Below are 63,686 nucleotides of genomic sequence, written 5' to 3'. Positions count from 1 at the left end.
AGCACCCGTCTGCCACCCTGTCTAGCTGACGGTTCTGAGGTGAAACGGCAGGTAAACAGCTCGCAGACTGTCAGGCTCGTGGAAATATTAGCTTTATTCGGTGGACAAGACTGAAGTCCAAAGACTCAGCTTCAGTTCCAGCCAAAAAGCCCTGGCCTTCCACAGACCCTTGTTTTTATCCCCCAGAATCAGGTACCACCCAATGGTGGGATCAGATACCAACCAATGGTGGAAGCAGAATCAGGTACTACCCTAGGGTGGGGGCAGAATGCCAGGTCACATCCTAGGGTAGGGCACAATCACCAATCAGTTTAGGGTGAGTAACATAGTAATCCCCTAAAATATTTACATACACAACAACAACCGACCTGGCTTTGACCCCCAGCATCTCATTTGGTCCCGCGAGTCTGCCTGGAGTAACCCCAGAGCCCCATTGGGTATGGCCCAAAATAACAAACTCACTGAAAATAAAGTATTTACTTGTTCTTACTTTAATAAAACTTACATTCCAGAGGTGGAAGTAAACAATAAATAAAAAAAATCCTGGGGGGCCCGGAGAGATAGCACAGCAGTGTTTGCCTTGCAAGCAGCCGATCCAGGACCAAAGGTGGTTGGTTCGAATCCCGGTGTCTCATATGGTCCCCCGTGCCTGCCAGGAGCTATTTCTGAGCAGATAGCCAGGAGTAACCCCTGAGTGCCGCCAGGTGTGGCCCAAAAACCAAACCAAAACAAAAAACAAAACAAAACAAAAATCCTGGGGCCGGTGAGGTGGCGCTAGAGGTAAGGTGTCTGCCTTGCAAGCGCTAGCCAAGGAAGGACCGAAGTTCGATCCCCGGCATCCCATATGGGTCCCCCAAGCCAGGGGTAATTTCTGAGTGCTTAGCCAGGAGTAACCCGAGCATCAAAAACCAAAAATAAATAAATAAATAAATAAATAAAACCCAGGGCCCGGAGAGATAGCACAGCGGTGTTTGCCTTGCAAGCAGCCGATCCAGGACCTAAGGTGGTTGGTTCGAATCCCGGTGTCCCATATGGTCCCCCGTGCCTGCCAAGAGCTATTTCTGAGCAGACAGCCAGGAGTAACCCCTGAGCACCGCCGGGTGTGGCCCAAAAACCAAAAAAACAAAACAAAACAAAACAAAAAAAAAACAAACCAAATAATTATTGCTTTTAATAAGAACATCAAAGGAAAGACAAGGAACTAGAGTGCTTGTGGAAGGTCTTAATAGAATATGTAGAGTAGGGGCCAGAGAGACAGTGCAGCAGTAAGGTGTTTGGCTTGAACACAGCCGACCCGGGAAAGGCCTGGGTTTGATTCCCGGCGTCCCATGTTCCCTCCAGCTGCCAGCAGCGATTTCTGAATATAGAACCAGGAGTAACCCCTGTTGAGTCTGACACAAGCCCCCCCAAAAAATACAGGGCCAGGAAGATAGCACAGTGGTAAGACCTTGCAAGCAACGGATGAAGGGTGGTTAGAATCCTGGTATCCAATAAGGTACCCGGAGCCTGCCAGGAGCGATTTCTGAGCGAAGTGCCAGGAGAAACCCCTGAGTGCCGCCGGGTGTGACCCCCAAAAATATCTCTTAATTCTTCTCTAGTATTTGAAGGTTTTTATTATTGCATGTTTACCATAATAAACGGTGTCTTTATGAGTAATGCACTCTATATTTTTATAGAATAGTGTTTTAGAAATGGAACTAGTGGGCTGGAGTGATTGTGCAGTGGTTAAGGCATTTGCCTTGCATGTGGCTAAGCTGGGTTTGATCCTCAGCACCTATCACTCCAGCATGGCTAGGAGTAATTCCTTAGTGCAGAACCACAAGTAACCCCAGCGCCTGTTGTGACCCCCCCCCCAAAAAAAACAAATAACAAAAACAAAGAAATGTAACTACTGGATAGAAAAACATTGGGTGGGGGCCACCCAGGATTGCTAGGGGCTGTTTCAAACTTGGTTCTGGGGGTTACTCCTCAAGGTGCCCAGGAGACCATGTGCTGTGCCCAAGGGAATGCTGGCCTCTCCATGCAAAGCATAAGCTCTAATATTGTGTTTGATGCTTATATGGCCCCAGAACTTTTTTTTATTTGATGAATTACTTGCACTCCCTGAGGTGTGGGTGGGGAAAATGTGGTACCAGGGACTCTCAGTCTCCCTTTATGTAAAGCAGTGGTCCTCAAACTATGGCCAGCGGGCCACATATTGTATTTGTATGTTTTGTTTCTTCATTGCAAAATAAGATATATGCAGTGTGCATAAGAATTTGTTCAAGGGGCCGGAGAGATAGCATGGAGGTAAGGCATTTGCCTTTCATGCAGAAGGTCATCGGTTCAAATCCCGGCGTCCCATATGGTCCCCCGTGCCTGCCAGGAGCAATTTCTGAGCATTTTCTGAGCACTGCCGGGTGTGACCCAAAAAAAACCCACAAAAAAAAAAAAAAAAAAGAACTTGTTCATAAGGTTTGTTTTTACTATAATCAGACCCTCCAATGGTCTGAGGGACAGTGAACTGGCCCCGTTTAAAAAGTTTGAGGACCCCTGATGTAAAGCATTGGTTTAGCCCGTTGAGCTATCTCAGGTTTAAAAAAGTAATTTGGGGAGGGGCTTGGGGGCCACACCCAGCGATGCTCAGGGGTTACCCTGGGCCTTTTTCAGGGATTAGTCTTGCTCTAGGGACCTTATGGTGCTTAGGTTAGAACCTGGGTCAGCTGCGTGCAAAGCAATTACCCTAGATGCTTCAGTTCTGAGACGAAATATTTATCTTTCTTTTTTATTGGGGAGGGGGGCACACCGGCGGTGCTCAGGGGTTATTTATTCCTGGCTCTACCATCAGGAATCATTCCTGGCAGGCTCAGGGGCATTATATGGAATATGCTGGGGATGGAACCTGGGTCAGCTGCATGCCAGACAAGCGCCCTAACCCGCTGTCCTATCGCTACGGTCCTTGAAATATTTCTATAGACACTGTAATACCACTCCAAAAGTTCCAGTAACCTCATAACTAGTGAGCAGGACACTTAGAGATAGGATCAAATAAAGGGACACTTATGCCAGCAGATGAAGATAAAGGTAAGAGCTGACGGGCTTACTAATTAATGAGTAGTCGGATAATGAGACACTTGCTTGGAAACTAAAAAAAAAGTTCTACTTTAAACTCATTTTGCAATAGAAACGAAAAAAACTATAAAAGAAAACAGAATAAACTCATTTTGCCATCACCTCCTTGAGCCTCAGTTTCTGACACTTCGTTGATTTGTCTCCATTTATTTTTTTTCTTAATTTTTTTGGGGGGATCACACCCGGCGGCACTCAAGGGGTTACTCCTGGCAGGCTCGGGGGACCATATGGGATGCCGGGATTCGAAGCACCGTCAGTCCTGGATCCCCAGCGTGCAAGGCAATTGCCCGGCCGCTGTGCTATCTCTCCGGCCCCTCCGGTTTTGTTTTGCACTACTTTCAGATCAAGCATTTCCCAACTCCTCCAAAACATCAATGCAACTACTGGCAGAACCGGCAGAAGCAGCAGTGTGCTGAATCAGAGTCCGCATACAGACATGCATCCCACTAATCACTCGCAGGCATTTCCGGCAGCCGGGACAAAGGCCTTGAAAGACGCCGGGCAAGCACTTCCGGGTTAGGAAAGTCGCGCAAGGGCCGCCGGGTAGAGCGCGCTATACCGGGTGAGGTTTCCAACACCACGACTGCGCATGCTCTCCGCCGGCGTAAGGCGTGGCGGGTCTCGAAAAGGGGCGGGGCCGTACTTTGACTTGTCCGGTTTCTATTGGGCCGACGCGAGCGCGCTAGACTCGGGAGAAGGAGGGGGCGGAGCCAAATCCGAGTCTGCGTAGTGAGTCTCTCGCCCCCTCCCTGCGTTCCTGCGCTCACGGTCCCGAGGTCGACTCAGGTGAGGGGGTCGGCCCGGAAGTCGCGAAGGAGCTTGCGGCGGAACCGTGCAGGCCTGCTCCTCATCCCTGCAGGAAGCCATGGCGAAAAGCAGAGCCGCCGAACGCTCGCAGACGGAGCCCCTGCATGCGAACCCCGCCGGGGACAAGACCACGGGGGCGCGAGGATCCCTGGCGCTGGACAGGGACCATTTGAAGGGTGAGCAGGCCGGGGAGCAGAGATGGAATGTGCCCGAAGGGAAGGAGGCCTAGCTGGTCCCGTCCCAGGACTTGGTCCTAGGGCTTTGGGTGGGTGGATGCATGGGGTGGGAAGGAAGGAGGCCTGCTAGCTACTGGGGGTGACAGCAGAGTGCAGGACCCCGACCCAGATTGCTGCCTGCCTGCCCATCACAAGTCCAGACGCTCCTTGGTTGCGTATTTTGCTGTTGCCTTCAGCCCAGGGAAGGAGTGGCTTCCCCTTGTTGACGCTCAGCAAGGTTGTAAAATTGATGATATGGAAGCTCAGAGAAGCTGGAGGGAACTCGTGTATTTGCATTTATTCATATTTTTTATAGGTAAGGAAATGACGCCCCGAATGGATATTTGATTTGTACTTACACAAGTTACAAAACCAGGCCACCCACTTGTCTGTCAGCAGGAAATCTTGGGCTTGAGTGCCTTCTCTGACTTAGGACTTTTGGACTTGTTATCTTTCAAGAAGCATCGTGTCCAAAATGTACCTTGAGATGATGATAATATTAAAAGTACCTACTTGGAGGGTTCATAGGTTAAAGAAATAATGTACGTAAAGGATTTCGTGTCATGTTTGACTTAGGAAGTGTATTTGGAAACGAAATACTTTAATTTCATCTTGACCTAGTTTGTTTTGAACCGATTGAAATGATGAAATGTTCTTGATGCTTCAAGTTTATGGGCATTCTATAAACTTGAAGCAATCTTAACAAAAGATTCTTGGGGCCGGAAAGATAGCATGGAAGTAGGGTGTTTGCCTTGCAGGCATCACATATTGCCCCCCACCCCCCAGACTGCCAGGAGTGATTTCTGAGCGTAGAGCCAGGAGTAACCCCTGAGCGATGCTGAGTGTGACCCAAAAACAAAACAAGCAAGCAAACAAAAAAGATCCTTTAATTACTTGGATCTTTTTTTTTTATAATTATCTTTACTTAAACACTGTGATTACAAATGTGATTATAGTTGTATGATTACAGTCATGTAAAGAACACCCCCTTCACCAGTGCAACATTCCCACCACCAATTTCCCAGATCTCCCTCCTCCCCACCCCCTCACTGTACTTGAGACAGGCTTTCTACTTCCCTCATTCATTCACATTGTTATGATAGTTTTCAGTGTAGTCATCTCTCCAACTTGGATCTTACACTGATGTGTTTCCACCATAGGTGAGAAAGGAGACTTTTTCGTTCATCTCTCAGTACTGTTGAGTATAGTTAACAGTATTGTGCACTTAAATATATATGTAGAGGTAATATGTTTAGCATGTAGTTAAAATATCCTTGGAATCAAACTTAACATCTATTAAAATATGTCGAGCAGACGGGGTGGCGCTAGAGGTAAGGTGTCTGCCTTGCAAGCGATAGCCAAGGAAGGACCGTGGTTCGATCCCCCTGCTTCCCATCTGGTCCCCCCCAAGCCAGGGGTAATTTCTGAGCGCTTAGCCAGGAATAACCCCTGAGCATCAAACGGGTGTGGGCCCCCCAAAAAAATATGTCGAGCAGAAAATAATCTTTTATTTTTAAATAATTTAAAATACTTCCAGTCTAATTTGGTTCTTTAAAATTTAGTTAATTAGCCACAGTGAATAGGGCATTAGTCAGGTATGAAGCTGACCTAGTGACTCTGGCACCTGATATGGTCCCCAGTCCCAGGAATGATTCCTGAGAGCAGAGTCAGGAGTAAGCCATGAGCTCTGCTGGGGTGACCCCCAAACCAAATCAAGTGAACAAAATCAATCCCCCCTAAAAACCTACAAAACAAAATATAGGTTTTTTTTTCTTTTCCCAGTTATTTCATTTTGGGGGAGACCCACACCCAGCAGTGTTTGGGTCATTCCTGGTGTGCTTGGGGGACCATATGTGGTGTTGGGGATCGAATCCAGCTAGGCAAATACCCTATCCACTGTACTCACTAGTTTCAAAATTCACGTATTTTGGCACTTTGTAGAATTTTTTTGTTTTGTTTTGTTTTGTTTTTGGGTCACACCCGGCAGCGCTCAGGGATTACTCCTGGCTCTATGCTCAGAAATTGCTCCTGACAGGTTCTGCGGACCATTTGGGATGCCGGGATTCTAACCACCATCCTTCTGCATGCAAGGCAAATGCTCTACCTCCATGCTATCTCTTCAGCTCACTTTGTAGAACTTTTACATAATTTCAAAAGTCCAAATAGATAGTAAAATTTATTCACTTTTTCATTCATGTATTTTACTCTAAATTAAAGAATAATTGTTGTTGAAGATGCTGTTACTAGGAGTTATATAAAGGTTTTCTGGGCCAGAGAGATAGCACAGCTGTAGGACGTTTGCCTTGCATGTTGCCAAATCCAGGACAGACCAGGTTCTATCCCAGGCATCCATTTGGTCCCTCGAGCCTGCCAGGAGCGATTTCTGAGTGCAGTGCCAGGAGTAACCCCTGAGTGCCACTGGATGTGGTCCCAAACAGAAAAAGAGAGAAGGGGATTGGACCAGTTGTACTTAGGATAGGGCATTTGGTGTTGGATCCCCAGCACTTCATGTGATTCCCCAAAATTCAGGTAGGAGCCAGAGTGCAGCCATGTGAGGAGTAAGCCCTGCCAGATGTGGCCTAGAGGAATGAGAAGATTTGAGGTAGTGAGGACAGTAGGCATGAAGGTATTGTGAACTTTTCTGTGTATTGGTAAAGACGTTGATCCATCTAGAATGGATTATTTCTGTTAGGTGGAACTAAGAAGTGATTTGGAGGCTTGAGAACAGCACATCTTTATTGCACTTGCCATTAGTGCACTTCCCGTGCTTGTGTGAGGCCTGGAAATTTGATTATGACTGTCAGTAAGGCAGTGGGGTGGAGGGCAGTTAGAAAAGAGAAGAGGTAATGACCTCAGGCTATGACCAAAAGGGTGCCAGAGTATAATGGTTTATCAGTGGAAAGCATAAAGAAAGTTTTTTTGGTTTTATTTTTGTTTTGGAACACACACGGTGGTTCTCAGGGTTGACTCCTGGTGGTGCTCAGGGTATGCTGTATTTGGGATCAACTTGAAGTCAGCTGCAAGTGAGGCAAACACCTTATCTCTAGTAGTTTATGTTTTCAACTCCTATATGAGGTTTTTTGGGGGAGGTGGGATGGGAGAGGGTTTGGGCCAAACCTTAGTGGTTTTGCATTCACTAAAGAACCACTCCTGGTGATGTTTGGGATAATACAGAGTCAGGAATTGAACCTGGGTTTGGCTGCAAGCAAGGCAGGCTTTCTGCACCTGGCCACACCCAGCAGTGCTCAGGGTTTCTCTTGGCTCTGTACTTAAATTGCTCCTGGTAGGCTTGGGGGACCATATGGGATGCTGGGGATTGAACCCAGATCAGCCACATGCATGGTAAATGCCCTACCTGCTGTTCTATCACTCTGGCCTTTTTTTTAAAATTAATTCTGTTTGGGGGCCAAAGAGATAGCATGGAGGTAGGGCATTTGCCTTGCATGCAGAAGGACGGTGGTTCAAATCTCGGCATCCCATGAGGAACCCCTGAGCGCTGCTGGGTGTGACCCAGAAACCAAAAAAAAATCTGTTTAGCCAGGGGTCTCAAACTCAATTTACCTGGGGGCCACAGGAGGGAAAGTCGGGGTGATCCTTGAGTGCAAAGTCAGTAGTAAGCCTTGAACATTGGGGGGGGTGACCCAAACAACTAAAACAAAACAAAAGTAAAAAAGATTCCTCTAGGGCATGGCCACAAAATGTTGTACGGATGGCTGTTTGCAGCCCATGGGTCGTGAGTTTGAGACCCCTGGTATGCAGTGGGATTGGGGGTCACTCTTGGTGGACCTGGTGGTAATATGGATGACTGCAAGGCAAGGGCTTTAATTATCACTCCATCATTCCCAGGGTTTCTAGGTTTTTGTTTTTCTCTTTCTGTCTACATTTCTCCCTTTCTTTTTCCTTTTTTTGTTTTTGTTTTTGGGTCACACCCAGCAGAGCTCAGGGGTTCCTCCTGGCTATATGCAGGTACGGGGGACCATATGGGATGCCGGGATTCGAACCACTGTCCTTCTGCATGGAAGGCAAATGCCTTACCTCCATGCTATCTCGCCGGCATCCTTTTATTCTTTTTTTTTTTTTTTTTTTTTTTTTTTTTTTACCACACTTGGCAGTGTTCAAGGCTTATTCCTGGCTGTATGAAAGATCATTGCTAGGGGTCTTTTGGCAGGAGTGGGGGTATAGATCATTGCTAGGGGTCTTTTGGCAGGAATGGGGATATAGATTGGATTGGTGGGGAAGAGAGAGGGTGGGGTGTCATGGGGGTTCCAGGGATTGATCATGGTTCAGGTCAGTTGTGGGCAAGGCAAGGGCTCCCCGCTTTCTGTCTTTAGTGTTAGAAATTCTCTCATTGGGGCCAGCGAGATGGCGCTAGAGGTAAGGTGTCTGCCTTGTAAGCGCTAGCCAAGGAAGGACCTCGGTTCGATCCCCTGCGGTTCGATCCCCTGGCGTCCCATATGGTCCCCCCAAGCCAGGGGCAATTTCTGAGTGCTTAGCCAGGAGTAACCCCTGAGCATCAAATGGGTGTGGCCTGAAAAACCAAAAAGAAAGAAAGAAAGAAAGAAAGAAAGAAAGAAAGAAAGAAAGAAAGAAATTCTCTCATTGGGTAGAACATTTTATAGATCAAATATGATCAGATTTGACTTATTGCTGCTAGTAGTCAGCTGATGATGTGATAGCCTCCATAGTAACGACTTAGTAACAACAAGGCAATAACACTGAAAGTGTAATTCTTGCATAATGGGAGAGATGAGAGATCAGACAAGAGTTAGAACCCAGGCTGGAGAGATAGCACAGAGGTAGGGCATTTGCCTTGTATGCATCTGCTCCAGGACAAATGGTGGTTTGAATCCTGGTCCCCTGTGCCTGCCAGCAGTGATTTCTGAGCTCAGAGCCAGGAGTAACCTCTGAGTGCTACTGGGGGTGTGACCCCCCCCCAAAAAAAAAGCCCAAAACAATAAAAAGAATTAGAACATCATGGGGCCCGAGTGATAGCACAGCGGTAGGGCGTTTGCCTTGCATGTGGCTGACCCAGGATGGATCTGGGTTCTATCCCCGGTGTCCCTTATGGTCCCCCGAGCCAGGAGTGATTTCTGAGTAAAGAGCCAGGAGTAACTCCTGATCGTCACTGGGTGAGCCCCAAAAACCAATAAAAAACAAAGAAAGAGAACCATCAGAGACTTCGGGCCTCAATTTATGTGTAAGAATGTCTGGATCTGGGTATTTTATTGTGTGTTGTGTGGCCTGGTGAATCTTTTTACACATAAGTCATGGTAGTTCCTCAGTTTAACTTAAGAGAATTCCCAGAGGGCCCGGAGAGATAGCACAGTGGTGTTTGCCTTGCAAGCAGCCGATCCAGGACCAAAGGTGGTTGGTTCAAATCCCGGTCTCCCATATGGTCCCCCGTGCCTGCCAGGAGCTATTTCTGAGCAGACAGCCAGGAGTAACCCCTGAGCACTGCCGGGTGTGACCCAAAAACAAAAAAAAAAAAAAAAGAGAATTCCCAGGGATACATTTTTCAATTTATGTATTGTTCCTTACCCTTATGACTAGTGTGAAGTCATGGGAAATGAGTCAGGTTTTTTTGGGAGGCCATACCTGGAGATGCTCAGGGGTTACTCCTAGCTCTGTGCTCAGAAATAATTCCTGGCAGGCTTAGAACCATCTGGGATGCCAGTGATCAAACCTGGGTCAGCTGCATGAAAGACAAATGTCCTCCCTGCAGTGCTATTGCTTTGGTTCCAATGAGTTTTGCTTTTTTTTTTTTAATATTTATTTGATTGTTTTTTGGCACACCCAGCTCTCCCCAGGGGTTACTCCTGGCTGTGCACTCAGAAATCACCACTGTCAGGCTGGGGGCCCATATTGGGTGCCGGGAATTGAACCAGGTTCCTCATGCAAGGCAAACGCCCTACCGCTGTGCTATCTCTCCAACTCCAAATGAGTTGTTTTTAAAAGTGAAAATGATGATCATCAGGTGGTGTGGTAATCCCTCTTCAGAGGACAGATAGAGGGGCCAGAACTATTGCATAGCAGGTAGGGCATTTGCCTTGCACATGGCCAATCCCCTGCATATCATGGTTCTCCACAGCTGCCAGAGTGATTTCTGAGTGTAGAGCCAAGAGTAACTCCTGAGCACCATCAATGTGACCCTCAACCTCCCAAAAAAACAGATGGAGTGTTCATGATTCATGATTAACATCTCTACGTGTTTAGGGCTCACAACACCCTAATTGCTTCTATCTGATTAAAAAAAAAAAAAAATGAAACAGCAGCATGCTTTTCATGTAGAAGGTGTCAAGTATTGGTCTTTGAAATAACTGTTTTCAGTTCTAGAAATTTTGCATGTACCAGATCATCATAAAATATTGTTATTTTTGGACTGGAGCAGTAGCACAGTGGTGGGGGCATTTGCCTTGCTTGTGGCCAACCCAAGTTTAATCCCCAACATCCCATATTGTCCTCTGAATCTGCCAGGAGTATTTCTGAGTGAAGAATCAGGAGTAACACGTGAGCACCACTGGGTGTGACCCCAAAACCGAAACAAAAAAAAACTGTCTTGAAGTTATTTTGTTGCTTTTAGACGAAAATATTCTTCAAATTTGGAAAATAAATTCCTCTTAGATGCCTGTTTCGATGTTGCCTTGCTAATCTGGTTCAGCAAGTATTCTTTCAACATCTGCTATGAGTAGCAAATTAATGTAGTAGAATAGGAAGCTCAATTACAGATAACTGGGAGTTACTAAGACTTAAATTGGCAAATTTCATTTTACTTATGTATGTTTGTATTTTGTTTTTTTGGCTACAGCCAGCAGTGCTCAGAATTACTACTGGCTCTGCTCTGCCCACAGGAATCACTCTTAGGGGGGCTCAGAGGACCATATGGAACTCTGGGGATTGAACTCATATTGGCCATGTACAAGGCAAGGCAAGCAATTTACTTGCACTATCACTGCAACCCTTGGCATTAAGATTTTAGAATGAGGGGGCTGGAACTAAATAATACAGCAGGTAGGGTGTTTGCCTGCATGCAGCCAACCTAGGTTTTTCCAGGTGTGACCCAAAATCCATAGGAGAAGAAAATTACTTTTATTTATTTGTTTGTTTATTTGTCACCCAGAAGCACTCTGCTCTGACAGGCTTGGGGGGACCATATGGGATGCCGAAATTTGAACCACTGTCTGTCCTGGCTTGGTTGCATGCAAGGCAAATGCCCTACCACTGTGCTATCTCTCCAGCCCCATATTTATTTATTATTTATTTATTTATTTATTTTGGTTTTGGGGCCACACCAGGTGACGCTCAGGGGTTATTACTTCTGGGGGACCATATGGGATGCCGGGGATCTAACCACTGTCCTTCCTAGGTCAGCCATGTGCAAGACAATGGCCCTACTGCTGCATCACGGCTCTGGCCTCTATTTATTTTTATATTTTTAATTATTTTATTTACAGCAGCTGTGTCAAATTCAGTGCCTGCTCAACCCATAGCAGACACTGGCCCAAAAGGCTGCGACAGCAATATGTGACTCATGGGCCCTGATCCTCTAACCTAGGCCTCAGGGATAAATTTGGTTACAGACAAAAAAACTACTTTATTTAAGCACCATGGCTTACAGGGTGGTTCATAATACAGTTGATTTTTTTTCAAAATTACAAATTTGTTTATGATTGAGTTTCAGTCATATAGTATACAGAACCCTTCACCAGTTCACATTATTCGCCACCAATATCCCCAGTTTCCCTCCCACTCTCTCTCTCCTGCCTGCCTTTGTGGCAAACATTAGGAAAACTATTTTAGAATTATTTGTTGCCAGTTTCAGCCCAAATATTTTGTATCAGGATTCTTTTACTTATTATCAATAGAAAATACAATTGAAACCCTCACCTGAAGGGCATTTTTCTCCTGTAACTGAAACTTGAGAGAAGTGACTTGGGGTTGATTGGCTTTCATTTAGTGGCTCAGTATAATAAGGATTAGATATCTTTCACATCTTGGTTAATCTTTTTTTTTGTTTGTTTTTTGTTTGTTTGTTTTTGTTTTTGGGCCACATCCAGCGGTGCTCAGGAGTTACTCCTGGCTGTCTGCTCAGAAATAGCTCCTGGCAGGCACGGGGGGACCATATGGGACACTGGGATTCGAACCAATCACACCGGGATTCGAACCAACCACCTTTGGTCCTGAATCGGCTGCTTGCAAGGCAAACGCCGCTGTGCTATCTCTCTGGGCCCATCTTGGTTAATCTTACCTTAAAGTTGATTCTCCTTGAATAGTCAGGCAAGCCAAATTTTTTCTTATTTATTTTTAGAATCTCTTTCTTAGCATTATAAACAAAAGTTTAGATATTCAGGGGGATCACCTATTGATTATCTAAATGGATAGATGTTTTTTGAGGGGGTCGGGGTAGGAGGGTCACACTTGGCAGTGCTTAGGGTTACTTCTTTTTCTACATTCTACTGCCAGGGATACTGGGGGACCATATAGAACGCTGGTTGGCCATGTGCAAGTCAAGTGCCCATCTACTGTACTGTTGCTTTGGCCCTCTTGCTTTTATTTTGTTTTTTTTTTTGTTTTTTGTTTTGTTTTTGGACCCTGGCTCTGTACTCAGGAATCACTCCTGGCAGACCATATGGTATGCCAGGGATCAAACCCGATTTAGTGGCGTACGAGGCAAGTGCCCTACCTGTTGTGCTGTCGGTCTAGCCCCAGAGCTCTTATATTTTAGTAATTAATTGGTTTGTTTATTGAGGGGGGGAAGGGGTCCTACCTGGTAATGTGCAGACCTTGCTTCTGGCTCTGTATCCCAAATCAATCCACTCTTGGTGTTGGTGGGTCTTGCGTTTCACATGTGATGCCAGGAATTAAACTTAGGTTGGCTCATCAAGGCAAGCACCCTACCCATGGTACGTTTTCTCTGGCACTCCTGTGATAATTTGGGGAGGGGGTTTGCCACATCCAGTGATGCTCAGGGGTTATTTCTGGCTCTGCACTCAGAAATTGCTCCTGGCAGGCTCAGGGGACCAACCATACAGGATGCTGGGGATCTAACCCGGGTCTGTCCTGGGTCAGCAGTATGCAAGGCAAATGCCCTATCGCTGTGCTATCACTCTAGCCCCCCATAATAATTCTTTTGTTTTGTTTTGTTTTTGGGTCTCTTAAGTGAATAGTCATGTGCTTGATAATGAGTTAGGGCTTGTTTGAAGGAAAAGGCAGAGTTGCTAGGATCAGTCTTAGAGAATGAACTTATTTTTTCAGTTTTGGAGCTGTACCAGGCTATGCTTAGTTCTTCTTTTGTTTTTGGGTCACACCCGGCAGTGCTCAGGGGTTACTCCTGGCTCTATGCTTAGAAATCGCTCCCGGCAGGCTCAGGGGACCATATGGGATGCCGGGATTCGAACCACTGACCTTCTCCATGAAAGGCAAACGCCTTACCTCCATGCTGTCTCTCCAGCCCCTATGCTTAGTTCTTTTCTGACACTGTGCTCCAGGATCACTCTCGGCAAGGGTTCAGGTGCTCATATGCTATACTGAGAATTGATCCTGGGTTGGCTGCATGCAAGGCAAATACACTAATCGCCATACTGTCACTCTAATTCTGAGAATTACTTTTTAGACAAAATTAATAGTGCTTGTCTATAGTGCTGTTTCTTCTGCTATTTAAAAACATACTTTCTTGGTAGATATAGGGTGTTCTTTATTTGAAAGGTAGGTTGAGCCACACCTGGCTATCTTCAGAGCTTACTACTTACTAGTTTATATGTGTGTTTTTGTTTTTGTTTTTGGGCCACACCCATTGACCAGGGGTTACTCCTGGCTGGCTATGCACTCAGAAATTGCTCCTGGCTTGGGTATTTTTGGCCCAGAGAGTTGTAGAAACAGGTATTAGGTTTCCCATTGAGGTTAGTTTCCAATGCTAAATGATAGGTATGTATTGAACCAGAAGAATGTGTATGTTATGCTCTAAATATGTATGTTGCAATTTAGATATAGAATTGTCATTAAAACAGAATTTGGCCTTCTTGGCGGGAGGCCACACCTGGCCTTGCTCGAGTTATCCTGGCTGTGAACTCAGAAATCACTCCAGATGGGGACCTGAATGATAGCACAGCCTGCCAGGAGTGATTTTTTTTTGGGGGGGGGGGGCACACCTGGCAGCACTTAGGGTTACTCCTGGCTTTGTGCTCAGAAATAGCTCCCGGCAGGGAACCATCTGGGATGCCAGGGATCAAACATCATGGGTCAGCCTTGTGCAAGGCAAACACCTTACCTGATGTGCTATCACTCTGCCTTTAGGGTTTATTAGATTTGGGACGCCGGGATTCAAACCGATGCCCTCCTACATGAAAGGCAAACGCCTTACCTCCATGCTATCTCTCCGGCCCCCTTGGCTTTGTTTTTTTGGGGGGCACACTTAGCAGTGGTCAGGTCTTAACACTTGGCTCTGTGCACAGGAATCACTCCTGGGAGAACTTGGGCAGCAGGGGGTCGAACTTTGTTGGCAGCATGGAAGGCAAGCAACCTGCTGCCTATGCCCTGCCTGCTGCACTATCGCTCTAGTCCCCTCTGAGTATAGAAGAATTATAGTCAAGAAGGATTGATAAGTTGCAATCAACACATTCTATTTACCAGTGTCTCTGAAAGGGAAAGCTCCAAAATTTAATGTTACTTTGTTTTAATGCATTTTTACCGTTTGTTTTCTTGTGTTACTCTCAAATACACATAGTGCTTGAAAAATGTTTGTCCAATTTTAGAAATCGAAGATAACAGGTACCCAGCTAAACCTGGAAGCTCATTTTGTTCAAGTGTCTAGATATTTCATCATCCAGCTGTAAGACAACAATCAGGGAGATGTGTACTTAAGGAATACTCAGGATAGTTAGTGTTTTGTACTCCAAATAAACATTGACAGCTTTCCCCACTGTGAACCAATTTTTAGGATTGATGAATATTCATCATGGCAGGAAAACATAATGGGAAACTTGAACTAGCATGTTAAATGGTTTTTCTCTATAATTTTCTAATTTAAGAAGATTGTTTTCTTTACTGAAGTCTTAAAAAATATGTATAGCTCCAATACATAGCCACATTTCCAACACACTTTCATCTTTTGATTTTAAGCTAAATTTCCACTTACTCTGTGAGTTTGATCCATCACACCAGTCTCATAAGGAAAGCAAATTAATTTTTTTTTTGTGTGTTCCTTATAAAACCTAAACCCCTTTGAATTTTATTTGGGAATCTAGCTAATGAAATCAGTTTCTTAGGAATAAAAGTGAAGCAAATGATTTTGCACATTTTGTCAATAGGTGGTCAACAAATAGTAAGCTACTCTACATTTGAATGCATACATTTCTTCTTCTTCTTCTTTTTTTTTTTTTTTTTGTGGTTTTTGGGTTACACCTGGCAGCGCTCAGGGGTTATTCCTGGCTCTACACTCAGAGATCGCTCCTGGCAGGCTTGGGGGACCATATGGGATGCTGGGATTCGAACCACCACCCTGCTGCATGCAAGGCAAATGCCCTATCTCCATGCTATCTCTCTAGCCCCTGAATTAGTTTGTTTGTTGGGTTTTTCCAACGGACACGTAGGCAAGACAAAATGGTCTCGAAGACTCCATTTTGCTCTAGGTCCACACAGCTTCCCACATTCCATGCTATCTCTCTAGCCCCTGAATTAGTTTGTTTGTTGGGTTTTTTGGTTTTTGGTTTTGGTTTTTGGTTTTTGATTTTTGGGTCACACCCGGCAATGCTCAGGGGTTATTCTATGGTCAGAAATTGCCCCTGGCAGGCACAGGGGACCAAATGGGATGCCAAGATTCGAACCACCGACCTTCTGCATGAAAGGCAAATGCCTTACCTCCATGATATCTGTCCAGTCCCAACCCTTGAATTAGTTTTAGTGAATACTGAGATAGCTCAGTAGGTTGAGCTCATACTTCGCTAGAGGCTCGAGTTCAGTTATTGGTACCCATGAACACCTCTAGGAGTAACCCTCAAAATACAACATTGTAGTAATTCCTGAGTACTGTCAGTTGTAGCCAACAAAAAAGAAGAACTTCTTTTTTTTTTTTTTTTTTTGGTTTTTTTTGGGCCACACCCGGTGACGCTCAGGGGTTACTCCTGGCCATGCGCTCAGAAGTCGCTCCTGGCTTGGGGGACCATATGGGATGCCGGGGGATCGAACCTCGGTCCGTCCTAGGCTAGCGCAGGTAAGGCAGGCACCTTACCTTTAGCGCCACCGCCCGGCCCCAAAAGAGGAACTTCTTTTGTAATTTGCTTTCATGAATCTTTGGGTTCTTACCATATTTTTTGGGGGGTGGGGGGAGAGCTTGGGTCACACCTGGCTGTGCTCAGAGGTTACTCCTGGCTCTGCGCTCAGAAGTCACTGGGGTTCATCCTGTATTGGCTGTGTGCAAGGCAAATGCCTTTCCGCTGCACTATTGCTCTGGTCCCATCTTACCACAGTTTTAATAATTGCCAAATCACCTCATTTCCTTTAAGAGGTTATTCTGTCTAGACTGTCAGCAAACAGTATAAATAAGTGAAATTGAAAGTCAGGAATAGTATTTAAATTAGCCCTTTCCTCTTCCACCTCATTGGCTTATCTATAAATCAGGGCTACAGATTCAGGCATTCTATTTTTTCATGTTTCTATATTAAATATATTGGGACAGAAAGATAGCTCGATGGAATGAAGAATATTTTTTATGTTGGAGACTCAGGTATGACCCTAGTACCAAATGATTCCTTAAGCGCCTGGGGTAGTCACCCTTAAACATTGAGTTGGGAATAGGTATTCACTAAACACTACGAGATGTGACTCCCAAACCAAAAATTAATAAATACATTTTAAAATAAAATAAATATATCTCCTAGAAGTAATATCCCCATTTAATAAATACCAAGTGCAATAGTCACTTAAAACTTAATGTCTGACCAGAGCAATAGTAGTGGTAGAGTGCGTGCTTGCTTTGTATGTGACTGATTTGGGTTCTATTCTGGCATCTAATATGGTGTGTCCTGAGCACTGGCTAATGAGGCCCCCTCACCAAATTTTTTTTTTTGGTTTTTGGGCCACACACGGCAGTGCTCAGGACACTCCTGGCTGTCTGCTCAGAAATAGTTCCTGGCAGGCACGGGGGACCATATGGGACACCCAGATTCGAACCAACCACCTTTGGTCCTGGATCGGCTGCTTGCAAGGCAAACACCGCTGTACTATCTCTCCGGGCCCCCCTCACCAAATTTAATGTTTCAGGATCTAGAAATATTACAGTAGTTACAGTGCTTGCCTGTAAGCAGCCAATCCTTGTTCAATCCCTAGTATTGCCAGGAATGACCCCTTAATATTGATCCAGGAAAAAGTCTGGAGCACTACTGAGTGTGACCCAAACTCTACCCCCACCTCCAAAATTTAGTGTTTCAGTATGTGGGACAACAGTATCAATAGATTTTTGGGAAGAAAACCTTTAAGGAAGTTGGTGGTTTATATAATACTGTGTTTCTTTATATTAATTATACTTATTTTTGTTGCTATTCCTTTCAGAAAAAGCCTGTGCAGAAGCTGGGTCAGCAAGAACGTCACTTCTTATATTGGTGTCCATTTTCTTATCAGCAGCTTTTTTTATGTTTTTGGTATATAAAAATTTTCCACAGCTTAGTGAGTAAGTATGATGAATGAAACTGAAAATGTAGACATTTATAGAAATCACAGTTGATTAAAAGTTAATTTACAAAAAAATAAAAAAAAAGTTAAGCTAATTTAAAGTAAGAGAAATGTTATATGGTGATTGCATATTAGCTATAAGATTTATATTGCTACTTATTTAAATATATCTTATTAAAATACATGTGTATATATTTATATATATATATATCTTAAATATATCTTATTCAAATATATTTTCACTTTCTCTACAGGGTTTTCCTAACAGTACTCTAATTAAAACATCTTGATAAAAATTTATAAAAAAAATTTATAGGGCCCGGAGAGATAGCACAGCTGCGTTTGCCTTGCAAGCAGCCGCTCCAGGACCAAAGGTGGTTGGTTCGAATCCCGGTGTCCCATATGGTCCCCCGTGCCTGCCAGGAGCTATTTCTGAGCAGACAGCCAGGAGTAACCCCTAAGCAGTGCCGGGTGTGGCCCAAAAACCAAAAACCAAAAACCAAAAAAAAAAAAAAAAAAAAAAAAAATTTATAAAAAAAAAAATTATTTTTGAGGGGCCGGCGCAGTGGCGCTAGCGGTAAGGTGTCTGCCTTGCCAGTGCTAGCCTAGGACGGACCTCGGTTCAATTCCCCGGCATCCCATATGGTCCCCCAAGCCAGGACCGACTTCTGAGCGCATAGCTAGGAGTAACCCCTGAGCGTCACCGGGTGTGGCCCAAAAACAAAAACAAAAACAAAAAAACAAGGGGCCGAAGAGATAGCATGGAGGTAAGGCCTTTCATGCAGGAGGTCATCGGTTCGAATCCCAGCGTCCAATATGGTTCCCTGTGCCTGCCAGGAGCAATTTCTGAGCCTGGAGCCAGGAATAACCCCTGAGCACTGCCAGGTGTGACCCAAAAACCACAAAAAAAAAAAATTATTTTTGAAATAGAACTACATCAAGAAATACTTTTTATGGGCCCGGAGATATAGCACAGCGGCATTTGCCTTGCAAGCAGCCGATCCAGGACCAAAGGTGGTTGGTTCGAATCCCGGTGTCCCATATGGTCCCCCGTACCTGCCAGGAGCTATTTCTGAGCAGACAGCCAGGAGTAACCCCTGAGCACTGCCGGGTGTGGCCCAAAAAGCAAAAACCAAAAAAAAAAAAAAAAAAAAAAGATAGTGTTTTTGGTTTGTTTGTTTTGTTTTTGGGTCATACCAGCGGTGCTCAGGGTTTCTTTTGACCAGCTTAGGGGACCATATGTGATGTCAGGGATTTCACCCTAGTCAGTTGCATGCAAGGCAAACACACCCTACCTGCTGTGCTATTGCTACAGCCCCAGCAAGACAGTTTTTATTGAAAGAAATTTATTTTTTGTTTTTGGGCTACATCCACCTGTGCTCAGTGCTTATTCCTGACTCTGCACTCAGGAATCACTCCTGGAGGGCTAGCTGGACCATAAGGGATTCCAGGAGTTGAACCTGGGTCGCACGTGCCCTACCTTCTACCAGCCCCAAGAAAGAAATTAATTTAGAAAGATGCGAGTTGATAGGAATTTGTGTTCAAGAGAGGACATGGACTTGAAAGAGCAAGCCAAGAAATACATTTTGATACAATAATTCTGTATACATTAGCCTATCTACTTCTTTTTTCCCTACTTGTGTACATATAAGTTAGTTTTATGAAATGGGTGTTTTCTGGTATATTAAAATTATTTTGGGCCCGGAGAGATAGCACAGCGGTGTTTGCCTTGCAAGCAGCCGATCCAGGACCAAAGGTGGTTGGTTCGAATCCCGGTGTCCCATATGGTCCCCCGTGCCTGCCAGGAGCTATTTCTGAGCAGACAGCCAGGAGTAACCCCTGAGCATCGCCGGGTGTGGCCCAAAAAAAAAAAAAAAAAAAAAAAAAAAAAAAAAAAATTATTTTGTTCATTTTTCTTTTAAATTTATTTTATTTATGTCAGTGGGCTTGCCACTGGCCTGGAATAGGAGCTAGCCTGAGCTACATCCTGTAGTCCTGGGGGTTGAGAGTTTGTTCATTACCAGGGATTGGCCCTGGTGTTTTGCACATGCATTTCCCACTGGGACCATATCCCCAGCCCTTCATTTTACTTGTTTTATTTTGTTTTGGACCTATTCTCTCTTTTTTTTTTTTTTTGGTTTTTGGGCCACACCCGGCGGTGCTCAGGGGTTACTCCTGGCTGTCTGCTCAGAAATAGCTCCTGGCAGGCTCGGGGGACCATATGGGACACCCGGATTCGAACCAACCACCTTTGGTCCTGGATTGGCTGCTTGCAATGCAAACACCGCTGTGCTATCTCTCTGGGCCCTGGACCTATTCTCAGCAATATTCAGGAGCCTGGGGTCACTGTTGGTAGTGTGTCGGTGTTCATAAGTGCTTGGGACTTAATTTGGGCCTTCCAAATTAAAACTTGCATTTAGGGCCCGGAGAGATAGCACAGCGGCTTTTGCCTTGCAAGCAGCCGATCCAGGATCAAAGGTGGTTGGTTCGAATCCGGGTGTCCCATATGGTCCCCCGTGCCTGCCAGGAGCTTTTCTGAGCAGACAGCACCGCCGGGTGTGACCCCCCAAAAAAAAAAACAAAACAACTTGCATTTAGCCTGTTGAGCCATCTCTCTGGCCTTTACTTCACTTTTTGTGGGGAACTGGGGATCACACAGCCATACATTTAGGTAAATTACTCCTTGCAGTGGTCAGGAGACTTTATGTGATACTGGAGATCGAGTCCAGGTTAGCCACATCCAGACTATTTCTTGGGAGTTGGTCTTGGCAGTGCTCAGGGGAGCATGTGTTTTTTTTTTTTTTTTTTCTCTGTGTTTTGGGCCACACCCGGTGAAGCTCAGGGTTACTCCTGGGTATATGTTTTGCGGGGTATTGAACCTGGGTCTCCTGCTTGCAAAATATGTATTTATCCCCTTGTGTTATCTCTCTGGTCCACTGGTTCAGTTTGTAATATTTATTTGTATATGTGTGTGTGTCACACTCAGTGGCACTCAGGAGTTCAGTTTGTAATTTAAAATTTAAATCAGGGGCCTTATAATAGTAAAGTGGATAGGGTGCTTGCCTTTCACATAGCCAACACGTTTGATCCCTTGCACCCTCCAGGAGTTATTCCTGAGTTCAGAGCCAAGAGTAACTTCTTAGCAGCCCTGGGTATGGCTACAAAACAAACAAATAAAAATAAGGAACTATTTTTATTTTATTTTATTTTGGTTTTTTGGGCCACACCCATTTGATGCTCAGGGGTTACTCCTGGCTAAGTGCTCAGAAATCGCCCTTGGCTTGGGGGGATCATATGGGACGCCAGGGGATTGAACCACGGTCCTTCCTTGGCTAGCGCTTGCAAGGCAGACACCTTACCTCTAGCGCCACCTCACTGGCCCCAAAATAAGGAACTATTAATATTGGAACAGATTGGAAAAATTTTGATTTTTGTTGGTCACACTTGACAGTTTTTATCTTATATTATTTGTTTGTTTGTTTGTTTGTTTGTTTTGGGTCGCACCCAGTGGGGCTCAGGGGTTACTCCTGACTCTACACTCAGAAATTGCTCCTGGTGGGGCCGGGCGGTGGCGCTGGAGGTAAGGTGCCTGCCTTGCCTGTGCTAGCCTAGGACGGACCGCGGTTCGATCCTCCGGCGTCCCATATGGTCCCCCAAGAAGCCAGGAGCAACTTCTGAGCGCATAGCCAGGAGTAACCCCTGAGTGTCACAGGGTGTGGCCCAAAAACCAAAAAAAAAAAAAAAAAAAAGAAATTGCTCCTGGCAGGCTCAGGGGACCAATGGGATGCTGGGGTTTGAACCACTGTCCTGCATGTAAGGCAAATGCCTTACCTCCATGCTATCTCTCTGGGCCCCACATTTCATTTGACAGTTTTTAGGGCTACACCTGACTCTGTGTTTGGGATTGCTACTGGTGTTATTCTGAACTATTTGGTGCCAAAGATCAAATCTTTGATGCTTCCTGCATTCAAAAACATTGAACTGTCTCTCCAACTGTGGAGCAGATGCCTTTAACCATTAGCATGATTCATCCTACATTTTTACATATACATTACAGATGTCATAAGATTATATTAAAGTGGGGGGCCAGAGTGGTGGCGCAAGTGGTAAGGCCTTGCCTGTGCTAGCCTAGAACAGACCACGGTTCGATCCCCCAGTGTCCCATATGGTCCCCCAAGCCAGAAGCAATTACTGAGCACATAACCAGGAGTGTAACCCCTGAGCATCAATGGGTGTGGCCCCAAAACAAAAACAAAAAGATTATATTAAAGTGGGATCAGAGGGCTGGAGAGATAGCATGAAGGTAAGGCATTTGCCTTTCATGCAGAAGGTCATCAGTTTTTTTTTTTTTTTTTTTTTTTGGTTTTTGGGCCACACCCGATAATGCTCAGGGGTTACTCCTGGCTATGTGCTCAGAAGTTGCTCCTGGCTTGGGGGACCATATGGGACACCGGGGGATCGAACCGCAGTCCGTCCAAGGTTAGCGCAGGCAAGGCAGGCACCTTACCTTTAGCGCCACCGCCCGGCCCAGGTCATCAGTTTGAATCCGGCTTCCCATATGGTCCCCCGTGCCTGCCAGGAACAATTTCTGAGCATGGAACCAGGAGTTTCCCCTGAGCACTACTACCGTGTGTGACCAAAAACCACAAAAAAAAAAAAAAAAGGCAAAAAAAAAAAAAGTGGGATCATAGTGATATATTGAATGGCAGATAGGCAAATACCCTGCTTATGGCAGACCCGGGTTTGACTCCCAGCTTTCCATATGGTCTATTGAGCCCTCCAGAAAAGATCTCTGAGTACAGAGGAAGGAGTAACTTCTGAACACCTCTGGTGTGGCCCCAAAGCAAAAAATGCAAAACAAAAAAGATTAAAGTGTTAGAATTTATGAACTCTTTGAAATTAAAATTTGTAAGTTTATTCTTAAATATGCTACAATATTAAGCTGTAATATCATTTTTAATAAAACGTTTTAAATTTGAATTTTATTATTTCTTAGAAAATTTCTGCTTTAAAATTTTTCATTTTATTTTATTTCTTTAGAGAAGAAAGAGTGAATATGAAGGTTCCCAGAGATATGGATGATGCCAAGGCTCTAGGAAAAGTTTTATCCAAATATAAGGACACCTTTTATGTACAAGTACTTGTAGCTTATTTTGCTACATATATATTGTATCCTTTTAACTGAAAGATATTTTAATGCTTTTTTCTTTTTAAGAAAAAGATTATAAAATATCTACAGTATAATTATGTTTCTTAGAGATTATAATTTTAACGAAAATATTTTCCCTTAATTTTCTTTATCACAGTTGTTATTTCTGAACAATTATTTGTTAATCTATATTTTGCTTATTTTATTCAAAGATTTTTCTTTCTTTTATTATCCAATATAAATTTATGACTATAATTGGATAGTTTTAAGTGACTATTTTTAATTAATGTATCAATTTTAAAAGTATTTCCTTAGGTTCATAGATATAAAGTTTATAAAATCTTTTGCTTTTCTGGATGTTGTGTCATGATCATATTTGTTTGTGATATACTTAATTTTATTGTTTCCTTTCTAAAAAATTCAAATCAGAGGGGCTGGAGTGATAGTAGGGTGTTTCCCTTGCACACAGCTGACCCGGTTTCATCCCTGGCATCCCATATATCTCCTGAGCCTGTCAGATGTGATTTCTGAGTACAGAGCCAGGAGTTACCCTTGAGCACTGCTGGGTGTGGCCCCAAAACAAAAACAAACAAAATTCCAATAGGATAATCTTTCAAAGGATATGGATTTTACTTATTTGGTTATTTGGGCCACACCCAGTGGCCTTCAAGGGTTATTCCTGGCTTTGCTCTCAGAAATCACTCCTGGCAGGCTTTTAATTTCTTTTTATAGAAATATGTGCTGTATTTTAATAATATGAAAAAGAACTGTATTTATATATTCAAACTGTTAATGCAATTGTGATTATTTTTCTAATTTGTATGGATGTACATGAAATCTGTTATGCTGAGTGAAATTAGTCAGAGGGGGTTAGAGAGACACAGAATAGTCTTATTCATCTATGGGTTTTAAGAAAAATTAAAGACAGGGCCAGGCGGTGGCGCTAAAGGTAAGGTGCCTGCCTTGCCTGCGCTAGCCTAGGACGGACCATGGTTCGATCACCCGGTGTCCCATATGGTCCCCCAAGCCAGGAGCGACTTCTGAGCGCATAGCCAGGAGTAACCCCTGAGCGTCACCGGGTGTGGCCCAAAAACCAAAAAGAAAAAAAAAAAGAAAAAGAAAAATTAAAGACAATGAAATAATTCCCAGAGATGAGGGCCAGAAGGACCAGCTCAAGATATGAAGCTCTCTACAAAGAGTGGTGAGTCCAGTTAAGGAAATAACTACACTGATAACTATCATAGCAATGTCTGAGTGAGGGGATGTAGAAAGCCTGTCTTGGGGCCAGAGAGATAGCATGGAGGTAAGGCGTTTGCCTTTCATGCAGGAGGTCATCGGTTTGAATCCCAGAGTCCCATATGGTCCCCTGTGCCTGCCAGGAGCAATTTCTGAGCCTGGAGCCAGGAATAACTCCTGAGCACTGCCGGGTGTGACCCAAAAAGGAAAAAGAAAAAAAAAAGAAAAGAAAGAAAGCCTGTCTCGAATACAAGGAGGGAAGACATGGGGTCATTGGTGATGGGAAGGTTGCGTGGTGAAGGGGTGTGTTCTTGTTATAACTGAAAGCTAACAACAATTATGTTTGTAATCACGGTGTTTAAATAATTTTTAAATGAAGAAAAAACTAAACAAATAAAAGATGTATGTACAAATGTGGCACAAACACATCTGACAATATTTTTGAATTTTTATTTCTACCTCTTTTCCTTTGTTCCTTTGTTCCTTTTTTTTTTTTTTTTTGGTTTTTGGGTAACCCCCAGCAGCTCAGGGGTTAATCCTGGCTCCACGCTCAGAAATCCCTGGAAGGCTCAGGGGACCATATGGGATGCCGGGATTCAAACCACCATCCTTCTGCATGAAAGGCAAATGCCTTACCTCCATGCTATCTCTCTAGCCCCCTTTGTTCCTTTTCTTTATCTCCTTCCCTTTCTTTTGCTTCCTTTTCTTTTTTCCTTCTCTTTCTCTTACATCCTTTCTTCTTTCCTCCTTCCCCCCTCCTTCCTTCCTTCCTTCCTTCCTTCCTTCCTTCCTTCCTTCCTTCCTTCCTTCCTTCCTTCCTTCCTTCCTTCCTTCCTTCCTTCCTTCCTTCCTTCCTTCCTTCCTTCTTACATCCTTACATCTTCTTACATCCTTTCTTCTTTCCTCCTTCTTCCTTCCTTCCTTCCTTCCTTCCTTCCTTCCTTCCTTCCTTCCTTCCTTCCTTCCTTCCTTCCTTCCTTCCTTCCTTCCTTCCTTCCTTCCTTCCTTCCTTCTTACATCCTTACATCTTCTTACATCCTTTCTTCTTTCCTCCTTCTTCCTTCCTTCCTTCCTTCCTTCCTTCCTTCCTTCCTTCCTTCCTTCCTTCCTTCCTTCCTTCCTTCCTTCCTTCCTTCCTTCCTTTCTTCTTTCTTTTCTTCTTGCTTTCCTAAAAAATGATAATTTTCTAATTTGTGAACTTTATTGGGGGATAATGGTTTTGGTGCTTTTTGTGGTACTCAGGGGATGACCATATAATAACTGTGTATCAAATTTGGGTCTGTTCCATGCAAGCCATATGTACTATCTAACCCTCTTGATATTTCCCTGATCTAATTTTATTATTTTACATAGTAATCTTTTATTTCAATCCAACCTATTTTCTGGATCATAGCATTGAAAGGTGTGTGTCTGTTGTGTAGAGGTTATATTGAAAGGTCTGTGTGTATGTTGTATAAAAGTTGAACATTATTAGGGCATCACATCCCTTCTGAGACAAGTATTCTATCACTGAGCCACATACCTGGACTAAGGTATAGGTGTTTTTGTTCTTTTTTGGGGGGAGGAGGGGTCACACTCGGCAGCGCTCAGGGGTTACTCCGGGCTCTATGCTCAGAATCGCTCCTGGCAGGCTCAGGGGACCATATGGGATGCCGGGATTTGAACCAATGACCTTCTGCATGAAAGGCAAACACTTTACCTCTATGCTATCTCTCCAGCCCAGGTGTTTTTGTTCTTGATTCATTGTTGTTTTTGATGGTGGTAGAGGTTGAGCCCAGGCCAAAAATATAAAAGTTTAGGGGATGGAGATGTAGCTCAGTGGCAGAGGAGTTGACTTGGATGTGTAAGGACCTGTTAATTGTCCCCAGCAAGGAATTTAAAAAGACTGCAGATTCAGAGAGATAGTACAAGGGATTAAATCATTTGTCTTCCAACAAATGTGGTGGGAGTATATGTGGTGCTGGGATCAAACCCTGATCATCTGCCTGCAGGGGAAGAGCCTTACTGGTCTAAGATATGTTAAACCACACCCTGGCCCTTAAATTTTTCTCTCCTTTCTTATCCTCTCCTTTCCCCTCATCCCCAGTGATAGTGCTCAGGGGTTATTTCTGACTGTACTCAGGAATCTCTCCTAACTGTGCTTGGGAAGACCATATGGGATGCCATAATGCCGAGTTTTGAACCTGGCTCAGTCTCCAGCAAGGCAAATATTGTACCAGCTGTAGTATTTCTCAGCCCTAACACCCAATATAAAGTGTGTGTGTTCGTGTGTATGTAATATTTCTCAGCTCCAATACCCAGTATAAAGTGTGTGTGTGTGTGTGTGTGTGTGTAATGTTTCTCAGCCCAATACCCAGTGTATAAAGTGTGTGTCTGTGTCTGTGTCTGCGTGTGTCTGCACTCAGGAATTACTCCTGGCAGGCTTGGGGGACCATCTTGGATGCTGGCAGACAAACCCAGGTTTGATCCACAGCACCCCTTATAAGTCTCCTGAGCCATCCAGGACTGATTCTTCAGCACAGAACCCAGAGATAGCCTTGAGAATGCTGGGTTTGGCCCAAAAACAAAACCAAAAAATTTTAGGCCAGAAAGATAGCTGAATGGGCTAGAGTGAGGGCTTTTGCATGGTCCCTGGAGGAACCATGGAACCACATCCCGATCATTCCCTTGTTTTTTCTTTTTTTTAGTTTTTCTTTTTAGTAAGTCTTATTAGCAGTATATATATGCATGTTTGAGTGGGTGGTGTTGGGCCACACCTAGTCAGCTTGCTTCACTCTGGTCATGCTCTGTAGATCATATGTGATATCAAAGAACTGATCTAGGGTCAGCTGCATACAAAACAAGTGCTTAATTCTTTGTTTTTTTTTTTTGTTTGTTTGTTTTTGGGTCACACCCGGAGGTGCTCAGGGGTTACTCCTGGCTGTCTGCTCAGAAATAGCTCCTGGCAGACACAGGGGACCATATGGGACACCGGGATTCGAACCAACCACCTTTGGTCCTGGATCGGCTGCTTGCAAGGCAAACGCCGCTGTGCTATCTCTCCGGGCCCGCTTAATTCTTATACTATCAATTCAGCCTGCTTTATATAAACATATATATATAACATATATATGTTAGTAAATGATTTAGAGTTAAGAGAAGGACTTAAATCTTTAGACGCCATTTAATACTGAATTAAGTATATAATTTATTCATGTGAGAACTTTGTTGTTGTTTCTAAAATATTGGGTTTGTCTTATTATGTTTTAGTCCTTAACTTAGAAGTTAACAGCTTGCAAACATTTGCTATTCCGGGCTCTATATTTCTCAGTATTCTCTCGGGGTTCCTTTACCCCTTTCCACTAGCCTTATTTCTTGTTTGTTTGGTAAGTATATAAAATGAAATGGGAGACTAGGGGAAAAATGGTTTTAAATAGAATGATGAGAAGATAATACATTTTAGGTTTACTTTCTATGTAAACATAGCCTCATTAGCTTTAAGAGGCATTAAATGTTAAATATCTGTTAAGTCCCTCTGATAAGTATTATACTTAGTTATTTTTCCTATAACATAGTTATCAATGGCTTAATTGCATTTATAGGCTCTGTTCTCCATCTTACTGTATTTTGTAATTCATATACTCCCAAGAGTATTGGTGGCACAGTGAATTGAATAAGACCCATGCCTGAGGGTAGTGTTTTCACCCTTAGTGATTGGGAAGTGGAGAGGACTGGAACTTGAAGCTTCATTCTTAGACTAAAGGCTTATATTAACTACTTGGCTATCGTCCTAAACTTAACTGAAAATCTCAGTTTATTGTAGCTAATTTAATTTTAGTTTAGAAGTGTAATAAAAAGGGGTCTGTGGGGCTGGAATGATAGCACAGTGAGAGGGGTGCTTGCTTTGCACACTGCCGACCCGGGTTTGATCCACGACAACCCCTATGGTTCCCCATGTCTGCCAGGAGTGATTTCTGAGCGAAGAGCCAGGAGTAACCTCTGAGTGATTTGGGGTGTGGCCCAGCCACCCCCCAAAAGCAGGAGTCTTGTTTCCAACACATGGAGTATCTTGCAGTGTATCTTCCCACCCCTAAAAAGAGGTCAGATAGTTTTTAGATAAATATAACCATGTGAATAAAGTAGAACAGAATAAAATGCTTATTATGTCTTATTATTTTCTAGTGTTCTGGACTTGGTGCCTCATTCTGCTATATGCTCTCCTATTTAGTTGGGAGACCAGTTGTATACAAATACTTAACAGAAAAAGCAGTCAAATGGTCACAACAGGTAAACATTTTTCTTTTGTACATAATTCCAATAATTAACTTTTGGCTAATTGGGAATTCGTTATATAAGTTAATTCAGATTTTAGGCTTAAAATTAAAGATATTTTTTTTACCAACTTAAAATTAAGTGTTACACAAACAACAATGTGATAGTACAGTGGGAGGGCATTTGCCTTGCAGGTAGCTGACCCTGGGTGGACCAGGTTCAATTCTTTTTTTTTTCTTTTTTTTTTTTTTTTTGGTTTTTGGGCCACACCTGGTAACACTCAGGGGTTACTCCTGGCTATGTGCTCAGAAGTTGCTCCTGGCTTGGGGGACCATATGGGACACCAGGGGATCGAACCGCAGTCCGTCCAAGGCTAGCGCAGGCAAGGCAGGCACCTTACCTTTAGCGCCACCGCCCGGCCCCCCGGGTTCAATTCTTAAAAGGCATATCCACATCCCATGAGGTCCCCCAAGCCTGCCAGAAACAATTTCTGAGTGCAGAGCCAGGAGTAAACTGAGCACTGCTGGATGTGGCCCAAAAACCAAACCAAAACAAAACAAAACAATTTTTAAATGCCCAATCATTTTTATTCTGTTTGTAGTGCACAGAAACTGTCAGCAATAAGACACTCATATTTTGGGGCCGGAGAAATAGCACAGCGATAAGGCGTTTGCCTTAGACGAAGAAGGACTGTGGTTTGAATCCCGGCATCCCATATGGTCCCCTGAGCGCTGCTGGGTGTGACCCAACCCTCCCGCCCCAAAGACTCATTTTAATAGGGTCCTTTTGTGTGTGTGTGTATGTGTGTGTGTGTGTGTGTGTGTGTGTGTGTGTGTGTGTGTGTGTGTGTACACTTACATGAGTTTCTAAAATACATATAACTTCCAACTATATTTTTATGGTTGTTTTTGGACCTTACCTGGCGATGCTCAGGGATTACTCCTACTTTGTACTCCTGAATCACACTTGGTGGTGCTTAGGGGAATTTTATTGGACTCTGGAACTCAAATCCAGGTTGGCCACTTGTAAGGCAATTATCTCTCTCCTCTAGTTTAATGCATCTGATCTTTAGGAACACAAGTTTGTTTTTCTGTTTTTGTTTTGTTTTTTTGGGTCACATCCAGCAGTACTCAGAGGTTACTCCTGGCTGTACGCTCAGAAATTGCTCCTGGAAGGCACCCGGGGACTATATGGGATGCCAAGATTCGAACCACCGTCCCACCTAAATCAGCTGTGTGCAAGGCAAATGCCCTACCTCTGTGCTATATCTCTGGCCCCATTTTAGGAACACATGTTATTTATAATTAGGGAATCTGTAAAATGTAGCAATGATAAGGGACTAGAGAGATAGTAAGTGGATACAATGTTTGCCTTGCACACAACCAACCCTGGATTATATCCATGGCACCCCATATGACCCTCAGTACCTGCCAGGAGTAATCTCTGAATGCAGACTAAAAGTAGTCCTGAATACCACTGTGTAAGGATCCCTCTCGGACCCCAATAAAAAGTAGTGTTAGGGGCCAGAGAGATAGCATGGAGGTAGACATTTGCCTTGCATGCAGAAGGACGGTGGTTTGAATCCCGGCATCTCATGGTCCCCCCGAGCCTGCCAGGGGCAATTTCTGAGCATGGAGCCAGGAGTACCCCTTGAGCGCTGCCAGGTGTGGTTCCCCCCCCCCAAAAAAAAAAAAAGTAGTGAGATTATAAATATAAGACTATTACATCAAAGGATCTAACATGGTATTGTTAACGTGTTTTTTTTTTGTTTTGTTTTGTTTTGTTTTTTAGTTTTTGGGCCATACCCAGCGTTACTCAGGGGTTACTCCTGGATCTGCATTCAGGAATTACTCCTGGTAGGCCATATGGGACCAGATGGGATGCCAGAGATCAAACCTGGGTTGGCTGCACTCAACCCTCTGTACTTTCACTCTGTACTGTGCTCCTCTGTAGCATTCTATTTTTATAAAAAAAAAATAAAAAAGAGTGGCTGGAGCAATAGTACAACAGGTAGGACATTTGCCTTGCATGTGTCTTATCTGTGTTTGATCCGTGGCAGCCCATGTGGTGTATTCCCATACCAGCACCGTAGGACTGATTCCTGAGCACAGAGCTAGAAATAACGCCTGAGTACTACAGGTATGACCCTTGGTTCCCTCCCCAGTAAAAAAGTGGGGGCTGGAGAGATTGTAGTGATAGTACACTTATCTTGCATGTGGCTGACCTGGGTTTGATCTCCAGAAGTTCATATGGTCCCCTCTGAGGCTGCCAGGTGTGATCCCTGGGCATTTCCAGGGATCCCCTTGACCCCCTTCCCCCCCAAAAGAAACAAACTCTTAAAATTTAGAGGAGTTTTTGAGATTATCCTGCCGTTTTTGTTTGAAGATTAGAAAATTAAAAGAAGGGGCCGGAGAGATAGCATGGAGGTAAGGCATTTGCCTTTCATGCAGAAGGTCGGTGGGTGGTTCGAATCCCGGCATCCCATATGGTCCCCTGAGCCCACCAGGAGCGATTTCTGAGCATTGAGCCAGGAGTAACCCCTGAGTGCTGCCAGGTATGACCCAAAAACCAAAGAAAATAAATAAATAAATAAATAAATAAAAAGAAAATTAAAAGAAATTAAGTATTTGGAGCCTGAGTGATAGCACAGCGATAGAGTGTTTACCTTGCATGCTGTTGAATGGGGCAGACCTTGGTTTGATCCCTGTCTTCCCGTATGGTTCCCCAGGCCTACCAGGAGTGATTTATGAACACAGAGCCAGGAGTAACCCTAAGCACCGCTGCCGCCAGATGTGGCACAAAAACATTAACAACAAAAATAAAGCATTTATTTTTTTATTTTTTATTTGTTTTTGGTTTTGGGTCACACCCAGCAACGCTCAGGGGTTACTCCTGGTTCTATGCTCAGAAATTGCTCCTGGCAGGCTTGGGGGACCATATGGGATGTCGGGATTTGAACCTGGGTTCATCCCAGATTGGCCAAGTGAGAGGCAAACACCTTACTGCTGTGCTATCTCTTCGGCCCTGTAATAGCTTTTTAAAGACTCATATTGTTTAATTTTATTCTTTTTTTTTTAATTGGTTTTGGGGTCACACCTAGTGATGCCCAGGAGTTAGTCCTGGCTCTGCACTCCTACCTGTTCTTGATTGGACTTAAATTTGGACTGGCCATGTGTAAAACAAGCACTTACCCACTGTACTATCACTCTGGTCCCAGACTCACTTTTTGCTCTTGTAAGAGTATTTGATAAGTATTGTATTGTCACTTGTTGGTTTCTTTATCTTTTTGGTTTTTGGACCACACCCTGTGGTGCTTAGCGGTTACTCTTGTCATTGTGCTCAGAAATCAGAAATTGGAGGACCATAAGGGATGCCGTGGGTTGAAACCAGGCCATCCCAGGTTGGCTGCTTGCAAGGCCCTACCACTGTGTTCTCTCTCTAGCCCTTTTTTTTTTCTTTGGTTTTTGTTTTTGGGTCACAACCAACAGTGCTCAGGGGTCACTCCTGGCTCTACACTCAAGAAATCGCCCTGGCAGGCTTGGGGACCATATGGGATGTCGGGATTTGAACCAGTCCTTCTACATGCAAGGCAAACACCCTACCTCCATGCTATCTCTCCAGCCCCGAAAAAAACATTTCTTTTTTGTTTTGTTTTTGTTTTGTTTTTTGTTTTTTGTTCTTTTTTTGGGGGGGGGCCACACCCAGTGGTGCTCAGGGGTTACTCCTGGCTGTCTGCTCAGAAATAGCTCCTGGCAGGCACAGGGGACCATATGGGACACCGAGATTCAAACCAACCACCTTTGGTCCTGGATCGGCTGCTTGCAAGGCAAATGCCGCTGTGCTATCTCTCCGGGCCCATCATTTCTATTGGGTAAATAAATATCAAGGATGAGGGACCCAAACCTCAGTATATAGGGTATTTGTTTTTCAAACAGCTGGTCTGGGTTCAATCCCTGGCACTCATAAGGTCCCACAAGCCCTCCAGGAGTAAGCCCGAGCATTGCTGAATGTGGCTCCAAAACAAAGCAACCAAAAACTATCAAGGATAAGAATTAGAAACAAAGCATTTTAAGCAACTTTTTATTAAGATTAACTTACCTATATTTTTAATTCCAGGTTGAACGCCATCGAGAACATCTCATTAACTACATCATATTTTTGAGAATAACACCATTTCTGCCTAACTGGTTTATTAACATTACGTCTCCTGTGATAAATGTGCCATTGAAAGTTTTTTTTATTGGCACTTTTCTAGGTAAGACCTATTACTCATATTGTTACATTTCTTTGTGTATATGTCTAATAGCATCCAGCTAAGTTAGAATTTCTGCTTTATTTTGGTAGATGTGCTAGTTCCGCATGTACATTTTGGACATGAGCCTAGTCTATAGAAATAGATCTTCTGAATTGTTTGTTGTATTGTTTTGTCTTAAGTATTTCTTTGCCATTTCTCTTAAAGAGAAACTATTGACTTTTTTTTTGTTTTTTGTTTTGTTTTTGGATCACACCTGGCAGCACTTAGGGTGTACTCTTGGCTCTATGCTCAGAAATAGCTCCTGGCAGCTCTGGGGACCGTATGGGATGCCAGGATTCGAACCACTGTCTTTCTGCATGCAAGGCAAACGCCTTACCTCCATGCTATCTCTCCAGCCACTTTATTGACAATTTTTTGGGAGGATGTAGAGGGATGGTGCTTAGGAATTTACTCCTGGCTATGTGTTCAAGAATCACTCTTGGGGGGAGCCGGAGAGCCTGAAGGTAAGGCATTTGCTTTACATGCAGAAGGACGGTGGTTCGAATCCTGGCATCCCATATAGTCCCCTGTGCCTGCTAGGGGCGATTTCTGAGCATAGAACCACACTCTGAGCGCTGCCGGTGTGACCCAAAAACCAAAAACAAACAAAAAAAAATGGAAGGGAAGGAAGAAGGAAGAAAATACTTAAGTGATTTTTTTCTTTTTCTTTCTTTCTTTCTTTCTTTCTTTCTTTCTTTCTTCTTTCTTTCTTTCTTTCTTTCTTTCTTTCTTTCTTTCTTTCTTTCTTTCTTTCTTTCTTTCTTTCTTTCTTTCTTTCTTTCTTTCTTTCTTTCTTTCTTTCTTTCTTTCTTTCTTTCTTTCTTTCTTTCTTTCTTTCTTTTTTTTTTTTTTTTTTGTGGGGGCACATCAGGGCTTACTCCTGGCTCTGAATCCAGAAGTTATTCCTGGTAGACATGGGGGACCATATGGAATACCAAGGATTGAACCAAGGTCGGCATGCAAGGCAAACAAACGCACTACTAACTGTCTGTCGCTCTGGCCCCAACAGTCATTATATTCTCAGAAGGTTTATGCACACAGAAAATTTAAATTTTAGAAACGGTAGATGGTTTTTAATGAATGTTGTTTTTTATTTTAGGTGTTGCACCTCCCTCTTTTGTCGCAATTAAGGCTGGAACAACACTGTATCAGCTCACAACCGCAGGGGAAGCGGTTTCATGGAACTCAGTATTTGTCCTCATGATTTTAGCCCTCCTCTCTATTCTGCCAGCCATCTTCCAAAAGAAACTAAAGCGGAAATTTGAGTAAAAATCATCTGGTTTTAGTTTTCAGATCATCTTCATCACTGTCACTATCATCTCAGAATTGGCAGGTTCATGTGTTAAATGATCTCTTCAGTAATTGAAACTGGAATTGTTGAAATAAAATTCATTATCAGACAGAATAATGCATTTCAGTAGTAAGGAAGAAACAAAAGGAAAAATGAATATACTATGAGGGGCCAGAGCCATAGCACAGTGGTAGGGACGGACCCAGGTTCAATTCCTGGCATCCTTTATGGTCCCCTGAGTCTGCCAGGAGTGATTTCTGAGCACAGAGCCAGGAGTAAACCCTGAGTGACGGATATGGCCCAAACAAAACAAAAAAAGAAATATACTAGGAAAGAGCTATCAGTAGTAGATATATTCAAAATTATTATTCCAAGAGTATTGATTATTAGCAGCATAGCTTAAAGTTTTTGTCCCAGTTGACTCAATGTATTTCATATAATGGTTACATATACTTATATATGTATACCATATATATAATCCTTGACTCGATATTTTATTGTTTTTCTTATGCCCCGTAACTAATAACTAAAATATGCAAGAGCAAAGAGTCTATAGATTTTTTAAAATATCTACTGCAGTTCTAATGTTAGACTAATTCAAAGCATAAACTTGCAAACTGAAGCTCAAATAAAGACTTAAATTTTCTCCTTGGGCCAGAGAGATAGCACAGCGGTAGGGCATTTGCCTTGCACGAGACCGACCAGGGACAGACCTTGGTTGAATTCCTGGCATCCCATATGGTCCCCCAAGCCTGCCAGAATCAATTTCTGAGCACAGAGCCAGGAGTAACTCCTGAATACTGCTGGGTGTGGCAAAAAAAATTTTTTTTTCTCTCTCTTATTCCCTTTGAGGTAGTGAATTGTTTAGAAGTTACATTTTAGTGAAACTATTGGGTTTGTATATCTTGGTTATCATGAATCAGTCTGAAATTTAAGTTATGCCACTTTAACTATTTTTAGCTTTCACATTATTTCCACTGTGCTTAGACTGGTAATTACATGACAATTGTGTCATCTGGGTGTTGATAATTTATATTCAGATACTAGTTTGTTACATAGTTCCCCTTTACTATCAGATGGGGGTCAAAAAGCAAATAGTCAAAGTATGCTTTAAAGTGTTAAGTTATATTACTTTATATTTTGAAACAGAAGCAGTGAATAGTTTGTTCCAATAACTGTAAAATTTCTCATTTATTTATTAGTCTGTTCATTAGAATATGCTTTATATAATTATTCCTTTATGCATGATATCCTTATAGAATGTCTTGTTTTGTGTCTACTGATGACTTTTTTGTTTGGTGCTGTTTTTGATTTGTGAAGTCTCTCAACTTAGTGTTTAACGTTTTCTAATTCAAAATAAAATTAGCTTCACCTGCTAACAGCTAATTTAAGTTGTCCTGGAAAACTAAAAAAAAAAAAGTTGTGTTTTTTGTTTTGTTTTGTTTTGTTTTGTTTTTAATTGGGGAGGATCCACTCAGCAATTCTCAGAGGTTCCTGCACTCAGGAATTATTTCTGGTAGTGCTCAGGGAACCATATGGGGTTTTGGGGATCGAATCTGAATTAGCTGCGTGTAAAGCAAATGTCCTAACCACTATACTACTGCTCAGATCCCAAAACAAAACTTTTTTTTTCCCCCTGCCTGCTTAATGGTAGTGCTTGATTTCTTGATTCTGGGACATAGCTGATCTAAAGTAAAGTACTCCTGGCAGTTTTACCTTTACCCAAGACTGTTATATTATACTTTAGTTATGAGAGCAATCCCTGTATGTTTTTATTATGAGAGGTATAATCATCCTCAAAGCCTTGTTTTAACTACATAATGTGGACTGATTCATTATTTTTTCTATCACAGTATTAATAAATGGATTTATTGTAAATACAAAGAATATATTGATTAATATATTATTCTTATGTCACCTGGCCTTTTGTGTGAAATTATTTTTTATTTCTTCATTTCCTAATGACCAGAGACTGGTTAAAAAAGCCTTTATTATTTTTTTTTTTTTTTTTTTTTTTTTTTTTTTTTTTTTTTTTTTTGGTTTTTGGGCCACACCCGGTAACGCTCAGGGGTTACTCCTGGCTATGCGCTCAGAAGTCGCTCCTGGCTTGGGGGACCATATGGGACGCCGGGGGATCGAACCGCGGTCCGTCTCCTAGGCTAGCGCAGGTAAGGCAGGCACCTTACCTCCAGCGCCACCGCCCGGCCCCATGCCTTTATTATTTTTACAAATAAACTAAAAACATCCCTTTGGAGAAAGTTCACTAAATGTTAATGTATAAAATGTAATTGAATGCATTTTTATTAGACTTTTATCAATAAAACTAAAGGCTTAGACTCAGGAGAATTCTCACCATTTACTCCAGTGTGTATATATTGTCTTTACTTTATTCTCAGAGTATTTTTCCTGTCTTTAACTTTGATTTTATTTTTATATCTTTGTTGATTTTTTTTTCTTGCAACTGCCACTTAAGATAGGGCATATTTTCTCTCACAAGAATAGTCAGTATTACTGGATTTATTGTCTGAATGTCAAGAAAGAATCTTTCAGCAGACCACTTATTTGCAGATGTATTCATGGATTTACAGATTTGGCCTGACTCAAGCTTTAACCATATCTAAAGACAGTTTCATAGTTAAAGTCACAAGAGAACAAATATGTATAGAAGGGAGGCCTTTGGGCAAAAAAGGAATATGCCATAATAAGTGATACTGTGCCCCTTCCTTACTATGGCCTCTCTGGAGTTCTGTTTGAGTGTGATAGTTCGAAAGTACTCAATAAATGCAAAATAAAATGTAATAATAAATTATACTGAAGAAAAAGTAGTGATTGAAATTTATTTAATGAAAATATTTGTAAAATTTTTTGTTTGTTTTTTTGGGTCACACCCAGCAGCATTCAGGGGTCACTCCTGGCTCTACACTCAGAAATCGCTCCTGGCACGCTCGGGGGACCATATGGGATGCCAGGATTCTAACCACCGACCCTCTGCATGTAAGGCAAACGCCTTACCTCTATGCTATCTCTCCGACCCCTGTGAAATTCTTAGTTGATTAAATATCACCTTAAAGAACAGATATTAGCACCCATTCTCCTCCCCCCCACCCCACCCCCAATGCTAGAGATTCAACCAAGGCCTCAAATGTGCAAGACAAGTAAGTGCTTAGGTTTACACCTGGTGGTGCTCAGGGTTTACTCCTGACTCTACTTGGGATCATTATTGGGGTCAGTGGGAGACCATGAGCTGTGGAAAACCATCTGGGGTGTGGGGGCATGAATTTGGGTAGGTCACATACAAGACAAGATCCCTACCCACTGTACTATTTCTCCAAAACATCTTTTTAAAATTTTAGTCAACAAAATTACAATACTTTTTTTTTTTTTTTTTTTTTTTTAGTTTTTGGGTCACACCCAGCAGTACTCAGGGGTTACTCCTGGCTCTATGCACAGAAATCACTCCTGACAGGCACGGGGGACCATATGGAATGTCGGAATTCGAACTGCCCTGCATGCAAGGCAAATGCCTTACCTCCATTCTATATCTCCGGCCCTACAATACTGTTATATTTGTTTTTAAGGGATCAAAGACCCCTACAGCAGTTAAAGAAGTTCTTGTCTTGCTCATGTCTGACTTGGATTTCATCCTGGCACACAAGATGATCTCCAGAACTAATTAGGAATCGAATCTTTATCAGTCATATACGAAGTAAGTGCTCTTCCCTTTATAAGAAAAGATTTTAATAAAAATATTACTTCCGGGCCTAAGAGATGGCATAGAGATAGGGCATTTGCCATGCAGAACTGTGGTTCGAATGCCGGCATCCCATATGGTCCCCCGAGCCTGCCAGGAAAGATTTCTGTGCATAGAGCCAGGAGGAACCTCTGAGCACTGCCGGGTGTGACCCAAAAACAAAACAAAACAAAAAATGTCCCTTGCATGAAGCCAACCCAAGTTTAATCTCTTGAGTCCTGAACCTGTGGTAACCTTGAGTAGTGCTGGTTATGGTCTCAAACCAAAATTAATTTTCCTAGGTTTTTTGTGGGGGAGCCACACACAGTGACACTCAGGGGTTACTCCTGGCTATGTGCTCAGAAATCACTCCTGGGGCCAGAGAGATAGCATGGAGATAAGGCATTTGCCTTGCATGCAGAAGGACAGTGGTTCGAGTCCTGGCATCCCTTATGGTCCTCCAAGCCTGCCTGGAGCAATTCCTGAGCATAGAGTCAGGAGGAACCCATGAGCGCTGCCAGATGTGACCCCCCCCCCCAAAAAAAAAAAAATCACTCCTGGCTTGGGGGACCATATGGGATGCCAGAGGATCGAACTGCTGTTAGTCCTAGATAACACATACAAGGCAAATGCCCTACAACTAGCACAACTGCTCCGGCCCCTTCTTTTTCTTTTCTTTTTTTTCTCTTTGTTTTGTTTTTGTGTTTGTGCCACACCCGGCAGTGCTCAGGGGTTACTCCTGGCTATCTGCTCAGAAATAGCTCCTGGCAGGCACGGGGGACCATAGGTCCTGAGTCAGCTGCTTGCAAGGCAAACGCCACTGTGCTATCTCTCCTTATTTTTATTTTTAATTTTTTGTTTTTTGGATTTTGGGTCACACCTGGCAGTGCTCAGGGGTTATTCCTGGCTCCACGCTCAGAAATAGTTCCTGGCAAGTTTGGGGGACCATATGGAATGCCGGGATTCAAACCAATGACCTGAATGAAAGGCAAATGCCTTATCTCCATGCTATCTCTCTGGCCCCTTATTTTAATTTTTTTTTTTTGGTTTTTGGGCCACACCCAGTAATGCTCAGGGGTTACTCCTGGCTATGTGCTCAGAAGTTGCTCCTGGCTTGGGGGACCATATGGGACACCGGGGGATCAAACCGAGGTCAGTCCAAGGTTAGCGCAGGCAAGGCAGGCACCTTACCTTTAGCGCCACCGCCCGGCCCCTTATTTTAATATTTTTAATATTTTGAAATTTATTATTATTAGGGGGTAAGGGCCACAAACGGTGTTCAAGGGTTACTTCTGGCTCTGCACTTAGAGATTACATCTGGCAGGCTCCGGGGACCATATTGGGATGCCTGGGATTGAACTCAGGTTGGTCTCATGCTGTTCTATCACTCCAGTCTTCTAGTTTATTTTTATTATAGCTTATGTGATATGGTTATGATAGTGTTTATATTTTTAGGTAGAAAATTAGTACTGCACACCATCACTGGAGAGCCCATCTCCTTTGTCCTTATGTTACCTCTAGTTTAATCCACCCCACCTTCAGTGTTGACTGCAGTTGCAGGTTTTACCACCATCAGGCCCTAGACCCTCCACCTATATACCCTTGTGTTTTTAGTTTTACTTCATTGTCAACCTGGTTCTTAATCAAGAACCCAGAGTTGATTATCATTTGCTACTGTCCATACACTTTTTTCCCCCTCTTCATTACAAATGAGCAAGATCATCTAGTATTTGTCCTGCCTCTGGCTTGCTTTGCTCAATGCGACAGGGTTTCACCATTCCCCCATACCATTCATGTTGACAGTACTACATGACTTGATTTTTTTGTCTGCATTGTATTCCATAATATGTGTACACACACATACACACATATAATCTACAGCCCACTAATTTTTTATTGTTAAATTATCTTTAAACACCGTGATTACAAATATGATTGTAGTATGATTACAGTCATGTAAAAAACACCCCCCTTACCAGTGCAAGATTCCCATCACCAATTTCCCAGATCTTCCTCCTCCCCACCCCACCCACACCTGTACTCAACACAGGCTTTCTACTTCCCTCATTTATTCACATTGTTATGATAGTTCTCAATGTAGTTATTTCTCTAACTACACTCATCATTCTATGTGGTGGGCTTCATGTCATGAGCTGCACTTACCAGCCCTCATCTCTTGTTTCTCAGATACTGCTAAAAATGTCTTTCATTTTTCTTAAAACAAATAGATGAGTGAAACTATTCTGCGTCTTTCTCTCTCCCTCTGACTTATTTCACTCAGCATAATAGATTCCATGTACATCTGTTGTATATGAAAATATTTTCGTAAGATTATCCACGCTTCTCGGCCTTTTGGCTAAGATCAAGTGTAGTATCTATTATCTGATACGTTGTCTATCCGACGACAATATATTGAGTTGATTTTTGGCACTAGGAACTGGAATAGGAGCTTGCTCTCGTCCATTCCACGCATCGATCTGGTATTGCAGTACCTCCAGGAACGGTGCACCAAAAAAAAAAAAAATTATCCTTTGCCTATTGTCCCACCTTGACCCTCCAGGTAGGGGCGCTGTTGAGAGCCAAATAAATAGCGTAGGTTCCTGGCGTTGGGGGGGGGGGGATCTTTTGCCAGAGTTGGTGGGCTGGCTCCAGGTGTTTTGGAACTAGCAAAGGACTCTCCTCACCCAACCTTTTAACCCTTAACCTTCCTGTCCGTGTGGATTATTTGCTGCGGATAAATATTACCAAGATCACCCCCCAAAGAGGGGACAAGGGGATGGGAACCAATTTCTCATTCTGGGAGCTCTTTGCGGATGCTCAAACAATCAACAAAGGTGTAACGGGACCCAACAAATGGGGCAACATATATCCATGTATAGGAAAATTTCATGACTTCATCTCTCCTGACGGTTGCATAGTATTCCCTTGTGTATATGTACCACAGTTTCTTTAGCCATTCATCTGTTGAAGGGCATCTTGGTTGTTTCCAGAGTCTGGCTATTGTAAATAGCACTGCAATAAATATAGGTGTGAGGAAGGAATTTTTGTATTGTATTTTTTGTTCCTCAGGTATATTCCTAGGAGTGGTGTAGCTGGATTGTATGGGAGCTCAATTTCCAGTTTGTGGAGGAATCTCAATATTGCTTTCCATAAAGGTTGGACTAGATGGCATTCCCACCAGCAGTGAAAAAGAGTTCCTTTCTCTCCACATCCACGCCAGCACTGCTTGTTTTCCTTCTTTGTGATGTGTGCCAATCTCAGTGGCGTTAGGTGGTACTTCATAGTTGTTTTGATTTGCCTCTCCTTGACGATTAGTGATGTTGAGCATCATGTGCCTTTTGGTCATTTGTATTTCTTCTTTTACAAAGTGTCTGTTCATTTCTTTCCCCATTTTTTGATAGGGTTAGATGTTTTTTTCTTGTATAGTTCTGTCAATACCTTGTATATTTTGGATATTAGTCCTTTATCTGATGGGTATTGGGTGAATAATTTCTACCATTCAGTGGGTGGCTTTTGCATTCTGGGCACTATCTTCTTTGAGGTGCAGAAGCTTCTCAGCTTAATATAGTCCCATCTATTTATCTTTGCTTCCACTTGTTTGGAGAGTGCTATTTCCTCCTTCAAGATGCCTTTAGTCTCGGGGCCGGCGTGGTGGCGCTAGAGGTAAGGTGTCTGCCTGCCAGTGCTAGCTTAGGACGGACCTCGGTTCGATCCCCCGGCATCCCATATGGTCCCCCAAGCCAGGAGTGACTTCTCAGCGCATAGCCAGGAGAAACCCCTGCGCGTCACCGGGTGTGGCCCAAAAACCATTAAAAAAAAAAAAAGATGCCTTTAGTCTCAATGTCATGGAGTGTTTTACCTACATGTTGTTTTATATACCTTATAGTTTCAGATCTGATATCAAGGTCTCTAATCCATTTGGATTTTACTTTCGTACATGGTGTTAGCTGGGGGTCTGAGTTCACTTTTTTGCACTAATTTCTTTTTTGGTATTTTGGACCACACCCATTTGATGCTCAGGGGTTACTACTGGCTAAGCGCTCAGAAATTGCCCCTGGCTTGGGGGGACCATATGGGACGGGATCGAACCACTCTTTCCTTGGCTAGCACTTGCAAGGCAGACACCTTACCTCTAGCGCCACCTCTCCGGCCCCACTAATTTTTTTTTTAATAAGAGATGGGGGCTAGGAGTGGGAGGGATAGTGTAGTGGTAGGGTGTTTGCCTTGCATGCAGCCAACCCAGGAGATAGTAGTTTGATTCCTGGATCCCATATGGTCCTCCAAGCCTGCCACGGATGATTTCTGAGTGCAGAGCCTGGAGTAACCCCTGAGTGTTGCCTGATGTAACCCCAAAAAAACAAAAAAGAGATGAGGCTGGAAGGGCCAGAGAGATAGCACAGTGTTTGCCTTGCATGCCGTTGACTCAAAACAGACCCAGGTTCAATCCCATATGGTCCCCCAAGCCTGCCAGGAGTTATTTCTGAGGGCAAAGCCAGGAGTAACCTCTGAGCACCACCATGTGTGGCCTAAAAACCAAAACTAAATAAAAAGAGAGGTGCAGGAGAGAGAGCATATATGGGCCATCTGCCTTGCACATAACCAATCCAGAATGGACAGATAGTTCGAATCTCTCTCTTTTTTTTTTTTTTTTTGTGGAGTTTTTGGGTCATACCTGGCAGTGCTCAGGGGTTATTTCTGGCTCCAGGCTCAGAAATTGCTCCTGGCAGGCACAGGGGACCATATGGGGCACCGGGATTCGAACCGATGACCTCCTGCATGAAAGGCAAACGCCTTACCTCCATGCTATCTCTCCGGCCCCAGATAGTTCGAATCTCGGCATCCCATATGGTCCTCTGAGCCTGCCAGGAGCGATTTCTGAGCACAGAGCCAGGAGTAACCCCTGAGCACCGCTGGGTGTGACCCAAAAACAAAACAAACAATAAGGTGGGCTGTAGTATAGCAGGTATGACATTTGTCTTGCTTGTGGCTGACTCAGGTTCAATCCTCTGCATCCATATAGTCCCCGATCCCCCAGGAGTAATTCCTGAATACAGAGCCAGGAATAACCTCTGAGTACTGTCGGATGTGGTCCAAAAACAAAAGTGGGGGGCTACAGTAATAGAACAGTGGGTAGTGTGCTTACTTTACACATGGCTGACCCAGGTTTGAACCCCCCAGCATCCCTATGATCTCCTGAGCCTCCTAGGAGTGATCCCTGATTGCAGAACCTGGAATAAGCCCTGCCAAGTGTAGTTCAATCTCTCATAGCCCTTCCCCCACAAAATGGCCAAGGGCCAGAGAGATAGTCTAGTGCCTAGATGTCGAACCTATGGCACATGTGTCAGCGGTGGCACGCGAAGGCCTTGCAGCTGGCACGCAGGAAGGTCCGCAATTAATACATTTATAAAATTTATAAAGAGTTTTTAGATACTAAAATCTTATTATTAAAGTTTAATTGACGTGCTTGGCACTTGGAGGAAATTCTTTGGTTTTGTGCGGCAGTTTGGGCACTCAGGCTCAAAAAGGTTAGCCATCACTGGTCTAGTGGATAGGGAGGACTTTGTACATAGCCAGTGGGGTTATACTAAGAAGTCCATACAATAAATTTCCCAAGCTTGCCAGGAATAATTCCTGAGCTCAGAGCCTGGAGTAAGCCCCGAACACTGTTGGCCCCAAAATAAAAACAAACAAAAGTCCACCAGAAGATCCAACAGATCCAATGGATCCAAAAGATCCATTGTTGCTGACCTAGTTTTGAATCCTCAGCACCACATAGGCACCTGAGCAACACCTGGGGTTACTCCTGAGCACAGAGTCAGAAATAGCTCCTGAACACCAGGTGTGGCCCAAAAACCCAAAAAGATAAAAGCTCTGAAGAGAAAACTCAATGAACTGGAACATATGCTTTGCATACATAAAACTATTCTAGAAAACAGTTTTGTTATAGCAATAGTCTTATTAATATTGTTAAACATTTTGTTTTTGTACATTTTATCCATTGAAATAGTAGATTGCTTATCAAAATGTAGCTAAATTTAAGGAGTTTTAGAAATTGGCAAATTCTTAGCTTTTTTTTTTTTTTTTTTGGTTTTTGGGCCACACCCGTTTGATGCTCAGGGGTTACTCCTGGCTATGTGCTCAGAAATCGCCCCTGGCTTGGGGGGACCATATGGGACGCCGGGGGATCGAACCGTGGTCCTTCCTTGGCTAGCGCTTGCAAGGCAGACACCTTACCTCCAGCGCCACCTACCCGGCCCCCAAATTCTTAGCTTTTACACTACTGTTTAAATCTCTTTGTGAAAACTGTAGCAACAGTTTACTTCAAACTGTAATGTCCCTTGAGCACCCACTAGGAACAATGCCTGAACAGTCAGGAGTAGCCCATGAGTGCTCCCAGGTCTGACCTAAAACAAATAAAAATAAAAGAATTATAACATGGAAATTCAAAGTATTAACCTAATGTACATTGCTTCTTTTGTTTTGTTTTTGTTTTGGGATCACACCTAGAAGCGCTCAGGGGTAATTCCTGGCTGGCTCTGCACTAAGAAATCACCTCTGGTAGGCTTGGGGGACCATATAGGATGCCAGGAATCGAACCCAGGTCTATCCTGGGTTGGCCGCATGCAAGGCTAATGATCTACCACTGTGCTATCTCTACCTTCCCATCCTATTTCCTTCAAATAAATGTGTCCATTTATTATCATCATAATTATTTTGCAAGTCCTAGGATCAAATCCATGCATTTTAATGATGAGCGACATCCCTAAACCTGTTTGTTTCTTTTAAATAAAATGCAGAATTGGAGAGAGCTCAATAAGTTGAGCACATATTGCCTGGCACTACATAGTGCTCCCAACTACCTCCAGGACCCCTGAGTAGGGAAACAGGAGTAGCCCTGAGCACTGCTCAATGTGGACCAGACCCACCTCCCGAAACAAAGAAATTCAATTCCTCTCACAGCTCATACTGTGATTTCTGGTGGCTAGAAAGTTCCTTTCTAAGATACTTCACTGCCATCTGTTGGAATACTGCTATAATAACTATATAAATTAATGGTAACAACAATGAATGGAACCTCTTGATATCAATGTTCAATTTGTATAAATGTGAATTAGCTCCCTGCCTGTGACCTACAGCGTCTCAGGAGACCAGAGGTAGGACTTAAAGAGGTAGGCTGGCTGATGGTCCTGAAGCCATACCCCATAAGGCCTGGAGTTGAGACCCAAATCCTATCACTTCTCACTTTAGTTGCTGTGCTTTTTGTTAGGGGTGGTGGGGTAGAGGTGGCACACCAGCTCAGTGATCATTCCTGCAGGGTCTATGGGTTTGAAAAATCAAAGCCCTGTTGACCTTGTGCAAGGCAAGTGTCATACCCTGCTGTACTCTTCAGTTCCAAGACTCATTTTTATTTTCCTTCGTAGAACCATCTCTTCTAATCTGAGATGAAGACTAGTTCTCATGATATAAAGATCAAATAGAGGGGCCGGAGCGATACCACAGCGGTAGGACATTTGCCTTGCACACAGAGGATCCATAGTCAGGAGTAACCCCTGAGTGCCACCAGATGTAGCCTCAAAACAAACAAACAAACAAAAACTGTAAAAGGAAAATCAAATAGACCTCAACTTGATGGCTGCCCAGGGAGGCTGGTGGGATGCTGACTTGTACAGGTGCTCAAGGCAGACTTGACCAGCTGAAATCTCCTAGATATCTCCCCAGGGATGGGAGTGTCAAGAAAGTTATAGTGGCGCCAGAGAGATAACATGGAAGTAGAGCATTTGCCTTGCATGCAGAAGGACGGTGGTTCGAAATCCGGCATCCCATATGGTCCCCCGAGCCTGCCAGGAGCGATTTCTGAGCGTAGAGCCAGGAGTAACCTCTGAGCACTTCCAGGTGTGACCCAAAAAACAAAAAGAAAAAAAAAAGTTATAGTACTTTCTTTGAGCTATTACAACTGCTTTTGGACTCTATTTCACCGAAGTCACCTATAGCCTTAGGTGAGATGGGTACGAATTAAATGATCTGCAAGAGACCAACTTTTTGTGTCTTTGTGTGTTCTTTGGACAACACACTGGTTGTGGTTATTCAGTAAGCCTTCAGGGGTTACTCCTGGCACCGCACTCAGAAATTACTCAGATTACTCCTGGCAGTCTAGAGGAACCATATGAGTTTGCCAGGGATTAAACCTGAGACTACCACATGCAAAGCAAATGCCCTACCCATTGTTCTAGTGTTCAGACCCTGAGACCCTACTTCTTTCTTTTTTTTTTTTTTTTTGGTTTTTGGGCCACACCCAGCTGTCTGCTCAGAAATAGATCCTGCAGGCACGGGGGACCATATGGGACACCGGGATTCGAATCAACCACCTTAGGTCCTAGATCGGCTGCTTGCAAGGCAAACGCCACTGTGCTATCTCTCCGGGCCTGAGACCCTACTTCTTTAGGAAGCCATATCTCTCACCTATAGAATCATCTGAGTATAGCAGACCCCCAAATGATGCTCTATTTTAATATTTTCATTATAATGAATTGATGAAATGTTAAAAAATAATCAATCCTGGGCGTTTGCCTCGCACTCTGCTGACCTGGGATGGACCCGTGTTTGATTAACCCCCAGCATCCCATATGGTCCCTCAATTTCTGAGTGCAGAGCCAGGAGTAAACTCTGAGCGCTGCTAAGTGTGACCCCAAAACAAACAAACAAAATCAATCCTGACCAACACTAGAAAACATGTTATTTAAGAAATTGTATTTTGGCCCGGAGAGATAGCACAGCGGTGTTTGCCTTGCAAGCAGCCGATCCAGGACCTAAGGTGGTTGGTTCGAATCCCGGTGTCCCATATGGTCCCCCGTGCCTGCCTGGAGCTATTTCTGAACAGACAGCCAGGAGTAACCCCTGAGCACCACCGGGTGTGGCCCAAAAACAAACAAAAAAAACAAACAAAAAAAAAACAAGAAATTGTATTTTGGGCAGGAGTGACAGAATGTCAGGTAGAGCTTTAGCCTGAAAGAGAGCCAATCTGGGTTTGATTTTTGGCATCTCATATTGTGCCATGAGTCTGCAAGGAGTAATTCCTGGGTGCAAAGCCAGGATTAAATCCTGAGCAATGTCTGGTATGGTCTAAAACAAACCCCCAAAATTGTATTTTGATTGTTTTTGGGTCACAGCCGCCAGCGCTCAAGGGACCATATGGGATGCTGGGATTCTTTTTCTTTTTTTTGATTTTTGGGTCACACCTGGCAGCGCTCAGTGGTTACTCCTGGCTCTACGTTCAGAAATTGTCCCTGGCAGGTTCAGGGGACCATATGGGATGCCGGGATTAGAACCACCTTCCTTCCGAATGCAAGGCAAGCGCCTTACCTCCAGGTTATCTCTCCGGCCCCAGGATGCTGGGATTCTAACCACTGTCTGTCCTGGATCAGTTGTATGCAAGACAAATGCCCTCCACTGTGCTATCTCTCCGGCCCTTTAAATTTTATTTTATTAAAACCATTGTGATTGCTGAGCGTGGTGGCCCGCGCCTGTAGTCCCAGCTACTCGGGAGGCTGAGGCCAGAGTATTGATGGCTTGAATCCAGGAGTTCTGGGCTGCAGTGCGCTATACCGATCGGGTGTCCGCACTAAATTCGGCATCAATATGGTGACCCCCCGGGAGCGGGGGACCACCAGGTTGCCTAAGGAGGGGAGAACCGGCCCAGGTCGGAAACGGAGCAGGTCAAAGCTCCGGTGCTGATCAGTAGTGGGATCGCGCCTGTGAATAGCACTGCGCTCCAGCCTGGGCAACATAGTGAGATCCTGTCTCTTAAAGAAAATAAAAAAAAGGGACCGGGAAGGTGGCGCTAGAGGTAAGGTGTCTGCCTTGCAAACGCTTCGAACCTCGGTTCGATCCCCCGGTGTCCCATATGGTCCTCCCAAGCCAGGGGCGATTTCTGAGCACATAGCCAGGAGTAACCCCTGAGCGTCAAACGGGTGTGGCCCAAAAACCAAAAAAAAAAAAAACAAAAAAAAATAAAATAAAATAAAGAGAAAAGAAAAAAATTGTATTTTACAATGTCCTTCATACTTGGGTTTCAGACATACAATGAATCAGGGCCAATCCCACCACCAGTGTCAACCTCCCTCCATCAATGTTCCCAGAGTGCGTCCCACACCACTACTCTTAGCCTCCCATCCTGCATCCTGCCAGTATAATAGGCCTATATTACAGTTTAGATAGAGTTTGGGTCTCTTTTTTTTTTTTTTTTTTTTTTTTGTGGTTTTTGGGTCACACCCGGCAGTGCTCAGGGGTTACTCCTGGCTCCATGCTCAGAAAGTGCTCCTGGCAGGCACGGGGGACCATATGGGACGCTGGGATTCGAACCGATGACCTCTTGCATGAAAGGCAAACGCCTTACCTCCATGCTATCTCTCCAGCCCCGAGTTTGGGTCTCTTGATTCCATTGTTGTTGTTTTTGGCTTGGATATTTAGTTCTGTCCTTTTATTTATTTATTTTTTTTTTTTAGATTTTGGGTTTTGGGCCACACCCGGCAGTGCTCAGGGGTTACTCCTGGCTCTGTGCTCAGAAGTGGCTCCTGGCAGGCTCTTTGGGGATCATATGGAATGCCATGGATTGAACCGGGGTCTGTCTCAGGTCAGCTGAATGCAAGGTAAACACCCTACCTGTTGGACATTTTTTAAATCTCTGCCAATGGACCTGGCCCCATTCTTCCATATTGGTAGTTTCTTTCCTTCTTCTCACTATACTCTGGGGTGTTTGAACCAACTCCCATTTAGACCATTGCCTTTCTGCATGCAGTTATTCTAAATACCATATATAGGTGATATAATTCTGTATTTATCTTTCTTCTTCTGGCTTACTTCATTTAACATAACATCTAAGTTTCATCTATATAATTGCAAATTGCATAATTGAAACTATGAATTGAAGCTTTGTAGTATTCCACTGTATATGTGTACCACATCTTTATGATCCATTCGTCTGTTGTTGGGCATCTAGGTTGAGTCCAAGTCTTCTCTATTGCATTAAGTGTTGCAGTAAATAATGGTGTGCATACATCCTTTGGATGAATCTTTTTCTGTTTTAGGGATATATACTCAAAAGAGGGATTGCTGGGTTATATGGAAGCATAATTTTTAGTACCCTTTATATTGTTTTCCAGAGGGGTTAGGCCAGGAAGCATTCCTACTAGCAGTGAATGAGAGTTTTTTTCTCACCACATCCCTTCCAATAAAGATTGTTCCTAGTATTTTTGGTTTTTTTTTTTTTTTTGGGGCCACACCCGGCAGTGCTCAGGGGTTTCTCCTGGCTGTCTGCTCAGAAATAGCTCCTGGCGGGCACGGGGGACCATATGGGACACCGGGATTCGAACCAACCACCTTTGGTCCTGGACCGGCTGCTTGCAAGGCAAACGCCGCTGTGCTATCTCTCCGGGCCCGTTCCTAGTATTTTTGATATGTGCCATCCTCATTGATGTAAGATGGTATCTCATTGTTGTTGTCTTGATTTGGACTTCTCTAATGATAAGTGATGGTGAGCATTTAGTCATGTGTCGGTTGGCCATCTGTTGGTCTTCCTCAGAGAAGTGTCTGTTCATTTCCTCTCCCCATTTTTTTTTTTTTTTTTTTGGTTTTTGGGCACACCCAGCTGCGCTCAGGGTTACTCCTGGCTCTTTGCTCAGAAATCGCTCCTGGCAGACTCATAGGACCACATGGGATGCTAGAATTTGAACCACCGTCCTTCTGCATGCAAGGCAAAAGCCCTACCTCCATGCTATCTCTCCAACCCTCCTCTCCCCATATTTTAATGGGATTTTTAGGTTTTGTAGAGTAACCTTTGTGAGTTCTTTGTATAATCCTAGATATCAAACCTTTGGGGCTGGAGCAGTGGCACTAGAGGTAAAGCATCTGCCTTGCAAACACTAGCCTAGGATGGACCGTGGTTCGATCCCCAGCATCCCATGTGATTCCCTCCCCCCCAGCCAGGAGCGATTTCTGAGCACATAGCCAGGAGTAACCCCTGAGAGTCAAATGGGCGTGGCCCCCCAAAACAAACAAGAAACAAACAAACCTTTTTCTGATGTGTTGAGGACAAAAATTTTCTCTCGTCTTCTTTTTTTTTTTTTTTTTTGGTTTTTGGGCCACACCCAGTAATGCTCAGGGGTTACTCCTGGCTATGTGCTCAGAAGTTGCTCCTGGCTTGGGGGACCATATGGGACACCGGGGGATCGAACCGCGGTCCGTCCAAGGTTAGCGCAGGCAAGGCAGGCACCTTACCTTTAGCGCCACCGCCCGGCCCCTCGTCTTCTAATTTTAGCCCATGTTCCTTTTCTTTTCTTTCTTTTTTTTTTTTCTTTTTTCTTTTTTTTTTTTTTTTTTGGTTTTTGGGTCATACCTGCCAGCGCTCAGGGATTACTCCTGGCTCTATATTCAGAAATCGCTCCTGGCAGGCTCAGGGGACCATATGGGATGCCGGGATTCGAACCACCGGCCTTCTGCACGCAAGGCAAACTCCTTACCTCCATGCTATCTCTCCAGCCCACCATGTTTCTTTTGCCATACAGATACTTTTTAATTTGGGGATGGAGAAATATTACAGTGGATAGGACAGCACCACAAAACAAAGGAAAAATAATTTCATGGATTAAAGAGGTAATATAATACAGGTAGGGAGTTTGCCTTTCACACAGTTGACTCAGGTTCTCAAATAGTGCAGGTCCCCAGCATCCCAAATAGTCCACTGAGCCTTGACAAGAGTGATTTCTTAGTGTAGAGTTATGAGTAAGCCCTAAGCACTTACCAGGTGTGGCCAAAACAAATAACAAACAAACATATGTATATATTGGGGGGGCCTGGATATATAGCACAGCATGTAGGAGTTTGCCTTGCATGCGACTGAAGGGGTTCTATCCCCAGCATTCATATGGTTCTCTGAGCCTGCTAGGGGTGATTTTGTTTTTTGGGAGGGACCCACACCCGGTGGCACTCAGGTGTTACTCCTGGCTCTGCATTCAGAAATTGCTTTTGGCAGGCTCGGGGAACATTGCAGGATGCCAGGGATTGAAGATTGAACCCAGGTCTGTCCTTGGTAAGCTGTGTGGAAGCCAAGCGCCCTACCCGCTATGCTATTTCTTGACCCCCAACCAGGAATGATTTCTGAGTGCAGAGCCAGGAGTAACCCCTGGGTGCTGCCAAATATGACACCAAAACAAAACAAAAATTGTTATTTTAGAGCCACACTTGAAGTAATCTCTGAGAACCATCTAGTATGCCACTGCCTGCATTTCCCCCTCCCCCCCAATCCTTCCTCCAAAGAAACTGACTTTTTTTGTTTGTTTGTTCTTGGGGTCACACCTGGTGGCACTCAATGGTTACTTCTGCTCCTAGGAGACTTGGGGGGCCATATGGGATGCCAGGGATCGAACCTGTGTCTGTCCTGGGTCAGCAGCATGCAAGGCAAACGCCCTACTGCTGTGCTATCAGTCCAGCCCAGAAACTGACTTTTTGTTATGGTTATTTGCTTAAAGTAAAGGTTTCCAAGACTGTATGGATGATTTTTAGTGAAGACTTAATGGCATTTAGGATTAAAATAGGAACTGGAGAGATAGCATGGATATAGGGCGTTTGCTTTGCATGCAGAAGGACGATGGTTAGAATCCCGGCATCCCATATGGTTCCTGCCAGGAGTGATCCCTGAGTGCTGCTGAGTGTGACCCCCCCCTCTTCCCCCAAAAAAAGGTTTCCAGGTTCCCATCAATAGACAGTTGCTGTTTTCTTCCTTCTGGTCTTCTTGATATATATATATATATATATATATATATATATATATATACATACATTTATACAAGATAGATAGATAGATAGATGATAGATATATAGATGTAAATTTCAGGCCTAAGAGTTAGCTCAGGGCCCGGAAAGATAGCACAGCGATGTTTGCCTTGCAAGCAGCCGATCCAGGATCTAAGGTGGTTGGTTTGAATCCCGGTGTCCCATATGGTCCCTCGTGCCTGCCAGGAGCTATTTCTGAGCAAACAGCCATGAGTAACCCCTGAGCACCGCTGGGTGTGGCCCAAAAACAAAAACAAAAACAAAACAAAAAAAAAGAGTTAGCTCAATGGGTTGACATGTGTGCTTTATAGTAGGGGAACTGGCACTGAATTATTTTCATACTGCTTCTGGGAATTGCCTTGGAGCATAGAACTGAGTGTAGCCTCCAAGCACTGCTGAGTGTGGGCAAATAATAAAAACAACAACAAAAATTTGTTAATATTTGTTGGCCTGCTAGTCCCCCATGCCTGCCAGGAGTGATTTCTGAGCCCAAAGATTACCTCTGAGCACCACCAAGTGTAGTCCAAAAAACAAAACCAAACAACAAATATTTTTCTTGGCCTGGAGAGATAGTAGAGTGGGCAAAGCGTTGGCCAGCCTCAGATTAATTCCCAGCACCACTTATAGTCACCTGAGCATAGATAGGTGCCATCCCTGAGAACGAATATAGGAGTAGCTAAGAGCAGCTGTAGAGCTAGACCTGAGAGCTGCCAAGTCTGACCCCCAAACAAAACAAAATAAAAATTAATAACACTGGCCAAAAGATACTTGGCTTATTTTATTTTGGTTTTAAGCTACACCTGGCAATTTTCAGGGGTTACTTCTGGCTTTGCACTCAGGAATTACTCCTGGTGCTTCGAGGACCATATGAGATGTCAGGGGTCAAACCCAAGTCGGCCATGTATAGTACCTGCTGTATTTTCTCTCCAGTCCCAACAAAAGATTTTTGGATATTGTAAGCATACTGCATATAATAGCAGTTGTCAATAACTTACACTCATGTCCCAAATAGCTCTTCCACCAAAGTTAGTTCTTCTTCAGAATAATTACATACAGAATTGCTGGGCCTATGGTCCCAGTGAGGAGCCTGTCCTAGAGAGCATGAGATGAAACCATCCCAGTTGACTTCTGTTGTGTCACTTTCTAAAATGTCAGAAGGTAATATGACTACTATGTGGTCTGTGATAAACCTCAGGCTTCAAGATTACTGGAAAGACAGTGTAGCAGCTAAAGTTAAGGCATTTCTCTTGAATATCTCTGACCTGGGTTCAATGCTGGACATCACATATGGTTCCTGAGCCTGCCAAGAGTGATTCCCGAGCACAGCCAGGTATGGTTCCAAAACAAAACAAAACAAAAAAGTTTACTGAAAAAAAGATTTTCCCCTACTACCCCCCCTTTCCACCCACCTGACAGTGTTCAAGGACTCTTCCTAGTTCTGTGCTCAATAAAGACCACCCCTTTGAGTTCCTTAGGGAGCCATATATAGTGTGGGATTCAAACCAGGGTCATAAGGATGCAACAAATGCACCTTAATCCCTGCACTATTCCACTGGCTTCTTTCTTCTTTTCTAAATTAAAGAAAGCAGGTTGAAGAGAGAGTACAGCAGCTAAAGTATTTGTCTTGCATGTTGCTGACCTGGGTTTGATCTTTGCACTCCTTACAGTCCCCCAAGCCCCACCAGGAGTGAACCCTTAGGAGAGAGACAGGAACAAGACCTGAGCATTACTGAATATGGACCTTTCCACAAAAAATGTCCGTTTTTGCTGTTCTCCTTCTATGCTTTTTTTGGTTTTGTTTTTGGAACACACCCGGTGGCGCTCAGGGGTTGCTCCTGGCTCTGTGCTCAGAAGTCACTCCTAGCAGGTTCAGGGAACCATATCGGATGCTGGGGATAGAACTTGGGTCAGTCCTTGTCAGTCCTGGGTCATCCAAGAGCAAGGCAAATGCCGTACCACTGTACTATCACTCCAGTCCTCTCCCTGTACCCTTCTTTTTTTGGGGGGTATCATACCCGGCAGTGCCCAGGGGTTACTGATGGCTCTACACTCAGAAATCGCTCCTGGCAGGCTCGGAGATCATATGGGATGCCGGGATTCGAACCACCATCCTTCTGCGTCTAAGGCAAATGCCCTATCGCTGTGCTATCTCTGATCCCCCCACCCCCGTACCCTTTGAATTAAGAAATGCCTTCTTGGGGCTGGAGATAGCATGGAGGTAAGGCATTTGCCTTGCATGCAGAAGGACCGTGGTTTGAATCCCGGCTTCCCATATGGTCCCTTGAGTCTGCCAGGAGCGATTTCTGAGCATAGAGTTAGGAGTAACCCCTGAGCGCTGCAGGGTGTGACTCCCCCAAAATAAATGCATCAATTTAACAGAATGAACAACTAATAACAAGAGCTTACTAAACCTTCTGTCATTGTATTAATGACTTTATTGGAGATACAATTATTTTCACAATTGTGCTTGTTACTGTACTTTTTTTTTTCTTTTTTAAAACTGTCTTCTCTTCCTTTTTTTTTTTGTTTGTTTTTGGGCCACACCCATTTGACACTCAGGGGTTACTCCTGGCTATCCGCTCAGAAATCGCCCGTGGCTTGGGGGGACCATATGGGACGCCGGGCGGACGGTCCTTCCCTAGTGCTTGCAAGGCAGACACCTTACCTCGAGCGCCACCTTCCCGGCTCCTTCTCTTCCTTTTTTTGTTTTTGTTTTTGTTTGGTTTTTGGGCCACACCCGGCGGTGCTCAGGGGTTACTCCTGGCTGTCTGCTCAGAAATAGCTCCTGGCAGGCACGGGGGACCATATGGGACACCGGGATTCGAACCAACCACCTTTGGTCCTGGATCGACTGCTTGCAAGGCAAAGGCCGCTGTGCTATCTCTCCGGGCCCTTCTCTTCCTTTTTTAAAAAAAAAAAAATTTTTTTTTTTGGCTTTATGGGCCACACCCGGTGACGCTCAGGGGTTACTTCTGGCTATGTGTCAGAAATCGCTCCTGGCTTGGGGGACCACATGGGACGCCAAGGAATCAAACCGCAGTCAGTACTAGGCTAGTGCCAGCAACGCAGACGCTTTATCACTCTCCACTACTGCTCTGGCCCTTTTTGTTTTTTGATTTTTTTGATTTTTGGGTCACCCCCGGCAGTGCTCAGGGGTTACTCCTGTCTCTACGCTCAGAAATTGCTCCTGGGGGGCCGGTGAGGTGGCAAAGTTAGAGGCAAAGTGTCTGCCTTGCAAGCGCTAGCCAAGGAACGGACCGGGCCACGGTTCGATCCCCCGGCGTCCCATATGGTCCCCCCCAAGCCAGGGGCGATTTCTGAGCGCATAGCCAGGAGTAACCCCTGAGCATCAAACGGGTGTGGCCCAAAAAAACAAAAAAACAAACAAACAAAAAATAGAAATCGCTCCTGGCAGGCTCGGGGGACCACATGGGATGCCGGGATTTGAACCACCGACCTTCTGCATGCAAAGCAAATGCCCTACCTCCATGCTATCTCTCTGGCTCCTCTCCGGCCCTTTTTAAAATAAATTTGCTTTCACTTATCTGACAACAAATGTTCTGGTCAACCATGTCATGCATTTTCTTTATGTAAAGTAAAAGTAAAAAAATAACAACACCAACAACAACGAAATACCTTCTCTTGGAGCTGGAGCAATAGTACAGTAGGTATGGTGCTTGGCCTTGCAAGCCTCTGACCAGGGTTCAATCTCTGCCAAATGCTTTCTCCAGCATCACCTGGAGTAATTCCTGAGCTCAGAGCCAGGTATAAGCCCTGAGCATCATTGGGTGTGGTCCAAAAACAAACAACAAACAAAATATAAAAACACATGTCTTATTTTGATGTATTGTTGCAGTGATAGGAAAGTTGGAAACATGAACAGGTAGCTAAGCAAAGGTATCCAGTGAAGCAGCGAGATGTGGGAGCTCTGAGTGACCCATTCTGGTACTTGGGCAGAGGTGAATAGGTCACAAATCCTAAGTTATGATTCAGAACAGAAGGACACAACCCACCTGTTATCTAGGCATGAAAGGGAGCAGGATTACTGAAATAATTAATAAATTAACAAATGTCTCTAAAACAGAATGGGGGCTGGAGTGATAGCAGAGAGGTAAGGCATTATACTTGCATGTGGCAACCTCGGATTGACCCAGGTTCGATCCATGACATTCCATATGGTTCCCTGAACCTGCCAAGAGCGACTTCTGAGCATAGAGCCAGGAGTAACCCTGAAGCGCCACTGGGTGTGGCCCAAAAATCCCCCCAAATAATAATAAAAATAAATAAAACAATGTATTTATCACAACAACTAGCAGTGAGGGTCTCTCTCCAAGTTCCATGTTGTTCTCCTTCTGCCTCAATGTACTTCAGTATACTGTGGAGAAGTAACCAGTTGAGAAACTACATTCTCATGCAACTCCATTTTCTTTCTCTTTGCTTCACCATTGCCATGTTTGCCAGAAAAACTCCTATAAAAAGTGCTCTGTATGGGCTGGAGAGATAGCATGGAGGTGGGGTGTATTCCTTGCATGCAGAAGGATGGTAGTTTGAATCCCAGCATCCCATATGGTCCCCCGAGCCTGCCAGGAGCAATTTCTGAGCACAGAGCCAGGGTGTGACCCAAAAACAAAAGTGCTCTGTACCCCTGTTCTGGGCTGAAACTTTAGGTGATTATCTAGTTGAAGTCTCTATTTTTGGTGGGTGGGACATGCAGTAGCACTGAGGGGTGCTGTGATATTGCTCTGGCCCCTATTTGAGTCTATCTTTTTATTTTATTTTATTTTGTTTTTTTTTGGGTTACACCTGGCGGTGCTCAGGGGTCACTCCTGGCTTTGCGGTCAGAAGTCGCTCCTGGCATGTTCGGGAAACCATATGGGATGCCAGGATTCGAACCAACGTCTGTTCAAATCAGCTGCGTGCAAGGCAAACGCCTTACCGCTGTGCTATCTCTCTGGCCCCTATTTGAGTCTATTTTAATATTAAATAATTAAACCTCCTGAATTTCTTGACTAAAGATGATTTAAGGAAATTGTTTTATAACAGTAAGCCCTGAACACTGCCTGGTCCAAAAACAAAACAATTTATTTATTTAGGTTTTTGGGCCACATCCAGCAACGTTCAGGGGTTACTCCTGACTCTGTGCTCAGAAATCACTCCTGGAAGGCTCAGGGGACTATTTGGGATGCCAGGATCAAACCCAATTCTGGGGGCCGGGCGGTGGCGCTAAAGGTAAGGTGCCTGCCTTGCCTGCGCTAGCCTTGGACGGACCGCGGTTCGATCCCCCGGTGTCCCATATGGTCCCCCAAGCCAGGAGCAACTTCTGAGCACATAGCCAGGAGTAACCCCTGAGCGTTACCGGGTGTGGCCCAAAAATAAAAACAAACAAACAAAAAACAATTCTGTCCTGGATCGGCTGCATGCAAGGCAAACTCTCCACCGCTGTGCTATCGCTCCAGCCCCCCCCCCATTTTTTATTTTTTATTTTTTTGTTTTTGGGCCACACCCGGCGGTGCTCAGGGGTTACTCCTGGCTGTCTGCTCAGAAACAGCTCCTGGCAGGCACGGGGGACCATATGGGACACCGGGATTCGAACTAACCACCTTTGGTCCTGGATCGGCTGCTTGCAAGGCAAACACCGTTGTGCTATCTCTCCGGGCCCACATCCAAAAATTTTTGATAATAATTATTTTATTTTATTTTATTTTATTATTATTATTTTTTTTTTGTGTGTGGTTTTTGGGTCACACCCGGCAGTGCTCAGGGGTTATTTCTGGCTCCACGCTCAGAAATTGCTCCTGGCAGGCACAGAGGACCATATGGGGCGCCGGGATTCGAACTGATGACCTCCTGCATGAAAGGCAAACGCCTTACCTCCATGCTATCTCTCCGGCCCCCAAACAGGGTTACCCAGAAGGGAGTTTTTTTTTGTTTGTTTTTTGGGCCACACCCGGCGGTGCTCAGGGATTACTCCTGGCTGTCTGCTCAGAAATAGCTCCTGGCAGGCACGGGGGACCATATGGGACGCCGGGATTCGAACCAACCACCTTTGGTCCTGCATGGGCTGCTTGCAAGGCAAACGCCGCTGTGCTATCTCTCCGGGCCCAATAATTATTTTAAATGCTGAGCAGCTTCTTTTTTTTTCTTTTTTTTTTTTTTTTTGGTTTTTGGGCCACACCCGGTGGTACTCAGGGGTTACTCCTGGCTGTCTGCTCAGAAATAGCTCCTGGCAGGCATGGGGGACCATATGGGACACCGGGATTCGAACCAACCACCTTTGGTCCTGGATCAGCTGCTTGCAAGGCAAACACCGCTGTGCTATCTCTCCGGGCCCTGAGCAGCTTCTTAATGTATAATAAAGATAAAATATTTATTAAATACAATTTATACCATATTGTTCTAAAGTTAGAATTTTAGTTGATTTTAATTACAATTAACTTCTTGTTTATTATTGTTTTGGGGTTCCTGGGCCGTATTCAGTAGTGCTCAGGGCTTATCCCTGACTCTGCATTAAGGAATTACTCCTGGTGTGGTTCAGGGGACCATATGGAATGTTGAGGATCAAACTCAGTTGACCAGATGTGAGGATCTATTTCCTTGCCCCTGTACTATCTCTCTGGAATGTGACTTTAATTTCCTGATAAGTTAAAAATAGTGTGTTATTTTAATTCTGTAAAATCCATTATTGTAAATGTAATCATCTTATTAATTTACTTTTTCCTATGTAATATTTTTGTATGATTTTTGTCTATTATAGGCAAAGTGATACTAGCTAGAAAAATGATAACTATTTTCTGACAGCAGAGGAAAAAAAACAAAACTATTCAATTACCATTGTATAGACTTTTTTTTTAAAGGTATCATTTACATTGAAAAAACCCGACTCTTCTTTTAGTCAATAGTTCTATGGGTTTTGACAAACATTATCAATCAATAATAAAGCCCTTAACAATGTGTAACCACCACAAAAGAGACACCCCCTCCCCCGCCCCATTAAATCTTTGAGAGCTCAGTCATGGTTAAATATATCTTCCTTTGGGACTAGTCCAAGAGCCTTTCTCTTCCTCTAGACTTTCTGGACTTTCCCAGGAAGCTCTTGGCTCTTGAGTTGATGGGAATCACGAGGCCTCTATGTTCACAGTCTAAGGGATGGGGAACGATACTGCACATAGAAGGTCATCCACCCAATCCTAAAAATTCTCTCAACCTACTGAGAATCAACCAGTGATTCTCTTGGACTTTTTTTTTTTTTTTTTTTTTTTTTTTTTTGGTTTTTGGGTCACACCTGGCGGTGGCGCTCAAGGGTTACTCCTGGCTCTATGCTCAGAAATTGCTCCTGGCAGGCTCAGGGGACCATATGGGATGCCGGAATTCGACCACCATCTTGCTGCATGCAAGGCAAACACCCTACCTTCAAGCTATCTCTCCCACCCCCTCTTGGATTTTTCAAGAGCAAAAGTATTCTCTGATCAAGACAGTCCCCACTCTCGGCCTCCTCAGAACTACAACACATAAACATATATTTATAAACACAGACTTACATAAGAGACCAACATAAAAAATATCCACATCAGGGCCAGAGCAATAGCACGGTAGTAGGGCGATTAGTGGTAGGTAGCATTGGGCCGATTCAGGATAACCCTGAGCGTTACCGGGTGTGGCCCAAAAAAGAAAAAAAAATTCACATGGGCAAAATACACAAATATGAATTTAAAACATCAAGTTGTTGCTAGTGGTGTGGTGTGTGTGTGGGAAGCCACAGAGTGAGCGAAGGTAGCCTCAACTGAGAGTGCTATTGCCTTCCTGTTGGGCCCACAATGACCTCACCTTGTTGATGACCTGGTGTGAACTGGTGAAGGGCTGGGGGAATCAAGACTCAAGCTAGACAGTAAAGTCCTGAAACCTCATTGATGTGTCTTCCAACTACCCCTGAGACTCACTGTAGCTGGTCCCTACCAGTTGGGGGCTTTGGTTCTCAGGCCAAAGGAAGATTACACACTTCACAGGAAAATGAGAGTCAGTTGTAATCTTCACATAGGTTTCTGAGGTTCCTTATCTTCTATTTTTTTCTTTAGTTTTTGGAGCATATCAGTGGTGCTCAGGGGGTACTCCTGGATTTGCACTCATGAGTTACTCCTGGAAGTGTTCAGAGGACCATATGGGATGCTGGCGATTAAACTTGAATCTGCCTTTGGAAGGCATATACCCTCCCCACTCCATTACCACTCTGGCCCCTCTTTATTATCTTTTCTTATAGAAAAGAAGTTCAGGATAAGATGAAGTGTGAAGTAAATAATCATATCTAAAAATATTATAGGAGAGCCCTGTAAAGGAAGAAATAGTGTAGCCTGAGTAAAGGAATAAGGGAGACTCCAGCCTGGAAGACACTAGGGTTGACTTGCAAACGGAGTAAGCCTTTACTAACCCTTTTGTGGTTTTCACTGCAAATATGCTAGAGAATTGTGAACTGAAAAGAACCTTGATTTGTAGACTATGAATTCCACTAGAATTCTAGAATCTGGATTGCTCTGAGTAGTCTCCATTCTTTTTTTTTTGGGGGGGGGTGTCACACCCCGCAGTGCTTAGGGGTTACTCCTGGCTCAGTGCTCAGAAATAGCTCCTGGCAGACTCATCTCCATGCTCTCTCTGGCCCCTCCATTCTTTTTCTTTTTCTTCATTTGTTTCTTTTTTGTTGTGGGGCCACATTCAGCTGTGTGGCTTACTAAGTGCTCAGAGAGAACTCCTGGGAGGGCTTGGGGGATCATAAAGGATGTGGGGAATAGAACCTAGGTTGGCCCCCTACAAAGCAGGTGATCTACCCACTCACTGTACAAGTCGCTTAGGCCCCTTAACTCAGATTCTTTTTTTTTTTTTTTTTTTTTTTTTGGTTTTTGGGCCACACCCGTTTGACGCTCAGGGGTTACTCCTGGCTATGTGCTCAGAAATCGCCCCTGGCTTGGGGGGACCATATGGGACGCCGGGGGATCGAACCGCGGTCCGTTCCTTGGCTAGCGCTTGTAAGGCAGACACCTTACCTCTAGCGCCACCTTCCCGGCCCCTTAACTCAGATTCTTGATCAGGGTTTTTTATTCCTGCAGAATCCTTTCCTGAAAGGTTTTAGCTTTCTGGTTTGGGCTTGGGTAGGAGTTCCTTTTCAAATCACTTCTTAATTTTATGGCTGCTTGAAATGAATTGCCAAGAGGCCTCCTTCCCACCTGATTGCCTAATTCAAAGTGCATGCCTAAGGGGTAGAGCACTAGCTTTGTGTGTGGGAAGTCATGATTGATCAGAATTGGATTCCAGACACTAGCACCCAGGCACCAGTACTGTATGATCCAGGAGCAACTCCCTCAGAATATCCCCAAGCACTGCAGAGTATGGCCCCCTTCCCCAAAAGCACATACCTACCTATACATGATTATCCCTATACAAATTCTCATACACAAATTTTGGGAAAGTTGCATCACTTGTGAAAATTTTTGCAAATTGCTCTTATTGTTCAACTTCATACTTCCTCATGCAATGGGGCATTAGATGCTATCTTTTCTTCTTATTTTGGGTCACACCCATCTCTGTGCAGAGAGGGTGGCTTGCGGCTGTGCTCAGGAAACCATGCCTCTTGAGCTCATTCTTGGGCTCCTAATACTTACTCATCTTCAGAAAATCCTTGTTTCAATGGGTTATACTGGCTGAAGGGTGGTGGGGGTTTTTTGGGTTTTTGGTTTTTGGGCCACACCCGGCAGTGCTCAGAGGTTACTCCTGACTATGCGCTCAGAAATTGTCCCTGGCTCAGGGGACCATAGGGACGCTGCGAGATTGAACCACAGTCCGTCCTAGGTTAGCCATGTGCAAGGCAAGTGCCCTATCACTGCACCACCAGTCCCGCCCCATGGTGTTTGATTTTTAATTCCTTTAGAAACTTGGTGTCATCAAGAGACAGTCTGATACTTGATGTAAGTGAGGTGAGGCAGATAAGTGTTGCTGTGTGAGACATTTAAAAAAATTAATTTCTCTATTTCATTTTATTTATTTTGGGGGTGGGGTCACACCCGGCAGCGCTCAGGGGTTACTCTTTGCTCCACATACTCAGAAATTGCTCCTGGCAGGCTCAGGGGACCATATGGGATGCCGGGATTTGAATCACCGTCTTTCTGCATGGAAGACCTCCATGCTATCTCTCCAGCCCCAATTTCTCTGTTTTAGACACTGTGGTTTGCTGAGTTACATCTGGCATTCAACATTTCAACACCAATTCTACTATCAGTATAATATTCCCTCTACTCTTGTCACCAGTTTCCCAATCTCCCCAAAGCCTGTCCTTTACTTGGTGCAACTAGATGGTGATGGAATTATGGGGGGGGGAAAAATCATTAAAAGCAAATTTGTGAAAATTGTCACGTCTCATAAGAGGGTAGTTATGCCATTGTCTTAACCCACTTATTGCTACTGAAGCATTCTGTTGTTGATTTTGTTTGTTGAGCGTATATGTATTTTGTGATAATTTTGCATGCAATTTGGTGTATTCCTAATGGAAAGTCAGTTTTAAAATTATGGGGTGTCGGGCCCGGAGAGATAGCACAGCGGTGTTTGCCTTGCAAGCAGCCGATCCAGGACCAAAGGTGGTTGGTTCGAATCCCGGTGTCCCATATGGTCCCCTGTGCCTGCCAGGAGCTATTTCTGAGCAGACAGCCAGGAGTAACCCCTGAGCATTGCCAGGTGTGACCCAAAAACCAAAAAAAATAAAATAAAAAAATTATGGGGTGTCATGTGGCCACAAGATCCAGGACTTTGAGGACCTGTGGAGCTGGGCCAATGAGTTCATATGACAACTACAAAACCAGCATACCTGGGAGCTGGAGCCAGAGCACAGCAGGGAGGGCTTTTGCTTTGCATGCATTTTACTCATGTTTGATCCCCAGCATCCCAGATGGTCACCAGGAGTAATTCCTGAATGCAGAGCTAGGAGTAACCCCTGAGCACTGCTAGGTATGGGTCAAAAATAAAAACAGTAACAACAAAATAAACCTCACATACCTGGTATTTGTTGTTATCTAGTAGTCTCTGCAGAGATTAGTGGAAAAGCAGTGAAGTTGGGCTATTTCTGGGGGCAGCAGTTGTAGGGTGGGCCTGTGGGTGAAGCTTCCAGGGCTTCAGCAGTGCACGGACTTGCTCACCTCCCTCCTGGGGAGTGGGGGAAGCAAGTGCAATCAGCTTCTGTCTATTTTTTTTTTATTTTTGGGCCACACCCGGCGGTGCTCATGGGTTACTCCTGGCCTCCTGGCTGTCTGCTCAGAAATAGCTCCTGGCAGGCACGGGGGACCATATGGGACACCAGGATTCGAACCAACCACCTTTGGTCCTGGATCGGCTGCTTGCAAGGCAACCGCCGCTGTGCTATCTCTCCGGGCCTGCTTCTGTCTATTAATGAGCTTTTGCTATTAGTTGCACCTCTCTTTCCAGAGTTAGATTAGTCTATTGCTGTGTGAGATTCTTAGAGAGATGGTGCCTGTGCAGAAAATTGACTGTGACAGAGAGCTATAGCCTTGTCACTCTGTACTCAGCTGTTTGTGTTTCTAGTCCTTTTATTAGGCTTGGGTCACAATTGGCAGTCTCCTGGGGATACCTCTAGCCTATTTCTCAAGTTTAACTTGGAAACTGAACCCTGGACACCCCACCCTCATGCAAAAACATATCCTCTATTCTTTAAGCCATCTCCTTATGCTTCTAGATTTTGTTGTTGTCATTTTTTTGGTTTTTGGGTCACATCGGCAGCAATGCTCAGGGGTTCCTCCTGTCTCTACGCTCAGAAATTGTTCCTGGCAGGCTCGGGGACCATATGGGATGCCGGATTTGAACCATCATCCTTCTGCATGCAAGGCAAAAGCCCTAACTCCATGCAATTTCTCTGGCCTCTATTGTTGTTTTTTAAAAATCTCATTTATTTTTCATCATCAATCTGATGTCTAATCCTATTTCAGCCTAGAAAGAACAGCTTAAGACCATTCAGTGGTGGTTCCTACCCATTCAGTGTCCTGAGCAGTGGGAGCTGCAGTCCAATCTTCTGTGGCAGGCTGAGCGCTCCAATTTTCAGTAGGGAACTGCTGAATCAGCACCAA

General features: G+C 44.1%; 1 protein-coding gene, 1 non-coding gene and 3 pseudogenes across 2 annotated transcripts; 4 read left to right on the top strand and 1 right to left on the bottom strand.

The window, feature by feature from the left end:
* The first annotated feature begins 3,851 nt into the window (after positions 1 to 3,851).
* On the top strand, positions 3,852 to 34,200 carry TMEM41B (transmembrane protein 41B). Its single transcript, XM_049781076.1, has 7 exons — positions 3,852 to 4,094; positions 17,676 to 17,793; positions 22,836 to 22,964; positions 27,452 to 27,545; positions 28,342 to 28,446; positions 32,548 to 32,686; positions 33,825 to 34,200. The coding sequence occupies exons 1-7, from the start codon at positions 3,977 to 3,979 to the stop codon at positions 33,992 to 33,994; spliced, it is 873 nt and encodes a 290-aa protein (XP_049637033.1). The 5' UTR covers positions 3,852 to 3,976; the 3' UTR covers positions 33,995 to 34,200.
* LOC126019236 (uncharacterized) lies at positions 10,269 to 10,378 on the top strand (annotated as a pseudogene).
* Positions 11,583 to 11,716, top strand: LOC126019258 (small nucleolar RNA SNORA5). The gene has a single exon (XR_007498992.1). It is a non-coding gene; the product is annotated as a small nucleolar RNA SNORA5 (small nucleolar RNA).
* Positions 34,201 to 40,082: 5,882 nt separating the features above from the next.
* On the top strand, positions 40,083 to 40,260 carry LOC126019538 (uncharacterized; annotated as a pseudogene).
* Positions 40,261 to 63,519: 23,259 nt separating this feature from the next.
* LOC126018542 (40S ribosomal protein SA-like) overlaps positions 63,520 to 63,686 on the bottom strand; it is a 1,021-nt pseudogene continuing 854 nt past the window's right edge.

This window comes from Suncus etruscus, chromosome 9, assembly GCF_024139225.1.
Source record: "Suncus etruscus isolate mSunEtr1 chromosome 9, mSunEtr1.pri.cur, whole genome shotgun sequence".
NCBI lineage: Eukaryota > Metazoa > Chordata > Mammalia > Eulipotyphla > Soricidae > Suncus > Suncus etruscus.
This window is presented reverse-complemented; position numbering and strand designations above follow the sequence as displayed.

Bases quoted from the DNA above. Each gene is read 5' to 3' on its own strand.
- TMEM41B (XM_049781076.1), top strand. From the start codon at position 3,977: ATGGCGAAAAGCAGAGCCGCCGAACGCTCGCAGACGGAGCCCCTGCAT. The intron at 22,965-27,451 runs GTATCCTTTTAA...AGAAGTTAACAG, and splicing joins TATTTTGCTACATATATATT to CTTGCAAACATTTGCTATTC. The intron at 27,546-28,341 runs GTAAGTATATAA...ATTATTTTCTAG, and splicing joins CCTTATTTCTTGTTTGTTTG to TGTTCTGGACTTGGTGCCTC.